This window comes from Protopterus annectens, chromosome 1.part1 (genome assembly GCF_019279795.1).
Source record: "Protopterus annectens isolate FY-2018-M chromosome 1.part1, PAN1.0, whole genome shotgun sequence".
Lineage (NCBI taxonomy): Eukaryota > Metazoa > Chordata > Ceratodontiformes > Protopteridae > Protopterus > Protopterus annectens.
In genome coordinates, this window is record NC_056726.1 from 1423067836 (window position 1) to 1423139924 (window position 72089).

The following is a 72089-nucleotide window of genomic DNA, read 5'->3' on the forward strand; positions in this document are numbered from 1 at the left end:
TGATAACTTTTGAATCATGGGTTTAAATATAAAAACACTTAGAATTACTTTTCTGGAGTTTATGACTGGAATGGTTTGCCAAGTATGAGCTCAGTTTTAATGGCTGTAGTCTAAGCTTATAATTAAGTGGCTGTAAACCTGTGGGATACTAAGGTCACTCCCACAATAACACCTAGAGGGTATGTTCCTCAGCAGGTGCAGCCTTAGGTCACATGACATATGATTACATTGATAGCTTTAATGGGCTGACACATGTCATGGTCAGACTAGTCTATCATACGATGGATGGCTTGGAGAATAATGTCTTTTCAAGGGAATGATCATACATAGTATAGCTGTAGAGTCAAACAGTTTGACATATGACTAAACTGACTCAATAAATAATTAACCATTGATAGGTAATAATGACCCTGTGCTGGTGTGCCCAGTAAACTGAAATTAAGTTTTTTGTATGTCATAAATAAGTCTAATGAAAACTATAAAAACTGAATAATTAATGTTATGTTTGAAGTGAATACAGGCGTTACATATTCTATGAATAAGTCGGAGGAAATCAGTGATGGAACTGAATAATTCATTCATGTTTGAGTACCAATAAATTATCCATTCAAAAGGCAGGAAGTGTCTGCTGTGTCATTTAAAGGTAAGGTCCTGGACAATACTAGAAGTGCATAGCTTACACAGACATGTCCCTTCTGTTACATTTTCAAGATCCATGTTCCTCCTCATGCAGATGCCTATATTCTTCAGTACAAACATTGTATACTAGATCATTCTCTGAGTCCATAATACAAACTCCTACAAAATACTTCTACTACTAATCATGTAGACTTATCACAGAATAATCACTCATCTTTTTTTCCCGGCTCCTGAAAATATTTCATTGATTTCCAGGAGGTTTTACCTGCTTCCCAGTTTCTGATCTTAAACAACATTGAAAGACTGGATGAAATCTATATAGTGAAAACTACTGCTCTTTAGTAACACAGTCTATTTATTTTTTTGGTCTCATCCAGTAAAATAACTTATATGATGAACAAAAACTATTGCTTGTGAAATCTGATTCATAGGTTCATAGGTGTGTACTAGGCTAATGGCCCTGGAGCCTTTACAAGTCTAGCCCATAGGATTACCCTGGTATTGTGCCACCTGACCTTAGTTTCCAGTTCCTCTGTCAAGTAGAGCCACTGGAGTGATCCCCGGGGTGAATTTTCTATTTCCTATCCACTCATCAAAATTTCTCTTGAAGACGGCCAGTGAGGTGGTCTGTTTGACATGTATGGGAAATCTATTCCATAGCATGAGTAGTCTCTGGGTTATGAACCTGTCCCTTCAGCATGTTCTGTTGATTTTGGTAAAAAGGTTGAGATCTCTAGAGTGTGTGGTGCAGAGGGATTGGGATTTCTTTAGATGTAGCATTTCTAACAGAGCTGGGTAAGACATGGCTTTGTAAATCAAGCAGAGATTGCCTCTAAGTAGGCGATATGAGACAGAGAATAGTTGGAGTTTTTTTAGTCTGTCCATATAGGACAAGTGTTTTAGGCCTAGGATCCTCTTTGTGAGGTACTTTTGCAGCCTCTCCAGTTGTTGCAGATGTCCAGTGAGTTCCCTTTCAAATATCAGCATGTCACTATTTACTTGTATGGCAGCTCTTCTGAAACATATGTTCTTAGTTTAAAATAATTTTTCTGCCAGTGATTGCATATATCAGAAGTTTATATTTAAGTGTTTTGCAAACTTTAAATAATTTATGTTAGTAACTTATTTTTTTGTTTAACTTTCAAACCAGAAAAGAAGATAAACAAAATGTAAATGAGTCAAATGATAAAGGATTTTTAAACATTTAATTACTTCCATCAAGTAAGAATGGTAATGCCTGTTCATTTGAGTTCTCCCTGCTCCATGGAAAGAGACAACCTCAATGAATCAAACATATTCATCAGAAAACAAAATATCACTGAACGTGGGAAAATATACAGCCAAATGTCATTTTAGGTGTGCATACTGGAAAAAAATGGTTGCATTACATGAATGGAAGTCAGTACTGACATATCATTAGGCTCCATGTCTGCCTAGTAATGGCTCTCATATTAAATTAATTTCTTACATCTGTTATAAAAGATCTGAATGTAATTTGCAAAGAAAGGAACCTTATGAAGCATGCTTTCAAGATCCTGTAAGCTGAGATTTTGCAGTATGGGGGTAACAGTGTTTGATATCAATGCTGCCCCATTTCTTATAGGCATCCCATTTTGATCTACACAGCAATAAGCACTCCACATGTGACTGGGAATGTTTACCCTTTCATTAGGGTTGATCTTCGTAGGAATAACTCCTGTTACCAAAAATATTTCGGAGCATTGGTAATATTTAGAAATATTGACTATTGAAGATTCATACAGAGCCCACTTGCCGTTTGATATAACTGTTTGTGGTACAATGTTAGTAAGGGTGAATGTAGCTCTTCTGCTTTCAGTTGTGTTTTGGTGCCCTCTTGGATTAAGATGCCCACGGTTGTACCTTGGATCAAGTTTCTTGTAGTCATCATTAACTGCTTGACTTGTTATCAGCTGTTTCCTGTCAGGTACTACCCCTTCTCCAGCCATACACTTAGTCAGGTTTGCAAACGCTAGCTGAAAACAATAAACATAAATTAATATCACATCAGAAACTGATACCAACTACTGCACTGTTTCACAATTCACATTACTATTACTATCATAACTACTATTACTATTATTATAACTCCCAATAATATTAATAACAACTTTTATAGTAGTCTTGGAGCATTTGCCAACCTGGAACACACGCCATTCACCTTTGCATTGTATGAGTTACAAAACATCAGATGCCTAATTTGATCAACATTATGAACATGTCAATACTGATTGCAATCAAGATAATAAGCTTACAATTTGCTGTGACTTATTAAGCAAAATCAAAATGTTTTTCTCATTCTGTAGAGCAGCAGTGGGATGGAAGTCTGAGAAGTTTTCTTTAAATTTTTTTATGATATACACACACACACACACACACACACACACACACATATATATATATATATATATATATATATATATATATATATATATAGATATCGATATATACACTTTAGTCATAAGTATCTCTATAGTCAGGCACACTGATGTCCCACTCACCAGGCTGAACAAGGAGAAAATTACAGTCAGCTCCCTGTCAGGTGCCAGGATCTGCCACATAACGCAAGCACTCAAGTCACTCCACAACAAGTAAAAATATGACTCTGTCATTGTCCATGCTGGAGTGAAGGACTTGAGACATACCTCCCTGGACTACATGAAAAGAGACTTGGAAGAGCTCTTGTATCATGTGACCCAGGCAGGTATGACCCTAGCCCTGAGTAGCATCCTGCCTTTGCCCACAATGATACCAAGATATAAGGACAAAATGATTGACTTCAACAATTGGCTAAGCTTCTGGTGTCATTCAAAGGGGATCCAGTATTTGTCTGCCTGGGAAGACATGATCGACAAACCACGATGCTTTGCCAGAGATGGTCTGCACCTGTCACCCCTGGGATTCAGGTTACTGGCTAAAGCTCTTGCCACCCCTATAGTGCCTTTTTTAGGCAAGGTTCAAAGGATAAAACCACCACCGTAACAGACACAAGCATCCAAAATCTGAAGGTAATGTTACTCAATGCTAGAAGTCTAAACCTCAAAATGCACTCTCGAGGCACTCCTAAAAATGGAGAACATCGATATCTGTGCAGTAGCTGAGACCTGGTTCAAGGCTCCAGAGAGCACCCCTGCAATACCAGGCTACAATTCTTACCACACTTTTCGGCCACAAAACCAAGACCGAAACACTAAAGGTGGAGGAGTGTCCATAGTCACCAAGGATATTCACACCTCCAGGCTAGTTGCCCAACACAATGCATCTGAAATTCTCCAGGTGCAACTAACACTAGGTAAGACTGCAATCCGAATTGTAACTTGCTACAGATCCCCCACCATGCTCCAAGATTCTCACTACACCTTTCTAAACATATTGGAAAATATTAAGATACAACCAAACACCCTAATACTGGGTGATTTCAACTACCCTGCCATTAATTGGGAAAACTACTCGGGTACCAACTCCTTTTCCCAACAGTTCTTGGAATTCATAAATTCCAATGCCCTGGATCAACTAATACATTGTCCCACCAGGGGCTCCATTATCCTAGACCTGGTCATTACCAACATGGGAGACAGATGCTCCACAACAGTGGTCACTCCCTCATTGGTCAGGTGTGAACATAAGCAAATCACCCTTGACATCCACATCCCACCCCCACCCCCCAGTAAGGAAACCTCCTTAAAAAACTTCTCCAAAACCAACTTCATGCTACTGAAGTCAGAAGTGACAAACTTCACAACACCCATGCAGACGGGATCTGGAAGTTCAACTGCAGAATCCTACACTAAGGCACTGTACGAGCACATCCACTTGTGCATGAATCGTGCCATCCCAAATAGAACCAAGATTCTCTTCTCCAAAAAAAGGAAAACAATCTGGTGGTCCCCTGCTATAAACAAACTATACAACAGAAGGAAGAAACTGTTGCAGAAAAGAGGAAAATCCCAGGATGCAAAAAACTCCCTCACCAGCCTCAGGAAGAAGCTGAGATCCCACATAAAATCCTCAAAAGCTAGTTACGAAAATAAAATTGCCAAAGATTCCAAAGACAACCACAAGGCATTCTATAGTTATGTCAAGAATCTAAATGGCAATGCTCAGATCTGCTCTGAGCTAAACAGAATGGTATTAAATATACTGATCCCAAGGATATTGCCAATATCCTGGCAGATCGATTTAGTGCCAACTTCACCCCCCTCTGACGCCCTAAAGGGCCCATCTCAATACCAAAAGATTGCCAAATTCCAATAATCATGGCCACACAGGTAGAAACCGCACTCTCCAAAGCTAAGAATACAGCATCCATGGGACCAGATGACATCCCAGGCTGTGTACTACATGAACTACAAAATGAACTGGCACCTCACCTAAGTGTCATGTTTAATCATAGCCTTACCTCAGGCTTTGTGCCCACTGAGTGGTGCACAGCTACAGTTATCCTGCTCCACAAGGGAGGATCCACCTTGGATCCCAGGAACTACCATTCCATCAGTCTGACAAGCTTGATCTGCAAGGGCATGGAACGCATTATAATGGAACTTATAAACAAAGACATTGGCAACCTTCAAACACTGGACCCCACCCAGTTTGGGTTTGTGAAGGGCTGATCTTGTCTCCTGAATCTGATTGACCTCTTCAAATCAGTCTACAGAGCTGTGGACAAGGGTAAGGCGGTCCACACAGCCTATCTGGACCTCACCAAGGCCTTCAACACCATCCCCCACTCTGGAATCATAGATAAACTTACTAAGCTGGGCATAAATCCCTATGTCACTCGATGGGTTGCCAACTGGCTTACTGACAGAACCCAGACTGTAAAAGTAGCCAACTCCAAATCCAGCTCCCGACAAATGACAAGTGGAGTACCTCAGGGTTCAGTCCTTGGACCACTTTTGTTTGGCATCTACTTCTCTGAAATACAGGCCAACACTAAGGGACTCTGGCTAACAAAGTTTGCAGATGACTGCAAACTGGGAGCCATTATTGAATCCCCAAATGATGTGGATATTCTACAAAAGGGCCTTACAGAAACAGATGCCTGGTACCAGAGCCATGGGCTCAAGCTTAATGCCAAGAAATATATAGTTATCCTCTTTGGAAAAAAACATGTATCCATGAATTACCACATAGGTGGCAGGACACTAAACATCGAAAGTGTGATGAGATGCTTAGGGACAGAGGTGGACAGTGGTCTCACTTTCGATAACCACATTGCCACAACAGTCAGGAAATCCTTCTATGTGGCACACCTCATCACTAAGGGCTTTTCATCCAGAAAAAAGTAGGTCATTGTCTCACTGTAATCATCCCTCATTAGACCCATTATAGAGTATAATGCCACGTTTGGTATGTACCTCACAAGACATCTGCAACAGCTGGAAAGGCCACAGAAATACCTCACTAAAAGAATCACAGGCCTAAAGCAGATGCCATATGCTGACCATCTAAAAAAACTCCAGCTATACTCTGTGGCATATCATCTACTCAGAGGCGATCTCTGCTTAACATACAAGGCCATGTCAAACCCTGAGCTGTTGGTCATGCTCCACTTAAAGAAATCCAAATCCCTTAGAGCCACAAGCTCCAGGGATCTAAACCTTATCATCACAATGAACAAAACATGCTGGAGTGATAGGTTCCTGACCCAGAGACTCCCCATACTCTGGAATAGACTGCCCATACATATCAAGCAGAGTGCCTCATTGGCCCTCTTCAAAAGGAACCTTGATGATTGGATGGGAGATAGAAAATTCACCCCGGGGATCATGTCAGTCACCCTGCTAGACAGGGGCCCAGAGAAGTAAATATTGTGGGAAGAAATATCCAAGGAATTGTTATGGCTAGGCTTGCATAGGCCTTAGAGCCAATAGCCTAGTACCAACCTATGAACCTATAAACTTATATACTTGTGTGTAAAGAAAATGTTTTTCAGCAATTGAAAACATAAAAACATGCTCTAAAGTCCTAAATTAGATTGCATTTAGTCTATAAAGTTTCCCACATAGCTTGCTACATGCTTCTGGTTTTCTTCAGGGTTTGTCTGTCTCTGGCTACTTTGTTCTGTATGAAAAACAATTTTTCATTAAGAATGTCAACTCACTTACTTTTCTGTACATAATATCAAACATTATGTTCACTTTTCAGCAAGGAAAATACAAGGTGGAATGACTCTGAGCAGACATGATGTGTGCCATGCCCGACAGATCAGCATTATGTAGGGAACCGTGTAGTATAGTTTCAGAATAAATGCACAACAATAAGCAGGTCTTCTAAATTGTTTGTACTGCAGTGTGTTCTTTATCATACTTTTTTCTGCTTAGTTGCAGAAGTTTTGATACAGTAAGGCATGATCATTAATAAGATAATGCTTTGTCTCAGACATCAGGAAGCACTTTGTTTATATCATGTCTATCCCCCAGTGTTCGCTGACCATCAGATCTCTATGGTCAGTCAGCCTAACTCTCTCCATAAGCAAGAGACAAGTACTGAGGCCATGATTTAGGTAGCTACCAGAGTATTTTCTGTTAAGTCCCTAATCCCACAATTTGGCTTAAGGATATACCATGCTCTCACCTTACATGTTGATGCACCCAACCATATGGTAATGAGGACTGCCATCACCAGCTTAGTAGGGCAAGCCCACATGCCTTATCACAGCTCTGTGTGTGTGTGTGTGTGTGTGTGTGTGTGTGTGTGTGTGTGTGTGTGTGTGTGTGTGTGTGTGTGTGTGTGTGTGTGTGTGTGTGTGTGTGTGTGTGTGTGTGTGTGTGTGTGTGTGTGTGTGTGTGTGTATGCGTATGTGCTCATGCTTGTGTAAGGAAATGTGTGTTTGTTTGTGTGTGTGTGTGTGTGTGTGTGTGTGTGTGTGTGTGTGTGTTCTGTCTCTCTCTCTCGATACATATATATATATATATATATATATATATATATATATGTGTATATACAGTATACATAATTGACAGACCATGATGCTTTGCCAGAGATGGTCTGCACCTGTCGCCTCTGGGATTCAGGTTACTGGCCTAGGCTCTTGCCACCCCGATAGTGCCTTTTTTAGGCAAAGTTCAAAGAACAAAACCACCACCATAACAGGTACAAGCATGCAAAATCTGAAGGTAATGCTACTCAATGCTAGAAGTCTAAACCTCAAAATGCACTCTCTCGTGGCACTGCTAAAAATGGAGAACATCGATATCTGTGCAGTAACTGAGACCTGGTTCAAGGCTCCAGAGAGCACCCCTGCAATACCAGGCTACAACTCTTACTACACTTTTCAGCCACCAAAGCAGGACCGAAACACTAAAGGTGGAGGAGTGTCAATATTCACCAAGGATATTCACATCACCAGGCTAGTTGCCCAACACAATGCGTCTGAAATTCTCCAGGTGGAACTAACACTAGGTAAGACTGCAATCCAAATTGTAGCTTGCTACAGATCCCCCACCATACCCCAAGATTCTCACTACATCTTTCTAAACATACTGGAAAATATTAAGATAGAACCAAACACCCTAATACTGGGTGATTTTAACTACCCTGCCATTAACTGGGAAAGCTACTCATGTACCAACACCTTTGCCCAACGGTTCTTGGAATTCATAAATTCCAACGCCCTGGATCAACTAATCCATAGTCCCACCAGGGGCTCCAATATCCTAGACCTGGTCATTACCAACATGGGAAATCGATGCTCCACACCTATGGTCACCCCCTCGTTAGTCACGTCTGACCATAAGCTAATCACCCTTAACATCCACATCCCACCCCCACCCCCCAGTAAGGAAACCTCCATAAAAAACTTCTCCAAAGCCATCTTCATGCTACTCAAGTCAGAAGTGACAAACTTCATGACACCCATGCAGACGGGAGCTGAAAGTTCAACTGCTGAATCCTACACTAAGGCACTGTATGAGCACATCCACTCATGCATAAATCGTGCCATCCCAAATAGAACCAAGATGCTCTCATCCAAAAAAAAGAAGCCAATCTGGTGGTCACCTGCATAAACAAACTTTACAACAAAAGGAAGAAACTGTTGCAGAAAAGAGGAAACTCCCAGGATGCAAAAAACTTCCTTACCAGCCTCAGTAAGAAACTGAGATCCCTCATAAAATCCTCCAAAGCTAGTTATGAAAATAAAATTGCCAAAGATTCCAAAGACAACAACAAGGCATTCTATAACTATGTCAAGAATCTAAATGGCAATGCTCAGATTTGCTCTGAGCTAAAACAGAATGGCATTAAATATACTGATCCCAAGGATATTGCCAATATCCTGGCAGATCGATTCAGTGCCAATTTCGCCCCCCTCTCACACCCTAAATGGCCTATCTCAATACTGGAAGATTGCCAAATTCCGGTAATAATGGCCACACAGGTAAAAAACACACTCTCCAAATCTAAGAATACAGCATCCATGGGACCAGATGACATCCCGGGCTGTGTACTACATGAACTACAGTATGAACTAGCACCTCACCTAAGTGGCATGTTTAATCATAGCCTCACCTCAGGTTCCGTGCCCACTGAGTGGCACACAGCTACAGTTATCCCACTCCACAAGGGGGGATCCACCTTGGATCCCAGAATCTACCATCCCATCAGTCTGGCAAGCCTTATCTGCAAGGCCATGGAGCGTATTATAATGGAACTTATAAACAAAGACATTGGCAACCTTCAAATACTGGACCCCACCCAGTATGGGTTCGTGAAGGGCCGATCTTGTCTCCTGAACTTGATTGACTTCTTCGAATCAGTCTCCAGAGCCATGGACAAGGGTAAGGTGGTCCACACAGCCTATCTAGACCTTGCCAAGGCCTTTGACACCATCCCCCACTCTGGAATCATAGATAAACTTACCAAGCTGGGCATTAATCCCTATGTCACCCAATGGGTTGCTAACTGGCTTACTGATAGAACCCACACTGTAAAAGTAGCCAACTCCAAATCCAGCTCCAGACAAGTGACCAGTGGAGTACCTCAGGGTCAGTCCTGGGACCGCTCTTGTTTGGCATCTACTTCTCTGAAGAACAGGCCAACACTAAGGGACTCTGGATAACAAAGTTTGCAGATGACTGCAAACTGGGAGCCATTACTGAATCCCCATATTATGTGGATACTCTACAAAAGGGCCTTACAGAAACAGATGCTTGGTGCCAGAGCCATGGGCTCAAGCTCAATGCCAAGAAATGTATAGTTATCCCCTTTGGGAAAAAAACATGTATCTGTGAATTACCATATAGGTGGCAGTACACTAAACACCGAAAGTTTGATAAGAGACTTACTGACACAGGTGGACAGTGGTCTCACCTTCAATAACCACATCACCACAACAGTCAGGAAATCCTTCTATGTGGCACACCTCATCACTAAGGGCTTTTCATCTAGAAAAAAGGAGGTCATTGTCCCACTGTACTCATCCTTCATTAGACCCATTATAGAATACAATGCCCCGTTTGGTATGTACCTCTCAAGACATCTGCAACAACTGGAAAGGCCACAGAAATACCTCACTAAAAGAATCACAGGCCTAAAGCAGATGCCCTATGCTGACCGCCTTAAAAACTCCAGCTATACTCTGTTGCATATCATCTACTCAGAGGCGATCTTTGCTTAACATACAAGGCCATGTCAAACCCAGAGCTGTTGGACATGCTACACTTAAAGAAATCCTAATCCCTCAGAGCCACATGCTCCAGGGATCTAAACCTTGTCATCACAATAAACAAAACATGCTGGAGGGATAGGTTCCTGACCCAGAGCCTCCCCAGACTCTGGAATAGATTGCCCATACATGTCAAGCAGAGTGCCTCTTTAGTCCTCTTCAAAAGGAACCTTGACAATTGGATGGGAGAAAGGAAATTCACCCCGGGGATCACGTCAGTTGCCCTGCTAGACAGGGGTCCAGGGAAGTAAATAGCGTGGGAAGAAATAGCCAGGGAATTGTTATGGCTAGGCTTGTATAGGCCCTAGGGCTGTTAGCCTAGTACCAACATATGAACCTATGAACATAGAAGGTTACTAAGCTAATGGCCCTAAAGCCCTTACAAACCTATCCATATTTATTCGGAGTTGCCCCAATTGTTGGTGCGTAGGTGAGCAAAGTTCACAAATGTAAGAGTGTATGGTGATAAATACAGACTTTCTCTGTCCAAGACAGACATGGACACCAACCAGAAGTGAAAGTGAGGTCACCCATCCATTGATCTAGATTGCATTTGATGAGGGTCAAGGAGGTGCTTGGTTTCACATGCATTTAAAGCTTGTTCCAGAGAAGTGGTATTCTCTGGGAGATGTATCTATCCCTACAGCATGGCCTGATCTTGTCAAAGGCTAGGTTAGGATCCCTGTAGCAAATGACCCTTGTGCAGTTTGATTTATGAATGTGTAGTATTTCCATCTGAGTGAGGACAGAGACTGCCCTGTAAGCCAGGCACAGGTCACCCCTTAATAACTTGTAGAAGACAGAATACAGTGACAAGGCTTTCAGTCTTTCTGCTTAGGACTTATTTTATGTACTCTCTATTTTCTTGGTGAGAAACCTGTGTAGTCTGTCCAGCTGTTGCAGGAGTCTTGTGAGGTACATGCAAAAGGGAGCATTGAACTCAGTTATTGGTCTGATGAATTATAACATCCTCTGATCTAGATGTGATGCCTTTACTTATAAGATGTGCCACATAGAAGTATTTCCTTATCACTGTTTATACATGGTGGTTGAAGTTCAGATTGCTATCAACCTAATTACCCGGATAATGGATCACTGAGTCTACACGTATGAAGGGTGCTGTCTATAATGTAATTAACAGGGATGTCAGCTTTCCCAAAGGGCATAGTTATGCATTTTTTTGCACTTAGCATTAATCCTTGGCTTTGACACCAATCATGTGTCTGCATTAACCCTTACTGCAGTATATTAACATTGTTAGGGGACTCAATGATTGCTCCCAATTTGCAGTCGTTAGCAATCTTGATCAACCACAGGCCATCCAAGTTGGCTGAACTTCTGAGAAATAAATTCCAAAAAGTAAGGGGACAAGCACAGAACCCTGTGGATGGCACTGGTGACTGGTCTTTTATTAGAGGTGTAGTCACCCACTTTGACAGTATGATTCCTGTCAGTAAGCCAGTTGGCTACCCATCTGGTGAGGTAGGGATTCATTCCCAATTGGGAGAGTTTGTCTATAATATCTGAGTTGGGGATTGTGCCAAATGCCTTCGCTAGGTCAAGCTAGCTGGTATGCACTGTCTTTCACTCATCCAGGGGTTTGGTGACTTTCTTGAAGAAGAAGTCAACCAGAAGTCAACCAGGTTTAACAGGTATGATCTACCTTTACTAAATCTAAACTGGGTTGGGTCCAGAGTTTGAACATTACCTATTTCCTTGTTAATAAGTTCCATAATGATTCTTTCCATGGTTTTGCAGATGAGGCTAGTCAAGCTTATGGGCCTGGAATTCCCAGGGTTGATTGATAACCCCCCTTTGTGCAGAGAGATTACCGTTGTTGTTCTACATTCTGTCAGAACATAGTCATTTCCTCAGGCTGTGGTTAAACAGGGATCCAAATGGGTCTACTAGGTCATATTTTAAATTGTTTAAGAGGCAGCTTGGGATGTTGTCTGGGTTCATTGATGCCATGTTTTTGGCCTTGGACAGCACAGAGATAACCCGCTCTCTTGAGATAATAGGCTGAGGAATGGTAGTAGGTATAATTTGGGGGGTGACTGGAGGAGATAGGGGTGAAGTTTTCTCCAAATCTGTCAGCTTGCAGGTTGGCTATTACCTCCGGTTGAGTATGGGTGGTGCCATCCACAACCAGTTCAGTCCATAGCTGAGTATTCCTTTTTAGATTTTGAAAGTAGCTATGTAATAGCTTGTGATAATTCTTAGCTAGGGAGGCTAGTATTTTAACATGTTTTAGATCTGCTTGTCATCTACTGAGAATTTAATACAGCTGTAGAGTGTTTGTATTCCCTACATTGTTGACAGCTATAGCAAGCATATTGCATTATAACATTGTTCTGATAATATTGTTTGTTTGATAAAGTCTTATGGACCAGGCCATGCATGAAAAGAGACTTAGGACCAGTAAACTAATACAGCAAAAATGAATAAATAAATAAAAATAATAAAAATATATTTTATTTATTTAGTACAATCAGTATGGACTGTAAAAACACTGCAGGTATAGAAAAAAGGCACCACAGAAATTATGTTACTTTTAAAAAATCTGTTTATTCCCCATTGCCTGCCTGCCATCAACTTCCTGCTTCACCAGGCTATCATCTAGGTAGCTACTAGGAGCTTCTTTTCTGTGTTTATCCAAAATCTTCAATAATCCCTGGTAGATGGCATGTCCACTACCAAAGTTGAAATTGTCTGTTAGTGTTAATGTGTACTTCCATGCTTTTACTGATACCTCTCAACCTCTTAGTACAAGAAATCTTGACATAGTGTAAAATAATGGGGGGGGGGGGGCAAAGGCCAAAAATAGGGACAGATTTTAAATATTGGTCTTATAAACTTAGACAGTTGCTAGATTAACAGGATTTGAGTTAGCAGGCATTTCCTGAAAGATATTAAGTCTAAAAATCAAATGTATGTCATTATTTAGTAACTTCAATCCATAGTGATTTGCCAACAAACCGCAAACTTTATGAGGAACAGACCAAAAATATGAAACAGAACTCTGGACATTCTGTGTAAATCTGCAGAGTTGAGAGCTATGTCGGCTACAACACAATCTAGTTGCTTACAAGGTCAAGAAATAAGTGATATTGAAGCCCCAGTGCTGTCATCTTGGCATTCAGCAGACAAAGCATCCATTCTGACACAGGTTAAACAATGACAGAATCCATTCCCCTAGGATGTGAGATCAGGCATTATAAGTGTCACTTCCAGTCTTGCTTGTTGGGTCATACATTGCCTAGGATGATTTTTAAACTCGGCTAATCTGCTTCATCATCAGGGCTTTATCCCATAGAGCTAAATTTCCTTTTGATAAAATCCAAAAGAAGCATGCAAACAAATAGTACCTACCTATGAACCTATATTTATAATCAAACAAAGCTCCTCATTAGCACTCTTCAAGAAAAATCTTGATGATTGGATGGGAAATAGGAAATTCACCCCGGGGATCATGCCTGTGGCTCTGCTTGACAGTGGTACAGGAAAATAATTTTCTTGGGTGGCAAAAGCCAGGGTACCTTTTTGGCTGGGCTTGTATAGGCCCCAGGGCCAATAGCCTAGTACCTACCTATGAACCTATGAACCGCTCAGTATGCAGTCCGGTATGTATGTGTGTGCGTGTGTGTGTATGTGTGTGTGTATGTGGTAACTTTTACAGTTACAATTCATAGGTTCATAGGTTTATAGGTTGATACTAGGCTATCTGCCCTAGGGCATTTATAAGCCTAGCCAGAGTGTGTTTGGTTTTCGCCACCCTTTTAGATTAGTTGACTGTGCCTCTGTATAGTAGGTCACAGAAGGTAGCCCTTTTAAGGTTAGTTTACTGTACCTCTGTCAAGCAGGGACACAGAAGAGATCCCAGGGGTAAACTTACAATCTCCCATCCACTTGTCAAGATTTCTCTTGAAGAGGGTCAGTGAGGGGCTCTGCCTAACATGGATTGGGATTTTGTTCCAGAGTGAGGGGAGCCTCTGGGATATGAATATGTCCCTCCAGCATGTCCTATTTATTTCTGTGCTGAGGTTCAAGTCCCTGGAGCATGTAGCTTTAAGGGATTTGGATTTCCTGAGGTGAAGCATGTCCATTAATTCTGGGTTGGACATGGCTTTATAAGTCAGACACAGATTGCCTCTGAGTAGGCGGTACGCAACTGAGTAGAGCTGGAGTTTCTTTAGCCGAACTGCATAGGGCATCTGTTTGAGCCCCTTGATCCTCTTGGTGAGATACTTTTGGGGTCTTTCCAGTTGCTGAAGGTGTCGGGTAAGGTACATCCCAAACAGGGCATTGTACTCAATTATGGGCCTGATAAGTGATGAGTAGAGGGGCACAATGACCTCTCTTGATCTAGATGTGAACCCTTTCATGATAAGGTGGGCTGTATAGAAGGTCTTTCTAACCACTTTGGCAACGTGATTGTCAAAGGAGAGATTGTTATCTACTTGGGTCCCCAAGTCCCTAATTACTTCTTCCATACTTAATGGATTACCACCTATGTGGTAATTTGTGGGCACTTTGTTTTTCCCAAAGGGGATGACTATGCACTTTTTGGCATTTAGGTTTAGGCCATGGCTCTGGCACCAGTTATCCATCTCTGTGAGACCCTTTTGGAGGATGCTTGTGTCAGCTGGAGAGTCGATTACAGCACCCAGTTTGCAGTCATCTGCGAACTTGGTCAGCCATAGTCCACCCGTGTTAGCCTGTACCTCAGAGAAATATATACCGAACAAGAGAGGTCCCAGGACTGAGCCTTGTGGGGCAACACGTGTAACTGATTTAGAGTCTGACATGGCACCTGTTATTCTGACCATGTGGGTTCTATCCCTGAGCCAGTTTGCAGCCCATCTTGTGACATAGGGGTTGATATTTAAGCTGGTGAGCTTATTTATGATGCCCGAGTGGGGTATTGTGTCAAAGGCTTTTGCGAGGTCCAGGTAGGCTGTGTGGACTACCTTCCCTTCATCTATGGCTTTGGTAACTGTTTCAAAGAAGTCAACCAGGTTCAAGAGGCAAGATCTGTCCTTAACGAAGCCAAATTGGGTAGGATCCAGTGTCTGGAGGTTCCCAATGTCTTTGTTTATGATTTCCATGATGATATGCTCCATAGCTTTGCAGACCAGGCTAGTCAGGCTTATAGGGCGATAGTTTTCGGGGTCTGTTGTGGCACCACCTTTCTGGAGTGGGACCACTGTTGCTGTACACCATTCCTTGGGTACATATCCTGTAGTAAGGCTGAGATTGAACAGTGACTTTATATGAGGGTTTAGTTCTTCTTGGAGCTCATGTAAGACACAGCTTGGGACACCATCTGGTCCCATTGATGCTGTGTTTTTTGCTTTGGAGAGGGCAGCTCTCACCTGTGCATCTGTGATCTCAGGAAGACTACACTCTGTTGGGATAGACATTTGCTCTTTTGGGGGGGGGGGGGTTTGCACTGAACCTTTCTGCCAGGATGTTGGCAATGTCTGTGGGTTCAGTGTATTTTTTGTCATTTTGCACTAACTCAGAGCATATCTGGGAGTTGTCTCCCAGGTTTCTGACATAACTAAAGAAGGACTTGTGATTATCTTTAGTGTCTTGTGCAATTTTTCTTTCGAAGCTGGCCTTAGATGATTTTATGAGAGGTCGTAGTTTCTTGCTAGTACTGATCAGTGACACCTTCCCTTTTTGAGATTTTGCTCTGTCATGTAGCAGCTTTCTCCTTCTGTTGTATAGTTTATTTATGGCCGGGGTCCACCAGACATGTCTCCTGCCTTTGGAGGAGTGAGTCTTGGTTTTATTTGGGATAGCATGCTCCATGCATTCCTGTAGGTGTCCATAGAATGCTTTTGTAAAGGATTCAGCATTTTGGGCAGTATTTTCCACTAGCCCGGGGGCTTTGAAGGATTCCACCTCAGTTTTGAGAAGTGTGAAGTTTGCTTTTGAGAAGTTCTTCACTTTGGTTTCCTTGGCTAGGGTTGGGGATGGAATATGAATGTCCAGTGAGATTTGTTTATGGTCTGATCTTACCAATGCGGGGTATACCTCTGGTGTGGAACCCCATGTTGGTGATGACCAGATCCAGTATGTTTTCCCCTCTTGTGGGAGTGGTGACCAGTTGTTCCATAGCATTTGAGTTTATAAATTCTAGGAACCATTGGGCGAGGGTGTTTGGGCTTGAGTAGTTTTCCCAATCGATGTTTGGGTAGTTGAAGTCACCCAATATAATAGTGTTTGGAGAGACCTTCATATTCTCCAGTGTTCTCAGGAAAGCCAAGTGAGGTCCCTGTGTTTGGGAGGGTGGTTTGTAGCAGGCTACAAACTGAAAGGCAGTTTTTCCCACTGTTAGTTGCACATGGATGGTCTCCGATGCTTTGTGCAGTGCCACTAACCTGGAGGTGTGGGTATCTTTGATAAATATGGATAATCTCCCTCCTTTTGTGGTTCGGTCTGAGTTTTGGGGCCGGAAAGCATGGTATGAATTATAACCTGCTAGTGCTGGGGTGCTCTCGGGAGCCTTGAACCAGGTTTCTGTTACTGCACAGATATCGATATTCTCCATACTGAGGACAGTCTCGAGTGCGTGCATCTTGAGGTTTAGACTTCTGGCGTTGAGCAGCATTACCCTTATTTTTTTTTTTCTTTGTGTTGTCTATGGGAGTGAGTTTGTCTTTTGAGCCTTGCCTAAAAAAGGCACTATGGGGGAGGCAGGAGCCTTTGCCAGTATTCGAAAACCTAGGGGTGACAGGTGCAAGCCATTCCTAGTGAAGCAACGTGGCTTGTCGAGCATGTCATCCCAGGCTGACAGACACTGGATCCCCTTTGAATGACACCAATACTTTAGCCAGTTGTTAAAATTGATAATTTTGTCTTTATACTGTGGCATCATTCTTGGTGAGGGTAAGATGCTACTCAAGGTCAGTGTCATACCGGCCTGGGCTACATGATCAAAGAGCTCCTGTACATCTTTTTTCATGTAGTCCAGGGAGGTACGTCTCAGGTCTTTCACACCAGCATGGACAATGATGGAGTCATATTTGTACTTGCTTTGGAGTGACGTGAGTGCTTGTGTTATGTGGCGGATCCTGGCACCCAACAGGCAGCTTACAGTAACCTTCTCCTTGTTCAGCCTGGTGAGTGGGACGTCAGTGTGTCTGACAATAGAGTCACCTATTACAAGTGTATTAGGTGTGTTGTTTAGCCTTAAGAGCTGTGACTGTGTGGCACACTGACTTTGTGAGCTATGTGCTACGTGGATATTGTTTTGTGGTAGGTGTCTGCTTTGGAGGTCTCTGCTGCTTAGGCAGATTTTTATTTAGAGCCTCCGAGTATGTTTTTGTGTGTTTATGTGTTTGGTTTGCTGATTCGATAGGTCTATGTAAGACTGGATTTGTGGTGTGTGTGGTTACCTTCTCCTCCTGACAGGCTGTGCCAGTACTGGGTTGAGAGAGCTTAGCCTCCAGTTTGGCTATATAGTTGCCTCTCTCACATATATTTGAGCTTGTTGGGAGGAGGAGAGGGTGGTCTGTATACATAAGGCAGTTGTAACATTGCCTCAAGATTCCCAGATTCACCAGCTGGACTGGAGAGTAAACATGAAACGGACCTTTGGACATGCCTGAATAATATAGGGAACTACTTATTGACTGATCAGAAAGAACCAATAGGGAGCAAGTGCTTAAAAGGACTATAAGAGGATGTAGTGCTTTAGTTTGTGTTTACATATGAGATGACTTATACGAGCAAGTGCAGGGCTTTAGAATGAAAATAGAGTGCTTAATTACAGATTTAGAGCAGTTCTAAGGGCATTACTTTCTGTTCTAATTGTACAGTGATTTAAATTTGTTTAAAAGTAGGAACAATTATTTGCTTATTTTTGCGGTTTAAAAAATGGTAATTATGTATTGAATAAACTTTGCTTTGGAGATAGTGATACAGACAAAGGTGTTACACTTGTGGAAATGTCATCACCTTTCAAGTTTTATTTATTTATTTTTTTTGCATTCATTTCTCAAGAAAGGAAAGTATGTCTTTTTGTCCATTTAGAAAACTCATCAGTATAAAATTGTTAACACAGGCGGTTAAGGCCACATATTTTAATTAACTTTATCTTTTAGCTCAGGGTTTGATTCCCTTAACCTGCTTTTGAATACTGGGTGACTGAACAAGTCACTTTAACAGGCATAACTTCTGTGCTATAACTAAAACAGGTTTACACAGGTCAATCTACTACCTCAAGAAACAGGAAACAGTCAATCATCAGATGGCACTAGGAGTCATTGATAGAATCTGTGTTTCTTATCTCCTGGGTCTGGGGCTCTATCCTGACTGTTGATCATTCTTTATGTATTGCATACATATTCTCAGTATGCCTGCATGTGGTAAAACCTAAAAACATACAGTGTAGTCTGTGTATATCTATATCTATCTATATACAGATTCATTGATTGTTACTAAGCTAACAACCACTAGGGCCCTTACAAGCCTAGCTGAACACCCCAGATCAGTTGGGTCCCAGGTATCATGGACATCTATACAGGAGGGGGCCATGTTAGCAGGGAGATAATTAAAAATTTGTGTGTGGTGGTGCTAGTTAGGATAATACTTTTTTTTATTGATGGCCTCTATCTATAAGGGACATAGGGCCAGACTGGGAGGTAAATTTACGATTTTTCATCCCATTGGCAAGGTTTTGTTTGAATAGAGTCAGGGAAGAACTCTGCTTTACATGGATGGGGAGCCTGTTCCATAGCTCAGGGATTCTTTGAACTCATATCTGTCTCTACAGCACATTCTGTTTAAGCCACAAAGTTTAAAGCCCTGGACCTAGTGTCTAGTGTTATTTTGTGCAAGTGCAAATGGTCCATCAGGGCTGTATCTGAAGAAGCCCTGTAACCCAGGCAAAGATCCCCTCTCAGCAGCTTGTAGGAGACTGAAGACAGGGAAAGAGTATTTAGGCAATCAGTGTAGGATATGGTATTCATGCTCTGAATTTTCCTGGTGAGAAACCTTTGCGGGTGTTCCAACTGTTGCAAGTGTCTGGTTAGATAAATATCAGAGGGGGAATTTTATTCAGTCATAGGTCTGATAAGGGCCGAGTAGAGTGGTAATATAATTTCCTTGGAGATGGATGCCATACTCTTACCTTTAAGTTGGATGACATAGAATGATTTTCTTATTATCTTGGCTACATATTTGTCAAATGCCAATTAGCTGTCTACATATGTTCCAAGAGCCCTTACTACTGTGTCAACTCTTGGGGTGGGGGTGTGGTTCAATGGAATACTTAACTTGGGTTGACAATTTCTCAAAGGGCATTATGATACATTTTTTGGCATTGAGTTTTAGGCCATGGCTTTGAAACCAGTCACTTGTCAACGTTAAACACACTTGCAATATGTCGGTGTCTTGGGTGAAATCTGTAACAGTTTCCGGTTTACAGCAATCTGCAAACTTTGCAAGCCAGTGACCTTGAACATTAGCTCTGACTTCTGAAAAATAGATGCCAACAAGAGTGGGCTAACATGGAGGCCTGGATTACTCCACTGGTGACCAGTTTCTTGATGGAGTAGGTCTCACTGATCCTGAATTCTTGCGTCCTGCCTGAGAGTCAGCTTGCAATCCAGTGAGTTATGTAAGACTTTATGCCTAGCTCAGATAGCCTGACAATAATGCCTAAGTCAGGTATGCAGTATGCACAGTTTTATCCTCCTCGATTGCCTTGGGGACTCCCTTGTGTGTCAAGAGTATTAGATAAAGTATATGCTTGATTTATTGGGCTTTGCTCTCAGGCAACCATTGGGTTTAGGCTTATGTGAGATGTTTGGTGTTGCTTTTGGTGTGTGTTTTAATGTTTACTGGGGAGTAGTGTTGCTATCAGGTGGCTTTGTAGGTCCTTGAGATTTGGGCAGGTTTCTTTTAAGTGCCTTAGCATAAGACAATCTACGCATGTGGCAAGCAGTTTGTGTGAAGAAATGTATTGTGGGTATTGTGATGATTGGGAAGAAATGGACGAAGGCTGCCAACCTAGTCAAATAGAATTTGATATCTAATTCTGGCATTTGTAAATAAATGTAAAATACAGGCATGCTTTCTTGATAATAAATGTAAAATACAGGCATGTTTCCTGAGTGTAAAGAAAACACTGTAAAATGTAAACATTAAGATTGTTACAACATTATCCCCTTGCTGTAAAGAAAAACTAAGTCAAGCCTTTCAAATTTGTCTTTTGAAATTGAAATGATTTTATGACATTCTTTGATCTTTAAAGTTAGTTCCGGTCAGGCTGGCTGAAGATATTCTGTCTATTGTGTTAACTAAGGACTAATTGCTACAGTGTATATGTGAAATGCCTTTTAGTGTTTCATAGTTTCATAGTTTCATAGTTTCATAGTATAGTACTAGGCTATCTGCCCTGGGGCATTTGTAAGCCTAGCCATAGTGATGTGGCTTTTGCCACCCCATGAAATGGTACAAAAATGTACAGAATAAATCTAGAATACTGTGCCTCTGTCTAGTAGTGACACAGCGAAGGTCCCCTTATATAATAGAATTAGTTTACTGTGCCCCTGTCTAGCAGTGACACAGATGTGACCCCTGGGGTAAACTTACGATCTCCCATCCACTCATCAAGATTTCTCTTGAAGAGAGTCAGTGAGGGGCTCTGCCTAATACGAACTGGGATCTTGTTCCAAAGCATGGGAAGCCTCTGGGTTATGAATCTATTCCTCCAGCATGTCCTATTCATACTTGTGCCGAGGTTTAAGTCTTTAGCTCTCGTGGTCCTGATGGATTTGGATTTTTTGAGGTGGAGCATGTCCATCAGATCTTGATTGGACATGGCCTTGTACGTCAGGCAGAGATCACCTCTGAGCAGGCGGTATGCTACTGAATAGAGCTGAAGTTTCTTTAGTCTGGCAGAATAAGACATATGTTGGAGACCCTTGATCCTTTTGGTGAGGTACTTTTGTGGTCTCTCCAGCTGTTGCAAGTGCCGGGTGAGGTACATACCAAATGGGGCATTGTACTCAATCATGGGTCTGATGAGGGAGGAATATAGGGGTACAATGACATCCTTGGATCTGGATGTGAAACCCTTCATGATGAGGTGTGCAAGTTAGAATGTTTTTCTAACCACTTTGGCAACATGGGTGTCAAATGAGAGGTCACTGTCTACTTGGGTCCCTAGGTCTCTGATTACTTTTTCCGTACACAGTCGGTTGCTGTCTATGTGATAATTTGTGGGTACTTTGTTTTTTCCAAAAGGGATGACTATACATTATTTTGGATTTAGTTTAAGGCCGTGACTACGGCACCAGTTGTCCGTTTCAGTGAGGCCTTTTGGAGGATGTGTGTATCTGCTGGTGTATCGACTATGGCGCCTAGTTTGCAGTCATCTGTGAACTTTGTCAGCCACAGCCCTCCCATGTTTGTTTTAACATCTGAGAAATAAATGCCGAACAAGAGGGGTCCCGGGACAGATCCCTGTGGGACACCACTTGTGACTGGCTTTGAGTCTGACATTGCTCCAGCGATTTTAACTTTATGGGTTTTGTCCTTTAGCCAGTTTGCAACCCATCTAGTGACATAAGGGTTTACTTTTAAGCTGTTTAGTTTATCTATGATGCCTGAGTGGGGTATTGTGTCGAAGGCCTTAGCCAAGTCCAGGTATGCTGCATGGACTGCTTTGCCCTCATCAATGGCTCTAGTGACTGTTTCGAAAAAGTCAACCAGGTTTAAAAGGCAGGATCTGCCCTTTACAAAGCCGAACTGGGTGGGGTCAAGCGTCTGTAGGTCACCTATGTCTCCGTTTATGAGTTCCATAATGATTCTTTCCATAGCTTTGCAGACCAGGCTAGTCAAGCTTATGGGGCGGTAGTTTCCAGGGTCTGTAGAGGCACCCCCCTTGTGGAGTGGGACCACTGTTGCTGTACGCCAGTGTTCAGGTACATATCCCAAAGTAAGGCTAAGGTTAAATTTTTATGTGTGGGTTTAGCTCCTCTTGGAGTTCATGTAACATGCACCCCGGGATACCGTCAGGTCCCATTGATGCTGTGTTTTTTGCTTTGTTTAGGGCAGGTCTCACTTGGACATCTGAGATGACAGGGAGATTACATTCAGCTGGGATAAGTATTTTTTCTTTTGGGGGTGAAGGAGGCGAGAAATTTGCACTGAACCTGTCAGCCAGAATGTTAGCAATATATGTGGGTTCAGTGTATTTTTTGTTGTTGTGAACCAACTCTGAGCATATCTGAGGGTTTCTGCCCAGGTTTATAACATAGGTGAAGAAGGCTTTGTGGTTATCTTTAGTGTCCTTAGCGATTTTTCTCTCAAAGTTTGCCTTGGATGTTTTTATGAGAGAAAGTAGTTTTCTACTAATGTTGATCAGAGATGTCTTCCCTTCATGGGATTTCGCTCTGACGTGCAGTAGCTTCCTTCTTTTGTTATACAATTTGTTTATGGCTGAGGTCCAACAGACAGGACGCTTACATTTGATGGAGAGGGACTTGGATTTGTTTGGGATTGCATGATCCATGCATTCTTGGAGATGTCCATAAAAAGCATTTGTGAAGGATTCGGCATTGTGGGATGTGATATCCACTGGCACAGTGGGCTTAAAGGATACCATCTCAGTCTTAAGAAGAGTGAAGTCTGCTTTTGAGAAGTTTTTCACCGTGGTCTTTTGTGCTGGGGGTGGAGGTGGGATATGTATATCCAGGGTGATTAGTTTGTGGTCAGATCTCACTAGTGAGGGGTATACTTCCGGTGTGGAGCATTTTGTCCCCATGTTTGTGATGATCAGGTCTAGTATATTATCTCCCTAGTGGGAGAGGTGACTAGTTGTTCCAGTGCATTTGAATTTATGAATTCCAGGAACCTTTGGGCTAGGGTATTAGGGCTAGAATAATGTACCCAATCTATGTTTGGGTAGTTGAAGTCTCCCAGTATGATGGTATTTTGTGATACATTCATATCCTACAATGTCTTCAGGAAGGCTGAGTGGGGTTCTTGAGATTGGGAGGGTGGTCTGTAACATGCTACCAGTTGTATAGCAGTTTTGCCTATGGTTAGTTGCACCTGTATGGTCTCTGATGCTTCATGTGTTGCTACTAACCTGGAGGTGTGGGCGTCCTTGATGAATATGGACACTCCCCCTCCCTTTGTGGTTCGGCCCGGGTTTTGGGGCCAAAAAGCATGATAGGAGGTATAGCCTGGTAGCACTGGGGTGCTCTCAGAAGCCTTGAACCAGGTTTCAGTTACTGCACAGACGTCGATGTTCTCCACGCTGAGGAGTGCATCAAGTGCCTGCATCTTGAGATTTAGACTTCTGGCGTTGAGCAGCATTACCCTTAGTTTTTTTCCATTTTTGTTTTCTAAGGAGGTGGGTTTGTCTTTCGAGCCTTGCCTAAAAAAGGCACTATGGGGGTGGCAAGAGCCTTAGCCAATATCCGGAAGCCCAGTGGTGACAGGTGTAAGCCATCTCTTGTGAAGCAGCGTGGCTTGTCCAACATATCATCCCAGGCAGACAGACATTGGATCCCCTTAGAATGACACCAGTACTTGAGCCAATTGTTAAAGCTGATCATCTTGTCTTTGTATTGTGGTATCATTCTTGGTGAGGGCAAGATGTTGCTCAGGGTCAGGGTCATACCAGCCTGGGCTACATAATCAGAGAGCTCCTCTATGTCTCTTTTCATGTAGTCCAGGGAGGTACGTCTCAGGTCATTCACACCAGCATGGACAATGATGGAGTCATATTTGTACTTGCTTTGGAGTGACCTGAGTGCGTGTGTTATGTGGCGGATCCTAGCTCCCGATAGACAGCTCACAGTCACCTTTTCCTTGTTCAGCCTGGTCAGTGGAACATCAGTGTGTCTGACTATGGAGTCACCTATTACTAGTGTATCAGGCAAGGTGTTTGGCCTTAAGGGCTGCGATTGGTTGACACACTGATTTATTGAAGTATGTGTTGCATGTGTTTTGTTTTGAGGTGGTGGATTTTTGGATGTCTGCTTTGGGAGCCTCTGTTGTTTTGGTAAGTTTTTTATTAGAGCCTCTGAGTATGTCTTTGTGTTTTTATGTGTTTGGTTTGCAGTTGTGGTAGGTCTATGTGGGACTGGAATTGTTGTGTGTGTGGTTGCCATCTCCTCCTGTCTGGTCATGCCAGCCCTGAGTTGAGAGAGTTCAGCCTCCAGTTTGGCTATATAGTTGCATCTCTCACATGTATTTGTGTTTGTTGGGAGGAGGAGAGGGTTGTCTGTGCACATGAAACAATTGTAGCATTGTCTCAAGATGCCCAGATTGACCAGCTGAACTGGAGACGATGCCAGTAATCTACCACTCGACATGCTAGAACAGTATAAGGGAGTGGTATACCTTTAAGGGAAGTGGGCATTCACAGGGGTGGTAAGTAGATGTAGTGCTTTACTTAGTATGAGAGTGCTTACTTAGTAGAGAAGTATTGAGAACAAGTGCTAGGCTTATAATACAGTGAGTAGTCTGGTTATACTAAGAGTAGAGCTTCCTTAAGGGAAAATTTGAAGAACAGACTTGGCGGAGCCAGAAAAAGTTTAACCTTGTTTAACCAGCGCTGTGCTATGCATACGACCGCGCAAAGCCGTGCAAACACGGATTTTAAACTGTGAACTACAAAAGAGCTGGAAATGGTCCCAAACAACCAATTACTACAGTTTCTTGTGCTAAGGTCACTTCCCCCAAGGACAGGTAGGCTGCTCAAGGCTCCCCACTCCCACTGGTGAGCAAAGAAACTTCCCTCTATCCAAGTAAGGTAATGGACAACACAGGAACTACACCACAGCCCAGAATACAGCAATGCCTGTAAACTGGTCTAAACTAGTCGAAGAAGGTGGGAAAACAAGGATTATTTTTTTGTTTTTTTGTAGAAAGAAAGGTTGTATTCTCCTGTGCAGGTGTTAGCTTGCAAAATAATGTAAATTGAGTTTCTATTAGCCTGGGAACTCAGAACAGGTGTCAAGATGATGCAATATGAATACTGGGAAAATCTAAGTGTCAAAAATGATGTAATCTGGGGAGGACCCAGAGACATATTTGTTGGTAATGTTTAAATACTATTTCTCACAAGAGACCAGAAGGCATTTTGATCTTGATATCCAACTTACCAGCACTCTGTTTATGCTCACATGTACATTTCTAACACTGTGCTTTCTTGTAGGAATAGTTAAAGCTAGTAAAGATTAATTAGGTATTTTTCTTTAAAATCAGACCTGTCCTACTGTATTATTTTAAGTTTATGTGTGATCTCTGACCTCTTAGATATCTCTCCTTCCTGGCAAGAACACCTTTCAGCATGACAGGGAGGTGCTGGGCAGACTACAGAGGGCAGGGTTGACTATTAAACTGAGCAAATGTCAGGTGAGTATGGCAGAGGTCTCCTACCTAGGACATAGAGTAAGGAGTGGTAAGATAAGGCCAGAACCTGCCAAAGCGGAAGCTATTCAGGCATGGACTGCACCTGTTACCAAAAAAGCAGGTGAGGGCATTCTTAGGGACAGCAGAGTACTACAGAGAGTTTGTTCCCAATTATAGTACCATAGCTGCTTCCCTCACAGATCTGACAAGGAAGAATAGGCCAGATAAAGTAGTGTGGACCCCAGCATGTGAGCAGGCATTTCAGAAGCTTAAGGAAGCTTTGGGAGGCCCCCCTTTGTTAGCCAGTCCAGACTACAGCAAAGACGTTGTTGTGCAGGTGGATGCTTCAAACTATGGGATGGGGGGCTGTACTTAGCCAGAGTACTTCAGAGGGAGAAGAGCACCCAGTGGTTTACCTCAGTCATAAGCTCCAACTCAGGGAGGAATGCTATGCAGCGGTAGAAAAGGAATGTCTAGCCATAGTGTGGGCACTACAAAAACTTCAGCCTTATCTGTATGGAATACAATTCACTGTGATGACAGATCACAACCCTCTAACATAGTTAAACAGAGCCAGTCTGCAAAATGCCAAGTTGCTAAGATGGACTCTGAGGTTGCAAGCATATGATATGTCAGTGCAGCACCGCAGTGGGAGTAGCAATGGCAATGCAGATGGGCTCTCAAAATAGGGAATGGGGTGAGGTACAGCCAGATAAACCTGACACTCTCAAGCAATGTTTCTCAAGAGGCACTTGAAAAACTTGCTTGAGTTAGCTGGGGGGGAAGAGATGTGATGACTGGGGAGAGATGGGCGAAGGCTGCCAGCTTAGTCAAACAGAATTTGATATCTAATTCTGGCATTTGTAAATAAATGTAAAATACAGGCATGTTTTCTTGATAATACATGTAAAATACAGGCATGTTTCTTGAGTGTAAAGAAAACACTGTAAAATGTGAACTTCAAGATTGTTACAACATTACCCCCTTGCTGTAAAGAAAAACTAAGTCAAGCCTTTCAAATTTGTCTTTTGAAATTGAAATAATTTTATGACATTCTTTGATCTTTAAAGTTGGTTCCAGTCAGGCTGGCTGAAGACATTCTGTCTATTGTGTTAACTAAGGACTAATTGCTAGAGTGCATATGTGAAATGCCTTTTAGTGTTGTATTCTCCTATTCAGGTGTTAGCTAGTTAAATAATGTAAATGGAGTTTCTATTAGCCTGGGAACTCAGAGCAGGTGTCAAGATGATGCAATATGAATACAGGGAAAACCTAAGTGACAACAATGATGTAATCTGGGGAGGACCCAGAGACATATTTGTTGGTAATGTTTAAATACTATTTCTCACAAGAAAACAGAATGCATTTTGATCTTGATATCCAACTTACCAGCACTCTGCTTATGCTCACATGTAAGTTTCTAGCACTGTGATTTTTTGTAGGAATAGTTAAAGCTAGTAAATATTAATTAGGTATTTTTCTTTAAAATCAGACCTGTCCTACTGTATTATTTTAAGTTTATGTGTGATCTCTGACCTCTTAGATATCTCTGTGGTGTAGTAGTTTTGTCTTGTGTTTTAATTATTTATTATTAAATATTTTTAAAACCTTCTACCTGTGGCTGCTTTGTGTAGAGATAAGCTCTAGAATACATTGCATATTTAAAGAGGTAATTGTAATAGCCCACTCTAAAGTAAGCCTTTACTGTTAGTCATACTACCATTGGATAATAATATTGCACAGTAATAACTGGACACCTTTTTAAGGGCCTTTTAGTAATTGATATTATTAACTGGGTGGTGGCAGTAATTGCTACTGTATAGCCTGGGTAAAGGGCACAGTTGGAGAATCTGTGTCAGCCTTTCCCAGGAGTGTCTGTGAAGTTGTGTAAATACTTATCTCAAAGTGTGTGTGTGTTGTGTCAGCTACTAGGCAGGAACACAAAGCACTGGTTGGACAGACAGGGTACTGGAGGTTCTAGCTTGCCCAGTTAAGCTGAGACCTGGATCCTATAGCTGTGCCAGTGGAGAGTCTTATTGGGGACCTGGTGAGCAAGGGAGCAGCCAGTCCCAGACTGACTGTGATCTCTGTGTGCACTTAAGGAAAATTGTACTTTACTGTGTGTATTAGTTATCTTTTCCTCTTCTACGAGACAACCTCCCTGGTGTTGGTGGTGAGGATTGAGGCTCCTTGATTGCTGGGCCAGGGCACGGTCGTCACAGGTATTCCTGAAAACATTATCTGTATGCAAGATTTGTGTCTCCAAGGAAGCTGTAGATTTACATCTCTCACATGTCATGCTATTTTCTTTAATGGATAACTGGTTGTCCTGAGAACATGAGACAATTGCTGCATTGCCTTAGGATGCCGAAATCTACCAAGCTGACCACAGAGACATTTTGGAAATTACTTATTTATGTCATCCATACCAATAATAGGGTGGGCTGTTTAGGATTAAGGATTTGGTTTAAACCTGGGTCTTCTAGGGTAGTTTTGGGTGTTAAGTGCAAAATGTTATATAGTGCAAGTTATGTTAGTGCTATGCAATGCACTAGCTAGCTGCTCTAAGCCTTTTACTACACAGAGCCACACAGTTTAGTAGATTTTAGATCTTATCCTAACTTTATAGATAAATGTTATTGTCTAAGCATTTGCTACTATATAGGGCACTGCTGACCATTGCTTCCCAGTGAGCAGCTCAGAGCAAACTTGCCTGAATTATAGAGGAGAAAAAAACTTGAAAACTGACTCCTATGTTCTCTAACAAATAAACAACGGTACTTTGAGCTTTTTGCAGTGTGCCCAAACTCGGAGAGACCAGGTAAGTACCTTCTGTCACAAGATGAACTATACTGGAATTTCTTAATGTAAATGCACAGCAAAAACAACTCTCAAGTGCAGATTAACCAACAAACAACCACAAAACAACTATATACATAGCTGATTCACCTTTCTGCAAGGAGATTTACAGACAGACAGAACTAGAAAAGCCAACAAACATAGAATTGACTACTTTTGCCACAAAATTAAATAAATAGTTTAAAAGTGCTCAAAAATGGTAGTAGTCACTGTATAAAACAAGTACTAGTACTGTAAATCAAGAAAATATATTTAAGAGTGGATGGCTCTGAATGCAGCTGAACACTTGAAAAGCATTACAGAGTTCTCTATAAGTGAACAAACAGCCTTGCAAACTTGACTGATTTATTGTAGAGATAAAATTTGAAAGCTGACTCCTTTGCTCTCTAGCTAATAAACAACCACACTCTGAGCTTCCTGCAGTGCTGACTCAAAGAGACTTTGTAAACACTAGCAAATAATCCAGAACAGGAAGCCAGGCACCTCAAAACTGGAAGTAATCTAATAATCCAAGTTATAGTTTAAAAACCTTTTAATGTGAGCACTTTTGTTCACATAAATAAAATGAAATTCTTCAGACAAATAAAAGGCATTCAAAAGAATATTTAAATGCATTTCCTGATTCATGACATCACAAACCCACCCTAAAAAGACATGTGATTATCAAGTCATATGATCAAAAAATTCACGATTCATTTACAAACATATTATTCTTGTTTGATGTAAAAAAAAATATATATATATATACATATATATATATATATATATATATATATATATATATATATATATATATATATATATATATATATATATATATATATATATATATATATATATATGTAAATATGTTAACATATAAACAGGAATAAACACCATAAATTTTTGTGTTCTTATTCCTTATTTATCTTAAAATTGACTTTAATTTTAAGATACATTTCAAAGAGCAATAGTCATTTAGTCCAGGATAAGAGTGTGCATTTAGCCTTAATTGCCACAAAAACTCATGCTCCTCTAACCTCAAAGTCCACTGACCCCCCTAAAATTGGGTACTACTTGCTCAATTACTAAGTATTTAAACTGGTGACTTGGTTCATTCATTATGTGTCTAGCCAAAGCATTCGTAGTATTCTGTTTATTTATACTATATTGATGTTCATAAATTCTTTGTTTAAAGTGTCTCTCTGTTTTCCCAACATAGAAGCAGACACATGCCTGGCGCAGTGCAAGGTAAACTACCCCTTTTGTGTTGCAGTCAAATCTCCCCTGCACCTCATATTGTTCACCCAGGACAGTAAATGTTGATGTTAACTGTATACATTTACAATAGGGGCATCTACCACATTTCTTCATACCTTTGTTGGGTATATAAGTTTTTACATTCTTTTCCAGGATAGATTTGATGTTCGACCCCCTTCTATACGTAACTTTAGGTTTATCTGTTAATTTGGTCCTGAGGGCAGCATCTTCGTTTATCCCAAAAAACTGGAAATGGTCCTTGTTGGGAGTCGGGGAGCACATGAAGACCACCCCTACCATCCCCAGACTGATGGTCATGTTGAGAGGTTAAACTCTACAATCAAGTCCATGCTATGGGCATTTGCAGATCAGTTTAAGAGGGAGTGGGAGAAATATTTGCCCCATCTGTTTGCTTACAGAGAAGTTCCCCAGGAATCCACAGGTTTTTCACCCTTTGAGTTGCTGTATGGGCATAGGGTGAAGGGACAAATGAAAGTGCTTACCTGGATTATTGTTTTTTATTTATTGTACTTTGGATTATTTTAATTAAAAGGTTTTCTTTTGCTGCCAGACCGGATTCTACTTTTTCATTTTACTTGATTTTGTGTGGCTCTTATTGCAAGTATAGGGTGAAGGGACCTCTAGATTTAATTTGAGATGAGTGGGAAGGTGAGTGTGAGTCTCACAAGGAGTCTGTTGTGGCATATGTCTTGAACCTCAGGGCAAGGCTCAGGTAACTCATGGGCCTGACCCAGAAGAACCTGGCAGAAGAACAACAACAGAAAAAGGTGTGGTATGGCAGGAATGCTCAAGCTAGAGAGTATACTGTAGGGCAGCAGATGATGGTTCTCATTCCTGTCAGACACAACAAGTTGCAAGCAGCTTCGGAGGACTCTACAAGGTGGTAAGAAAGGTAAGTGATGTTAATTACATGGTGGAATTGCTAGGCAGAGGGCAGGGGCAAAAATTATACCATGTTAACATGATGAAACCTTACCATGATAGGGAGGCCCTTGTGCTGAGCATTTGCAGTGGATTGCAAGAGGAGTCTGAGGGAGATCTGGGGAATGATCTCTTCAGTGAGGCTTGGGCTGACACCTCGGTGGAAGGGGTAGCAATGTCCCAGCAGCTATCTTCTATCCAGATTTGAGAAATCTGAGCAGTGATGCAGGAGTTTGGGGGCATGTTCACCAAGAAACCAGGGAGCACCCACCTGGTGCAGCACCAGGTGGATACAGGACCCCAGAGGCCTATCAGGCAGGCCCCTTATAGGGTGCCTGAGAGAGTCAAAGAGACTCTGAGGGAGGAGGTACAGGAGATGTTGGAAGTAGGGGTGATTCAAGAGTCCAACAGTCCCTGGGCCTCACCAGTGGTGTTGGTGCCAAATAAGGATGGCAGCACCATGTTCTGTGTGGATTACAGGAAATTAAATCATCACACAGAGTCAGATGCTTACCCCATGCCTAGGACAAATGGGGCCCTAGAGCAGCTGGGTGGGGCTAAGTTTCTTACGACCATCGATCTTACCAAGGGTTACTGGCAAGTGCCCTTGACTCCCAGTGCTAGAGAGAAGTCAGACTTTGTGACTCCTTTTGGCTTGTATGAGTTCACAAAGATGCCCTTTGGGATGAAGAATGCCCCAGCAACTTTCCAGATGCTGGTAGATCATATCTTAGCAGGAGCAGGAAGGTTTGCCCTTGCTTACATGGATGATATTGCTATCTGCAGCCATTCCTGGCAAGAACACCTTTCAGCATGACAGGGAGGTGCTGGGCAGACTACAGAGGGCAGGGTTGACTATTAAACTGAGCAAATGTCAGGTGAGTATGGCAGAGGTCTCCTACCTAGGACATAGAGTAAGGAGTGGTAAGATAAGGCCAGAACCTGCCAAAGCGGAAGCTATTCAGGCATGGACTGCACCTGTTACCAAAAAAGCAGGTGAGGGCATTCTTAGGGACAGCAGAGTACTACAGAGAGTTTGTTCCCAATTATAGTACCATAGCTGCTTCCCTCACAGATCTGACAAGGAAAAATAGGCCAGATAAAGTAGTGTGGACCCCAGCATGTGAGCAGGCATTTCAGAAGCTTAAGGAAGCTTTGGGAGGCCCCCCTTTGTTAGCCAGTCCAGACTACAGCAAAGACGTTGTTGTGCAGGTGGATGCTTCAAACTATGGGGTGGGGGGCTGTACTTAGCCAGAGTACTTCAGAGGGAGAAGAGCACCCAGTGGTTTACCTCAGTCATAAGCTCCAACTCAGGGAGGAATGCTATGCAGCGGTAGAAAAGGAATGTCTAGCCATAGTGTGGGCACTACAAAAACTTCAGCCTTATCTGTATGGAATACAATTCACTGTGATGACAGATCACAACCCTCTAACATAGTTAAACAGAGCCAGTCTGCAAAATGCCAAGTTGCTAAGATGGACTCCGAGGTTGCAAGCATATGATATGTCAGTGCAGCACCGCAGTGGGAGTAGCAATGGCAATGCAGATGGGCTCTCAAAATAGGGAATGGGGTGAGGTACAGCCAGATAGACCTGACACTCTCAAGCAATGTTTCTCAAGAGGCACTTGAAAAACTTGCTTGAGTTAGCTGGGGGGGAAGAGATGTGATGACTGGGGAGAGATGGGCGAAGGCTGCCAGCTTAGTCAAACAGAATTTTATATCTAATTCTGGCATTTGTAAATAAATGTAAAATGCAGGCATGTTTTCTTGATAATACATGTAAAATACAGGCATGTTTCTTGAGTGTAAAGAAAACACTGTAAAATGTGAACTTCAAGATTGTTACAACATTACCCCCTTGCTGTAAAGAAAAACTAAGTCAAGCCTTTCAAATTTGTCTTTTGAAATTGAAATAATTTTATGACATTCTTTGATCTTTAAAGTTGGTTCCGGTCAGGCTGGCTGAAGACATTCTGTCTATTGTGTTAACTAAGGACTAATTGCTAGAGTGCATATGTGAAATGCCTTTTAGTGTTGTATTCTCCTATTCAGGTGTTAGCTAGTTAAATAATGTAAATGGAGTTTCTATTAGCCTGGGAACTCAGAGCAGGTGTCAAGATGATGCAATATGAATACAGGGAAAACCTAAGTGACAAAAATGATGTAATCTGGGGAGGACCCAGAGACATATTTGTTGGTAATGTTTAAATACTATTTCTCACAAGAAAACAGAAGGCATTTTGATCTTGATATCCAACTTACCAGCACTCTGCTTATGCTCACATGTAAGTTTCTAGCACTGTGATTTTTTTGTAGGAATAGTTAAAGCTAGTAAATATTAATTAGGTATTTTTCTTTAAAATCAGACCTGTCCTACTGTATTATTTTAAGTTTATGTGTGATCTCTGACCTCTTAGATATCTCTGTGGTGTAGTAGTTTTGTCTTGTGTTTTAATTATTTATTATTAAATATTTTTAAAACCTTCTACCTGTGGCTGCTTTGTGTAGAGATAAGCTCTAGAATACATTGCATATTTAAAGAGGTAATTGTAATAGCCCACTCTAAAGTAAGCCTTTACTGCTAGTCATACTACCATTGGATAATAACATTGCACAGTAATAACTGGACACATTTTTAAGGGCCTTTTAGTAATTGATATTATTAACTGGGTGGTGGCAGTAATTGCTACTGTATAGCCTGGGTAAAGGGCACAGTTGGAGAATCTGTGTCAGCCTTTCCCAGGAGTGTCTGTGAAGTTGTGTAAATACTTATCTCAAAGTGTGTGTGTGTTGTGTCAGCTACTAGGCAGGAACACAAAGCACTGGTTGGACAGACAGGGTACTGGAGGTTCTAGCTTGCCCAGTTAAGCTGAGACCTGGATCCTATAGCTGTGCCAGTGGAGAGTCTTATTAGGGACCTGGTGAGCAAGGGAGCAGCCAGTCCCAGACTGACTGTGATCTCTGTGTGCACTTAAGGAAAATTGTACTTTACTGTGTGTATTAGTTATCCTTTCCTCTTCTACGAGACAACCTCCCTGGTGTTGGTGGTGAGGATTGAGGCTCCTTGATTGCTGGGCCAGGGCACGGTCGTCACAGGTATTCCTGAAAACATTATCTGTATGCAAGATTTGTGTCTCCAAGGAAGCTGTAGATTTACATCTCTCACATGTCATGCTATTTTCTTTAATGGATTACTGGTTGTCCTGAGAACATGAGACAATTGCTGCATTGCCTTAGGATGCCAAAATCTACCAAGCTGACCACAGAGACATTTTGGAAATTACTTATTTATGTCATCCATACCAATAATAGGGTGGGCTGTTTAGGATTAAGGATTTGGTTTAAACCTGGGTCTTCTAGGGTAGTTTTGGGTGTTAAGTGCAAAATGTTATATAGTGCAAGTTATGTTAGTGCTATACAATGCACTAGCTAGCTGCTCTAAGCCTTTTACTACACAGAGCCACACAGTTTAATAGATTTTAGATCTTATCCTAACTTTATAGATAAATGTTATTGTCTAAGCATTTGCTACTATATAGGGCACTGCTGACCATTGCTTCCCAGTGAGCAGCTCAGAGCAAACTTGCCTGAATTATAGAGGAGAAAAAAACTTGAAAACTGACTCCTATGCCCTCTAACAAATAAACAACGGTACTTTGAGCTTTTTGCAGTGTGCCCAAACTCGGAGAGACCAGGTAAGTACCTTCTGTCACAAGATGAACTATACTGGAATTTCTTAATGTAAATGCACAGCAAAAACAACTCTCAAGTGCAGATTAACCAACAAACAACCACAAAACAACTATATACATAGCTGATTCACCTTTCTGCAAGGAGATTTACAGACAGACAGAACTAGAAAAGCCAACAAACATAGAATTGACTACTTTTGCCACAAAATTAAATAAATAGTTTAAAAGTGCTCAAAAATGGTAGTAGTCACTGTATAAAACAAGTACTAGTACTGTAAATCAAGAAAATATACTTAAGAGTGGATGGCTCTGAATGCAGCTGAACACTTGAAAAGCATTACAGAGTTCTCTATAAGTGAACAAACAGCCTTGCAAACTTGACTGATTTATTGTAGAGATAAAATTTGAAAGCTGACTCCTTTGCTCTCTAGCTAATAAATAACCACACTCTGAGCTTCCTGCAGTGCTGACTCAAAGAGACTTTATAAACACTAGCAAATAATCCAGAACAGGAAGCCAGGCACCTCAAAACTGGAAGTAATCTAATAATCCAAGTTATAGTTTAAAAACCTTTTAATGTGAGCACTTTCGTTCACATAAATAAAATGAAATTCTTCAGACAAATAAAAGGCATTCAAAAGAATATTTAAATGCATTTCCTGATTCATGACATCACAAACCCACCCTAAAAAGACATGTGATTATCAAGTCATATGATCAAAAAATTCACGATTCATTTACAAACATATTATTCTTGTTTGATGTAAAAAAAAAAATATATATATATACATATATATATATATATATATATATATATATATATATATATATATGTAAATATGTTAACATATAAACAGGAATAAACACCATAAATTTTTGTGTTCTTATTCCTTATTTATCTTAAAATTGACTTTAATTTTAAGATACATTTCAAAGAGCAATAGTCATTTAGTCCAGGATATGAGTGTGCATTTAGCCTTAATTGCCACAAAAGCTCATGTTCCTCTAACCTCAAAGTCCACGGACCCCCCTATAATTGGGTACTACTTGCTCAATTACTAAGTATTTAAACTGGTGACTTGGTTCATTCATTATGTGCATAGTCAAAGCGTTCATAGTATTCTGTTTTTTTAATACTATATTGATGTTCATAAATTCTTTGTTTTAAGTGTCTCTCTGTTTTCCCCACATAGAAGCAGACACAGAAAGGTGTAGATGGGGATGAAATGAACCTAATAGAGGACCTATTAGAACTAATTTTGGAAAAGCTGACTCCTTTGCTCTCTAGCTCTCAAGACCACGTCTTGAAAAAGCCTGGGAGAGCCCGGGTGAAAGCGCTTGACTGCATTGGTGTGTTTATTTGTGAGCTGTCCGTTTTCTGTGGATAACGAACGTGTAAATAAAGGATTTTGGTCGAACATCATTTGTATCCAGGTTCTGGTGTTTGCTCTGGCCGTGAGCTGTTGCTTCTTGGTTACATTCGCTTTTCTGTTTTGGATTACTTGCACGACTACCCTAATCACAGTGATGTGACTTGAATGGAACCTCTCACATGGAAAACTTAAAATGCTTACTGTAATCAAGTTTTACAGATTTGATGTGGACAGTGAAATCAATCAAAAAAATGTAAGGCTGAGAATAATTAAAATGTTATCACACTTTGATTTCTTCATTGTGACTTTTTTTGGTGCAACAGTTCTTTAAACTGCATCCGTAAAACAAAAAAAAAAAAAAAAAAACAATGCTGTACTGACCTATGACTTATTACAATCTGTTTGGATAAGTGCAAGGCAAATTTTATTTAAAATGAATGAAATTCATTACAATAAGTGCAATATCACACCAGTACAGAACGATACCACCTAATAATGCAACTAACAAGGACATTATTGAGGTCTATAACATGCAAACACCTTTTAATTTTAGTGTAAGATAGCTCTGAATCTGAACTTTGTCTTTGTAAAAATCATAAACAAGGTAAAACATGTATCCTATCTCTTCACCTCACAAAAATCTAAGGTTTATTATGTATGCATACAAAAAACAAAATGTACAAAATACAATAATAAAATATAGTCACCACTGTAAGCCTGCTAGTAATGCAAGAGATTTCTTACCTTGACTTTTAACTAGAAAAGTTGCAGTGTTTGCCTCTACAAATAATGCACACTTGAAGGTCTTCGTTTTCCTTGTCCAATCATCAACATCATCATCAACATCCTTTTTTCTAATTTTTACATTTGGTCAGGGTGTTGCACCAACCGTTCCCATATCTCTTGATTCAGTGCCACTTTCCTACTTTCTCCGACAATTGTGCTTGACTGTGAAATGTCTTCTCTCACACAATGGTGTTAATTTGAACTTGAGAGGTACTTTTGCTGTGATTTTACATTAAGAAGTCCCATGATCATCCATCTTGTGGTAGAAGGTGTTTACCTGGTCTCAGTGAGTTGGGAAACACTCCACAGAGCTCAAAGTGTAGTTGTTTACTGGGCAGCGGGAAGGGAGTTAGTTTTCAGCCTTTTTTGTTTGGTATTTATTCGATGTGTTTATGTGGAGCTGGTCACTGTGCAGAGGTGGTTAACAGTATCCTGTATAGTTGACAAATCTAGAAAGCTAGTTCTTAGAACTTTAACCTGTAACACAGAAAGGCTTTGCATGAAGCTAAGCTTAGGGCACCTAGTGACCACATCAATCAGCTATAATTCCAGATCATAGCACTATTTAACATCTAGCCTTAACCCTAGACACCACACAGGTGACCCCTGTAAAACCAAGTTCCTAAACCATACTAGCTCAACACCTCTACAACAGGCCAGTCACAAGCGGAGTCCCCCAGGAATCAGTCCTGCGACTGCTCCTTTTTGGCATTTACTTCTCTGAAGCCAAGGCCAATGTCAATGGCCTTTGGCTCACTAAATTTGCAGATGACTGCAAATTAGGAGCCGTCACTGAATCCCCCACTGGGGCAAATGTCCTCCAGGAAGGGTTGGCACAGACAAATAACTGACGGTGTCAGAACCATGGACTAAAACTAAATGCCAAGAAATGTACAATAGTATTCTTCAGGAAGTTATCCACCAATGCAAACTATTATATTCAGAGCACACCCCTAAGAGTTGACCCAGAAGTCAGAGACTTGGGGACACACACAGACAGTAATCTAGCCTTTGGCCATCACGTCTACGGTAGTGAGGAAATCATTCTGTGTTGTTCAACTTGTAAACAAATGTATGGCATCTAGGTCCAAGGAAGTCATTGTTCCACTGTATTCGTCATTCATCAGACCTGTCATTGAGTACAATGCTGCCTTTGGTATATACCTAACCAGACATATCCAAAAATCGGAACATCCACAGAGGTTCCTCACTAAAACAATACCGGGCATAAGTAACATGTCCTATGCAGACCACCTGAAGGCCCTATCACTGTATTCTGCTTCCAACAGGCTGTTGAGGGGCAATCTATGTTTGACATACAAGGCACTGTCAGACCCCACTTTGATGGACCTCCTACATATCCAAAAAACAAACAGCACTGGTATTAACCATTCTGAAGACTTACAACTTGCCTCTCATATAGATAGGACCCACTGGAGAGACAGGTATTTATCCAAGAGACTACCCCATTCTCTGGAACACGCTCTCCATCCATGTGAAGCAGAATGCCTCCCTAAACCAGTTCAAGTGTAATTTGGGCAACTAGATGGGAAACAGGACATTCATCCCTGGTATAGCATCTATGTCTCTAATGGATATAGGCAGCCCATTGAAGGTTCATCTCCCAAGCCCTTGTTTATGCTTATCAAGGGTACAATAACTTGTCAGAGATTGGGGATGCAAAGCTAGGCTTAAAAGATCATTGTGGTCATTAGCCTAGTAAACACCTATGAACCAATAAACCTATGAACACTAATACAGGTTCTGACAACATGGGTATGCAATTTCCTAATATCTCTGTGGCCAGCTGCATAGATACGGCCATCCTGAGATTATGTACCAGTTGTCTCATATGCTCAGACAACCTTTGAATCCTTAATGAAAGTAGCACGGTATGCGAGAGATGTACATACATAACCCCCATGAAGGCAAAAATATTACTGGAAAACAAGGGTGTCAAGAACACATCCTTCATTCATATCGATCACCGCACACATAAACATTCTTATGTTGACGTACATAAAAGTAACCTTCCCACGCCTCAAAGATCTCCTAAGTCATCAAATGGCAGCACCTGTGTGCAGCAATCACACACCAAAAGCAACACCTAACACAACACATAAGCTTACACCCAATGATCCCCAAAATAAAAGCCCATAAGGCAATCAAACACTTTACCTAGTACTCTTGCCATAGAGGATTCTATTGTATGAAACACAGATGCCCCTCTCACCAGGATGAAAAAGGAAAGTAAAACAGTTAATTGCATATCTGGAGCTAGGATCTGCAATATCATGCACACACTCAAGTCTCAGCATCACAGGTGCCAGTCAGATTCTCTCATAACCTATGGGGGTGTAAATTACCTCAGAAGTATCTCTCGGGACTATACAAAAAGAAGCATTATGGATCTCTCTGAATATGTGACTCTGACAGGTATGAGCCTTGCACTGAGCAGCATTCTACCTTCATCGAGGATGATGCCACAGTATGAACGGAAAATGCTTGATTTTACTAACTGGCTTAGTTTCTGATGTCATTCCAAGATTCAAAGATTCAAAGAAACTTTATTGTCATTCAGGACCACACAAATGCAGCCTAAATGAAATTACAAATGTCAGCTCATGAGAGAAAGGCAGTACAAATAACATAGATACAGCGGTATCAAAGAATAACATAAGAAAGAAAATAACAACACGTATGACATGCAAGAGGTAGTTCACATTACATAAACACATTCAATACCCATTATCCAGTGATAATAATAAATACCCACCACCAAACCCCTACACTGTTATATTATCTAGTGATAATAATAAATAAATACCCACCACCAAACCCCTACACTGTTATATTATCCAGTGATAATAATAAATAAATACCCACCACCAAACCCCTACACTGTTATATTATCCAGTGATAATAATAAATAAATACCCACCACCAAACCCCTACACTGTTATATTATCCAGTGATAATAATAAATAAATACCCAACACCAAACCCCTACACTGTTATATTATCCAGTGATAATAATAAATAAATACCCACCACCAAACCCCTACACTGTTATATTATCCAGTGATAATAATAAATAAATACCCACCACCAAACCCCTACACTGTTATATTATCCAGTGATAATAATAAATAAATACCCACCACCAAACCCCTACACTGTTATATTATCCAGTGATAATAATAAATAAATACCCACCACCAAACCCCTACACTGTTATATTATCCAGTGATAATAATAAATAAATACTCACCACCAAACCCCTACACTGTTATATTATACAGTGATAATAATAAATAAATACCCACCACCAAACCCCTACACTGTTATATTATCCAGTGATAATAATAAATAAATACCCACCACCAAACCCCTACACTGTTAATATAGAGAATAAATAGAGACTAGTGAATAGCAGCTGTTTAGTTACCATATTGCACTTGTTAACTTTAAATGTTAGTCAGTATAGCCATCACATTGCATAATAGCAAAGTTCATGGTAATTGCTCAGAGCAGCAGGATTAATTGAAAAAAAGAGGCTTCAATGTATCAGGTATTATGGTTGGTGTCCATATTAACTAACCTATCACCAGCCATCAAACTAGACCTCTCCCCTTAACTCATACCTCTCTTTCTTCCCTCCCCTCAATCTTATCCACCCATCTCTGACCTCCAACTCTAAAACTATCTTATTCATATCTCCTTTCAACTTCTATTTAACATTGTCTCTCGCATCCTCCTCTTCTATTATTTTGTCATACCTTGCCCTACTTTAAATTTCACTTACTACCTATCTAGCATTTACGTCTTATTGGACTAGATCTAACTATCTCCTACCTTAACTTTCAATTACTTATCTCCCTTAAACCCTACTACACAAACTAATACTGATCTAATACATCTCCCTCACATCCTACTACACAAACTAATACTGATCTACTTGTTTTTAATCTGAACATCTTTTACAAGTTACACTATCTTTTCAACTATTCACTACCATGTCACCATCACTTAAAGCTTTTTTCTTACATATCCTTCTCTTTTCTACTGCTACAGCCTCTCTTTCTTTATCTTACTACACCACCTCTTTTGAAATTAACACTTTATATGAACAAAACCTTCATCTGCAACAAACTCTACCTTCCTCTTTCTTCAGCACCCTTAATCATAGTAACATTACCTGTTCTTCCAACTATCTACTGCCAAAATACCATAGGATATCTCACATGACCTTCTGCTTTAATAAAAAAATTCTTAATATCTCACTTAAAATTCTCAAATTACTATCTTTTTCCCATCACCACCTCCTCTTACATGGTGATGTTCATCCTAATCCCAGTCCCTCTATCATGAATGAATATAATCCAAATATTAATCCTTCACCTCTTCATTCTTCATGTACCAAAGCAGCCAATTCCCTTCTAATAGCTCACCTTAACATTAGAAGCGTCAACAACAAAATTCACCACCTCCATGCACTCCTTCACTTGCACGCATTTGATATATTATGTCTAACAGAAACTTGGTTAAAACCCTCTACTCAAGACCAGGAAATTACCCCTCCTGGCTATAACATACTTAGATATGACCGCATGAAGAAGAAAGGTGGCGGTATAGCCATCATCTATAAATCTAATCTACAAGTTACCCTTTATAATGAACTTCCATTAACAGGTAACAAAGCTGAAATTTTATCAACCAAACTTCAGATTAACAACAATAAAGCTATCTATCTAATTTGCATGTACCTCCCCCCTGGTAATAATATTCAAACTCTAGAAGACTTACTTAGTTCCCTTTCAAACCAACTACCCCAAGAAACCATAATACTTGGTGATTTCAACATTGACTGGAAAACCTGTTCATCCCAGCAGCCTACTAACCATATTAATCTCTATGGTTTCTCGCAATTAATAACAACTCCAACTAGAATCCATAAACCAAATAATAAAGAGACAATTTTGGACTGGATCCTTATTAATCACCCCCCCCCAACAGCTATACTCCAGGAACCCTTCCTGACAGTATTAGTGATCATATACTTACATATGTCTTCAGACAAAAATTAAATAATCCTAATACTCATAAACTAAGAACATGCCGTTGAAAAAGATTTTTCAACCCAGATAACTTTCTTGCTGAATTGCAGGCATGTGTCTGGTCGCCTTTGACACACCTTGAACTTAATGAAGCAGTGACCTATTTTAACAAAAACTTTCTACAAATTCTTGATTATCATGCTCCATTACGCTCTACTAGGATAAGAGCCAAGACTGCCCCATGGCTAACAAAGCAAACAAAAGAAAAAATGATCCTTAGAAATAAAATCTGGGCTAAATGGAGAGCTACCAAATGTCCATCTGATCACCTCCTTTTCAAACAATTAAGAAATGCCACCAAGAAAGATACTCTTAGAGACAAAAGGAATTTTATCTTCATCTACAAAAACTAGTCAAAATACCCTCAAAATTCTGGTCAGGTGTTAATAAACTTCTTAAACCAGGACATTCACCTACTCCCTTCCCTTCTGGCTTTAACCTCAACAGTGCTTCTCAGATCCCAGATGCCTTTAATAAGTACTTTACAGAAGCCATTCTAACCCTAGCTAATTCATTACCCACACCTACTGCATCCCCACAAAATACCTCTCCAGTCTCATCTAAAGCCTTTCAAATTCTACCTGTCTCTTCATCCATTATTTATAAGCTTCTCATCAAACTCAAACCTTGTACCCCATCTGCTGACCAGCTCCCATCTGAATACTTACAAATAGCTGCAAAAGCTATTTATCTCCCTGTATCTATTTTGATTAATAGGACTATCTCTGAAGGAAACATCCCCACCATTTGGAAAATATCTCATATAATTCCTCTACATAAAGAGGGCTCTTCTTCTGAGCTCTCCAACTTTCACCCTATTGCCTTACTGTCCCCATTAGCTAAGATAATGGAAAGATGCGTACACAAACAATTTCTTAACTACCTTCTTCAAAACAAACTTCTAGCTGACTGTCAACACGGATTCAGACCTTTCCACAGCACTACCACTGCCCTCCTTTCCTTCTCTGACTCCATAAATAATAATCGAAATAATAATCGTTTCTCCTCAGCACTATTCATAGACCTATCAAAAGCTTTTGATATGGTTAACCATAATATACTTCTTGAGAAACTCAACCTCTTCTCTCTCAGCTCACAATCTCTACAATGGTTTAGAAGCTATCTCATAAACAGGCAACAAACAGTGCTCTGGGGGAACAACCTATCGTGCTTACTTCCAGTAAATGTTGGTGTTCCACAAGGATCAATCTTAGGACCCCTTCTTTTCTCATTATTTATCAATGACCTTTATTTGAATGTGCCACAAGCTACCTGCATCCAATATGCAGATGACTCGACTTTGATCTGCACTGCTAAAAATGTTTCCTCCCTCCAGTCCATCACCCAAACAGCTTTCCAAAACGTTGAAAAATGGTTTATGCAACACTGCCTCCTCCTTAACCCCAAAAAAACTTAGCTTCTTCTTTTTACTCCTACTAATAAATCTCCTACACCATTCTTCACTATCTCCTCAAATAATTCTACCTCTATTAACCCTGATAAAAACACTCAACTATTAGGTGTAACCATTGACAACCATCTCAACTTTGATGACCATATTAACACTACTATTAAAGCTGTTAATAAAAAAATTGGGACACTTTACAGAATTAAACCCTTCCTTACCCCAGCAGCCAGAAAAAACATTGCACAGACCCACCTGATCTCCACCCTTTTTTATGCCTCAGCTATACATACTACCTTATCTAAAAATAACATTACCAAACTCTCTACCTGTTATAATAGTATAGCCAGATTCATTACTGCTACTCCCCTCAGAACTCACCATTGTCTTCACCTCAAACAACTAAATTGGCTAGAGCTAAACAACCACCTACTCTACCAACAATTACTTGTCATTCATAAGACCCTTCACTTCCCTGATAATACTCCGAGCCTGGCAAAACTGATTTCTCCTTATAAAAATCTAGCCACACTTCGCTCTGCAAATAAACTCCTAGTATCCTCAACTAAATCATACAATAAAGCTGGGGATGCGTTACTTTCAAATTCCATAGGTAAACACTGGAATCAACTCCCTCAAGAAATAACTAATCAAGACTCTACCTCTCTGTTCAAAAAACATATCAAAGAACATCTTAAAACTCAATGGCTATGTCCTTGTACTAATCCCGACTGAAAGTATGTCGCCTCACATCTAATTTTGCTACCCATCCCCCCTTCTGAGCTCCTAACTTACACTTTCTATTGTTGAGAGTTACTTCTTAAAAGTATGCCTATTTTTAATTTGTGGAACTTATCTTATAAGTATTTAGATTTTATTTTGCAATTCTCTTTTTTTACCTTTATATATTTTTTTTCAAAATAATGTTGTGTGATATAGCATTGTTTGTTTTGCCTGTACTGGAGCTTTTCTCCCCGGGCCTCTACTGTAAACGGATATATATCCAGTTGGACTAGCCTGGTCAACAAATGTAAAATAAATAAATAAATAAAAATTAATAAGTCTCAGAGATGTAGGATACAAACTGTTCCTGAATCTGGTAGTCCTACAGTGGAAGCTGTATTTCCTCCTTCCAGACGCAAGTTGTGAGAACCACTTGTGGGCCAGATGGGTCAAATCAACAAGTATTTTATATGTTCTCTTTCTTGTTCTAGTAAAGAAAATTTCCTGAATAAAAGAGAGGTTTGTGCCCAAGATTTTCTCATCCACCCACATCACCCTCTGTAGTTTATTCTTCTCAGAAACTGTGCAGTTGCTAAACCATGCTTAGAAGTTGCTAGTGAAGATGGTCTTGATAGATCCCCTGTAAAAAGGGATAAGAGCAGACAGTGGGAGCCTGACCTTTTGGAGCTTTCACATGAGGTGAAGCCTCTGCTGAGCCTTCTTTACTATTATGATTTGTATTAGCAGCCCAGGAGAGGTCATTAGAGATATGAAGGGCCAGGAACTTGTTTTTTATAACTTTCTGTACTACCTCCCCTTTGAGAGTGAGTGGTTGGTGAATTGTTACCTTTCTCCTGAAGTCCATAATCATTTCTTTGGTCTTATTAGCATTCAGGTCCTTATTGTTCCTGTCACACCAGACAATCAAAGTGTTCACCTCATCCCTGTAGTAATGTTCATTCCCACCACTAATGAGACCCATGACTGTGGTATCGTCAGCGAATTTTATAATATGGTTTGACTTATGTTTTGCAGTACAGTCATGGGTGAAGATGGTGAAGAGCAAGGGGCTGAGCACACAACCTTGGGAAACACCAGTATTCAGGACTATGCATTGAGAGGTGTTGTTTCCAGTGCATGTCCACTAGGGTCTACCAATCAGAAAGTCAAGAGTCCATTTACATTGGTGCTTGTTTATCCAAAGTTTCATGAGCTTATCCACCAGTTGCATTAGTATCACAGTGTTGAACGCAGAACTGAAGTCGATGTACAGCATCATTATGTAGTTGTCCTTACCCTCTAGGTGTTTTAATGCAAGGTGCACTGAGACTGATACAGAATCTGCAGTTGATCTATTTGCCTGGTATGCAAACTGGAGTGGATCGAAGGACTTAGGTAGACTTGCAGATAGATGTTTCTTCACAATCCTCTCAAAGCACTACATGATATTTGAGGTTAAGGCAACCAATCTGAAGTCATTGAGGCAGGTAGGGTTGGGTTTCTTCAGAAGTGGGACAATACCTGTTTCTTTGAAACATGAGGGAACTTTCTCCATAGCAAGGGATGAGTTGAAGATGTCTGTCAGTACCAGATAACTGATCAACACACCCCTTCAACACTTTGCCAGGTATGTTGTCTGGTCCAGCAGCCTTTCTAGGATTCACCTTCTTAAGCTGAAGTCTCACCTCCTTGGAGTTTAAGGTGAACACTGTCTCCTCTTTGTCAGTATTTGTTTAAGAAGGTACGGTGATGTTCTTCACCTCAAACCTGACAAAGAAGGAGTTCAGATCATTTAGAAATTCCAAGCTGTCATCACATTGGGGTGATTTGGTCTTATAGTCTGTGAGCTGATTTATTCCCTGCCATAGGTTTCTCGTGTCCCTCATGTCTTGGAAGCAGATCTGAATTTTCCTTCCATACTCCCTCTTTGCCTCTTTGATGTCTTTTTCAGATTTGACCTGGCCACCTTTAACCTTTCTTTGTTATTTACCTTGAAGGCTGTGTTTCTTTCCCTCAATAGCTCATAGAAAGTCCTGGTGAGCCAGGGCTTCTGATTAGCTCTTACATTGATCGCTTTCATGGTAGTTACATCCACCACGCATTTATTTATGTAAGCAAGAACTGATTCAGTATAGATGTCTATGTGTAAGTGGAGGTTGTGCATAGCCAATTCTTTGAAGACCTCCTAGCAGGTGGTATTGAAACAGTCCTGAAGGCAATCCATGGAACCCTTCTGCCAGACTCTGATCTGTTTAGTTTTCGTTTTTTCTCTGTTCAAAGCCATCTTATAGGTAGGCAGAAACAGGATGACAGTGTGATCAGAGCTGCTTATGTTGGGGTGCTTCAAAGCTTTAAAGGCTCCTTTAATATTGCAGTAGGCTTTGTCTAAGGTATTGTCCCCTCTGGTAGAGAAATCCACATATTACTAGAAATGTGGTAGCACCTTCTTAAGCTTAGCTCTATTGAAATCACCCACTGTCACGTATGCAAATTCTGTGTTTCTGCTTTGTAGCTGACATATAATATTATGGAGTTTATTTTGAGCTTCAGTGGTGTTAGCACTTGGGGGATGTATACTGCTGTGACATATAACACACACTGATTTCCCTTGGTACATAGAAAGGTCTGCATTTTAGTGTCAATATTTCTACATCTTCGGAACAGTCTTTGCACCATCTGTTATTAACATAGAGGCATACACCACCACATTTAGCTTTACCACTCTGTGCTTTGCAGCTATCTGCTCTAAAAAGAGATAGCCCATCAAGGTTCACAGCATTGTCACTAATGTTACTATGCAGCCAAATTTAGAGAAAATGAACAAACACGTGTCTCTCACCTTATTTTTTGTGAGCTCCATTCTCAGATAGTCCATCTTATTATATAGTGAGCAGACATTTGCAAGTAATACTGAAGGTAATGCAGGCCTCTGGGGGTTCTCTTCAGTTTAGCAGCAGCTCTGCCTCTGCAGCCTCTGTTTCTAGTCCTTTCACATCTTTTTCTTTTGTAGCTGCTCTGGGATATTCCAGAAACATCCCTGTGAAGTTTCAGAGCTCTGATGACATTCCCATTTGAAATGCAGTGATCTAGGATTTCTGCAAGGGATATAGGCCCAGAGTACTCTGCAGACAACAGAGATTCAAGCCAGCAGCTTGTTCTAATAATCCATTTAACTTCCAGTAATTTCCTTCTGGTATTATGTCCACATCAGAATGTCTGGAAAGTGATTTTTTTCATTTCATTTTTTTTTTTTGTGCAAAGGAAGCAGGAATAAGCATTTCTCCCTGAAGAGCTAACAAAGCTGCAGCCTCTGTGGGTGCTGACATTTTTTTTGTTTGTTTTTTTTGTTTTGTTTTTTAGACTGTCAGCATGGGATCACATGGTTTACAGACCATGTTGCTTTGCCGAAGATGATCTGCACCTGTTCCCCCTGGGCTTTCAGATACTGGCTAAAACTTTATCAACCCTTAAGAGCTTTTTTTAGGCAGTGTCAAAATAAAACTACAAAGTTAGCAAAAAAAATGCAAAGTGGCTTTAATATGTTACTGCTCAATGCTTAGAACCTAAACAAAAAACTGCACGTCCTCCAAGCTCTCCTCACAAGAATGTAGACATCTATGTAGTTACTGAACCTTGGTGTAAAGTCACAGAAAGTACTCCAGCAGTGCAAGACTACTGTGCCTTCAACATATTTAGACCAAAAGCAGCATCAGACAATGGCTAAAGGTGAGGTCTCTTGATCCACATTAGCAACAAATACAACTCCAGGTTGACTAAACAGGATGTTGCTCTGAAGTTCATCCTCAACCAAGTCTCCATTGACAAGTTTTCTTACCATGTCCTGGTCAGCTATAGGGCACCTCTATGAGCCACAAACCTCAGTACTTTTAGTTAGGCCTACTAGAGGCATCCACCATATAACCGAGACCCTATTCATGGGAGACTTTAAATATCCCTGTATAGACTGGGAAATGTACACTGCCTCTAACTCTGAGGCACACATTTTATTGAACTTTCTCAACATAAACACACTGGACCAGATAGTGCACACTCCAACCAGAAGATCAGATATATCAGACCTACTATTCATTGACATGGGAGATTATTGCAACACCCTCCCATGTGCCTCATCCTCATTAGTGAGGTTGGACCACAAATCAGTCTCTCTCAAAAGAAAAATCAACCAGAAAACCCAACCAAACCTGTAACAGTTAGGAACTATGTATTCTAAAGAAAACTACATCCTGTTAAGTGACAGTTTGACAACATATATGGCTCCTCAAACCCCAAGAAATGAGCTACTTATGCAGAATTATTCACAGAAACAAAGTACAAGCATGTAAATGGCTGCATTAAGACTGCAATATCTACCAGAAGTAAACCTGGACCTAACACCAAAAACAACCCCCACTGGTTGTTTTGCTTGTTCAGTTCGGTATGTCTGGCAGCCATCTTCTACTGGTAGTGTCTTGTCTTTGCTGTTAGTGAGAGTAAAACAGTTGCCTGACCTTCTTTAGCACAAGTGATTGGTTGAAAGAGTAAGGGCTAGCAGAATTGGGTAGTAATTCGAGCTTCTAGATTCTTCCATCTTTTTTGATATTTATATCCTGTGTTTGCATGGTTTTGTGCTTGTTTGATCATTGCGGACTGCCACTATGCTGTTTTAACCCATTGCAAGGTATTTCAGTTGCATATTTTCCCTTACCAACACTCCTGTGAAACTGACGCCCTCCCTTGCAACTACTGTGATGTTATCCAGCCCTACTCACACCTATAGGTACTCTATTCTGATAGTACCCACTCTACCATCTTTTATCTCTCTTCCACAGATTCTGAAAATCATGGACAGACAATTTCCTGTGGTTTCTCCTGCTAGTCTGGTTGATATGTACATCCTAAGACAGTGTAGCAACTGCCTCATGTACACGGACAACCCTCTTCTTCTACCACCTAGGAACCCAATATGTGAGAGATGCAATTACATTAATAACCTAGAATCCTTGCTGTGTCAATCACAAGCCAGTACATCTGGCACTGAGAAGGTTGTCTGCACAAACACCACAAACACCACATCTCTAACATGACCCACACCTGTGCAGTACATTCCTACATATATGGAGGTTCTCAACAAAAACACACCTAAACAAAAGAGACCTCCAAGGCAAAAGCACACATGCACATCACAACCCATCGCACCAAACACCACACATAGTACACATGCCTGTGTCTCACAGCCTCTAACACCCAGCCACAAACCCAACATACTATTCATAAGAGACTCTATCGTGAGACACACAGGTGTGCCCCTCACCAGGCTAGACAAGGGGAATGTCACAGTATGTTGCTTGTCAGGTGCTAGAATCTACCATATCATTTACACACTTAAGTCTCTCAACAACAGGTACTTTTATGACTCTGTCATAGTCCATGTTGGTGTGAATGACTTGAGACATACCTCTCTGGACTATATGAATAGAGACATGATTGAGCTTGCTGAATTTGTGTCCCAGGAAGGTTTGTCCCAAGCCCTAAGCAGCATCCTGCCATCACCCAGAATGATGCCTCAGTAAAAACAGTAAATGATTGACTTTAAAAATTGGCTTAGTGTCTGGTGTCACTGCAAGGGGATCCAGTACCTGACAGCCTTGGAGGACATGATTGACAGACCATGATGCTTTGCCAGAGATGGCCTTCATCTGTCTCCCTTGGGCTACAGGCTTCTGGCAAAGGATCTTACCTCCCCCATAGTGCCTTTTTTAGGCAAAGTCATGAGGACAAAATTACCAATGTGGAAAATTCTTCTAAATTAAATTTAAAGGTCATGCTGCTAAAAGCTAGGAGCCTTAACATGAAATTGCACCCACTGCAAGCATTCCTCACCCTGGAAGATGCTGACATTTGTGCATTCACTGAAACCTGGTTCAAAGCTGCGGAGAGCACCCCAGCCTTACCAGGTTACTTGTCCTGCCATACTTTCAGACCCCATAATCAGGGCTACAGAGCCAAAGAAGTTGGAGTTTCAATATTTATCAAAGACATACACACCTCCAGGCTGGTCAAACAGTATGATGCAGAGGAAACACTCCAGGTGCAGTTAACTATTGACAAAACACCTGTTCAAATCATAGCTAGCTACAGACCAGCAACCATGACTCAGGAAGTCCACGCCACCTATCTGGACTTACTTGAATCCATCAAGATTCAACCCTCTACCTTGATCCTGGGTGACTTTAACTACCCAACCATAGAGTGGAAGACCTATTCTAACTCAACCATGAATGTCCAGAGATTCTTCGACTTCATCAATGATGATGCATTGGATCAGCTGGTTCACACCCCCACAAGAGGTGAAAATATCCTGAACCTGGTACTAACCAACATGAGTATCCACTGTAGCACCCCTACAGTGTCATCCTCCTTGGTAAGATCCAACCATAAAGCAATCACTTTCAAAGTTACCATCTCCCCTGACTCCCCTTCCCTTGCCAGGGTCAAACAAAAAAACCTTTCTAAAGCTGACTACAACCTCCTGAAAGCAAGTATAAGCAGCTTCACAGCCACTGTCCTTTCAGTTGAATCAAGCACTAATGTCCAAGCTTACACCAAAAAACTATATGAGAACCTATATAGCTGCATGGACTCAGCAATACCTGATAAGACCAAACCATCTTCCTCAAGGAAGAGTAATCCTGTTTGGTGGACAGCAGCAATAAACAGACTCTATAATAAATGTAAATAATTGCTGTCCTGGACCAAAAAGGAGCAGGTGCCAAGTTGGAAGCAATTTCTCCTTTGACTGAACAAGCAAATAAGGTCACTGGTGAAATCCTCTAAGGATAACTTCTAGTCCAAATTGGCCACATCCACTAAGGACAATCACAACACCTTCTTTGCATACATCCACAATCTCAAAGGTAACTCTCACATCTGCTCTGAAATGCCATAGATGTAGCCAACCTGCTGGCAGACAAGTTCAGTAACAACTTCACCCCCCTTTCCCACTGTCAATAAACCAGGACATCCACAGCACTTGCCCCCTCCCCTCATCACAAGGGAGCAGGTTATTAATGCCCTCTCAAAGGCAAAAAAAATACAGCCTCCATGGGACCCCAAAAACATCCCTGGCTGTGTCCTACATGAACTCAGGCAAGAGCTCTCAGCACCACTAGGCACCATATTCAACCAAAGCCTGTACACTGGCTCCATCCCAGCAGAATGGAGGACAGCCACTGTCAGCCCTCTGCACAAAGATAGAGCATCCACCAACCCAGGCAATTATAGGCCCATCAGCCTAACTAGCCTGATCTGCAAGACCATGGAAGGCATTATCAATGACCTTATAAACAAGGACACTGGCAACCTCCAGGCACTTGATCCCACACAGTTTGACTTTGTCAAAGGGAGATCATGCCTGTTAAACTTGGTCACCTTCTTCAAAACAATCACCAAAGCCATTAATGAGGACAAGACAGTGCACACCGCCTACCTTGAACTAGCCAAAGCCTTCAACACTATTCCCCACTTGCGCATAATAGATTAACTCTCCCAGCTAGGCATCAACCAATATGTTACCAGATGGGTAGTTAACTGGCCCAATGATAGAACCTACTCAGTCAAAATAGGGGAAGCCACCTCTAGTAGTAGACCTGTAAAAAGCGGCATACCCCAAGGATCAGTTTTGGGGCCTCTACTGTTTGGGATATACATTTCTGAGGTGCAAGAAAAAAACAGTGGTCTGTGGCTGACCAAGTTTGCAGATGACTACAAGCTGGGCACTGTCATAAATTATCCTAGTGATGTGAACATCCTCCAAGAGGGCTTTAACCAAACTAATGACTGGTGCCAGAAGCATGGCCTCAAACTGAACACCAAGAAATGCATCATTGTCCCCTTTGTGGATAAATGGTGTCCCCACTAATTATCACATATATAACAATGTACTAAGCACGCAATAAGTTGTGAGAGACGTGGGCACCCAGTTTAATAGCAACCTGACTTTGACCACCATGTTGCCTCCATTGTACAGAAGGCTGTCTACATGGCCCACTTCATAAGTAAGGGTATTTCATCCAGGAACAAGGAGGTAATAACATCCTTGTACTCCTCACTTATCAGTCCCATTATCAAGTACAATGTTTCCTTTGTCATGTACCTTGCCAAGCACATGCAGTAGTTGGAGAGACCACAGAGGTTCCTGACCAGAAAAATTCAGGGTCTCAAGCACCTACCCAATACAAATAGGCTAAAAGCCCTGTCCCTCTACTCAATCTTATACAGACTGCTCAGAGGTGACCTGTGTTTGGCATATAAGGCCGTCTCAGACTCAGACTTGATGGAGGTGCTGCATATCTGTAAGTCAAATTCCACTCACACAACCCACACGCCTGGTCTCATCCTGGTCTGTGACATTAATATAACTTGTTGGTAGGATAGATTTGTGTCCCAATGACTCCCCCATCTGTGGAATAGACTTCCTCTCCATGTCAAGCAGAGTACCTCATTAACCCTCTTTAAGAGGAGCCTGGATGACTGGATAGGAAACAGAAAATATACCCCTGGAATTCCACCTGTGTTCCTGCTGGACAGGGAAAACAGCTGCTGAATTTGTGGGAACATGGTTGAAATTCTTGGTTAGGCTTATAAGGCCCTTTGGGCCAATAGCCTAGTATCATCCTATGAACCTATGAACCTATGGTGGAATCCTTACCTTAATAGGTATATAACAGAAGGAAAAAAGGTTATGGCCAAAATCAGAAAGAGGAATTCTCATAGAGACAATAGCTCTCTGATTCAACTAAATAAGAAACTAGAAGGTCTAATAAAATGCAACAGTGACAATTATGAGATCAGGATGGCCTTCCAGGCTAAAGGCAATCACAAGGCATTTTTCAACTACATTAGGAACCTTAAATGTAATACTCAGCAGCGTGCAGAACTAATGTCATCACCTTCACTGACCAAGAGAACATAGCAAATTTGCTTGCTGATACATTTGGCTGCATCTTCAATTCCACTCCTGCCCCCTCCACCCAGTGAAATCTCATCAAGAGTATCCCCCTGACTATGAACAGGAAGCAGATCCTGGTGGTGCTTGCTAAGGCCAAAAACACTGTTTCAGTGGGCCCCAACAATGTCTATGATTGGCTCCTTAATAGCCTAAAGCATGACCTTGCAGGACCACTTGAAGCACTCTTCAACTACAGCCTCAAAAGACGCTACGAGCCAGGTGAATGGAGGGCTGCAACACCCATCCCTCTTCATAAGGGTGAACCATCAACTGACCTCAGTAACTAAAGGGCCATCAGTTTGACAAGTCTGATACGTAAAACCATGGAACAAATTATCATGGAAATGATCAAGTGCACTGGTAGCCTACAGACATTGGACCCATCCCAGTTTAGCTTGTCTACTCCACCTGGTAGACTTCTTCAATGGGGTCACCATGGCTATAGATGAGGGGAAAATGGTGTATTCCACCTACACTGACCCAGCCAAGTCATTCAGTACACCACCCAACTCAGGTATTGTTGACAAATTCTCAGAAATAGGCATTGATTCATACTTAAGTCACTGGACAGCTGGCTCACTCACCAATAGGACCCAAGATGTCATGTTCAGTGAGACCATTTCCGCCAGGAGACTGGGCACCAGCGGAGTACCCCAGGGCTATATATTGGGGTGATTTCTGTGTGGCATTCACTTCTCGGAAGTCAGGGCTAATGTCAAAGGCATCTATCTCATCAAGTTTTTAGATGACTGTAACTTGAGAGCTATCATAGATTCCTTCCATGATGCCAACATCCTACAAGAGGATCCAACATAAACAAATAACTGGTGCCATTAAAACTCAATGTGAAGAAATGCATTATAGTGCCCTTTTAACATCATCCACTCAAGCTAAGTACTACATCAATAAAACACCATAAGAGTTGGCCTGATAGTTAATATGGGAGCATATGTAGCACCATCACATAGCCAAGATAGTAAGAAAATCATACTATGTAGCCCAACTCATAAGCAAGGGTATGTTAGCCGTGTCCAAGGAAGTTATAGTATCAGTCTGCTCAGTCATCATTGAATACAATGTCCCCTTTGGCATGTAGCTAACCAGGCTGTTGCTTCAGTTGGAATACCCTCAAAGGTTCCTTACCAGGTGAATCCAGGGTATGAATACCTGGATCTACACATATCAGCTTAAGAACCAATCTCTGTACTCAGTCTCCTACAGGTTATTAAAAGGTGATCTAAGTCTAGCATATCAGGCATCCTTAGATCCAGCTCTGATGGATCTCTTGCACATCTGAAAAACAAACAGTATCAGATAGATCAAAGGACCAGAACTTTGCCTACAATATAAACAGAACATGTTGGAGGACAGATATGTGTCCCAAAGGATCCCTGCTCTATGGAATACCCTCCCTATCTTACATAAGCAGACTTCATCCTTGACTCTATTCAAGTGAAACCTTGATTATTGGATGGGGAATTGTAAATTCACCCCTGTTCTGGCCTCCATGTCTCTGATGGACAAAGGTCGACTGTTAGAAAATTAATCCCCAACTAACATACCTCACCTCCCTATAACCCTTAGCTGCTTCCTTACCAACATACCCCACCATATAGGTGTCCAAGAATCTTGGGTGCAAACTGGACTAGGTTGCACATCTAGGCTTGCAAAGACACTGGTGGTTGTTAGTCTAGTAGAAACCTTTGCATGCTGTTTGAAATGTATATGCTGTCCAGGTTTGTTAATCAGTTACTACATATTATATTACCCCACTTTTTATTTCTGATGTAACTGTGCTTGTTTTTATACTTGTTTTAATACATGTCTGTACTTGATCTATGTAAATGTGGAGCTTTTCTCCCCAGGCCTCTGCTGAAAAAGGGCTTCGGCTCAGTCGGACTAAACCAGTCAACAAATGTCAAATAAATAAATAAATGAACCTATGAATCCATTCATCTCTTTGCTAGACATCCTTGTTTCCCCTTGACTTCATCCTGTCTCTCTCAAATCTTCAAATAATTGTCTTCTACTTGCCTACATATGTACCTGAAGCACTGTAGTCTGCTCTCTTCCACTTTTTCTGCAATTGGTGCTACTTTGGCTTCTGCTCTGATGTCATAATTTCTTTGTCTATCCCACAGTTTGCACTCAACCATCAAACTCATACACTTCATTTTCCTAATCTCTATCTTCCTGAACTGCTCCGCTTTCATTGTCCAGGCTTCTGGACCATTTTTACACCTTACATTTTAGCTTCTATGGCATTTTTCTGTCATGCACTACACCACTCAGTTGGCTGTAGGTCTTCTGATTACAGCTTTGACCTCCTCATTTAGATTACCCTTCTCCTTAACCACCCCCCTCAGGTCAGTTCCATTATTTCCCTTCTCAGTTTCAGCTTCTTGTCATTTCCCCCATTTGCCGCATGACAACTGTCTTGCCTGTACTCAGTATCATCCTATTTGCCCTCAAAAATCTGAGGAGTGCATTGTTGCTTTGGTGTGCATTAAAACAGTTTAATAAACAATATGCCCCAATGCATAATTTGGCAGTTTTCTTTCTATACTACAGGATATTAGAATTATACTTTGTGCATGCTTCTTGGCTCAGGTAATGGCTGGAAAGTAAGCTCTGAGCAGCTTATGTATGTAACTACCAAATGACTAAACAAAATCAGAACAAAATATTTGCTGTATAGTATCAGGTCTTAAGTATGAAAGCCTGTGCATTTATTTATGTATTTTTTGTTTGTTTGTTTGTTTGCTTGTTTGTTTTGTTAGTTCATTAGTTAGGTCTAAAGGTTCTTCTCAGCCATGACCCAGGACCAGAATGCGCAGAGTTAAAACAGATACAATATATTCAGCAACTTAGTTCACAAAATGATTGCAGAATCTGAAGTACGTGCCAGCTCTACTAACAATCTTTGGTCATCTGAGCACGGAGCAGTTAGGTCACACAACAATATAAATCAATTAGTATTATAGGGATATTTATCATAAGGGACCATAAAACAAGGGAAGACTCTAATATATGATTCATGTAGCACATATCAACACACATCTGAAGAGATCCAATTAGCCATAGTTTTTTTTCATAATAAATAAAGTTTTCAAAAGAATCTTGGTTATGTGACATCATACCTATGCCTTAATATAGAACTACAGATGCTTAGGGGATTTGTGTCCTAAAGAACTGTTTAGGTTAAGTTACATTTCCAATAAACCATTTTTACCATTTTTAGCAATTCAGTACTAACACACGCACACACACACACACACACACACACACACACACACACACACACACACACACACACACACACACACTCACAGCACACATATACACACATATGAAAAGATCTTAATGAGTCTTTTGCATACTTTGCATTCATACAGGAAACATGATAGAACTTTGTAAAATGTTATGAACAGTCGCTAGGAAGAAAATGTAAACCTGACATTATTTTTGCTTACATACAACTAATGAGCATTCCTGTGAAAGTAAGAGTTACACTTTGTATAATTTGGTTTTGACAAGAAGCTGTAAGCTATTATTCTGCATCTTAAGTAGAACTCTCTTACCTGTGGTTCAATCATCCATTTCTTCGGACGCTTCCCCTTACCGACTGTCTTAAATACATATGCAGAGTATAAAGGCATTCTTCTGTCCCTGTCATATAAACTGGCAAAGTATGGTGAAATGACCCCATTGTAGTCATACATCTGGCAGATACGAGCTGAGTTTTGTTGAGATAGTCCCATTGGCTCATTTTGTCTGTAAAAGAATTTAGAGCATATGTGAGAAGCAAATGTCTCATTCTTACCTAGGACTTCTCCTTTGCCAGTTGCAAAAGAAATGGCTGTTGCTGTCAGTATGATCAGCATGCATTTCATGTTTACAGCTAGTAAATATCAGCACAAAGGGAAGCAAATATAGTTTGAATTATGTAATGCTAAAGGAAGTATGCAGTTAATGTGTCAGTGAAAGAATGCCACTATGCCTTTAAGTAAGCGTAACCAAATAGTTTGCATATCTGTTCAGTCATTTTAAGTAAAACCCTGTAACCAGTTCTCAGAGAAGTACTTCTTTAATTTTTTTCAGTATGTGATAATGACATTTAGTGTAGGAACAAAAATATATGACTGTGTTTCAGTTTATGCTTGACAGGCAAACATAAAGCTGATAACATTAATACACTTTGCTTAATGTTCTTTACATCTAAATATTAACTTTTATAATAGTTATTTTACTTGACATTGCTCTGGCATCATTCCACTAGCCACTTCCACATCTAGTGTGACATGAGTGACCAACCGAAGGATGACTCCCAGCTCCTTGTCTGCAACATTCCTTAGGATCCCTCACTCTTCAGGACTAAAATGTTGAGTTAATGCATGGTTGACTTCAAGAGGAGTCAAGACATACACCTGTTATGGGGACACATGAGGGTGTATCTAAAAATGAGCCACTTGGGGAGCCATGGCTGGGTGAGCATGGAAGCTAGGAAAATTTCCAAAAGCAGCACAGGATGAAGTGAAGACAAGACAAAAATGTAAAATGGATATATGGCATGTGTGGGGGTCTAAATTGTTTAATACATGAAATATCTTGCATTGTAAGATAAGAAAACTTTGTCTTGGGTTCATGGCTCTGCCACTCCACCTGAAACACAGTCTTTAAACCATTACTATAGGGTATTTCATGTAATAATTACTAGATACTCTTATTTAAATATAGTTATCTCTATCTATCTATCTATCTATCTATCTATCTATCTATCTATCTATCTATCTATCTATCTATCTATCTATCTATCTATCTATCTATCTATCTATCTATCTATCTATCTAGCATGTGTTTGGGAAAAGGATACTCATTATGTTCGACATAACCAGCTTAAGTTATTTTTTTCCGAACTCCTAGAATGACAGAAACAAGAAAGGGTTAACAGGATCAGGCCAGGGTAAGGTAGAATTTGCAAATGAGCTTGTATATGAATCTACATAGGTTCATAGGTTCTTAGGTAAGTACTAGGCTACCTGCCCTTGCTGGTCATCTTAAGCCTAGCTAGTTTCCCTTTTTTGTGCTTGAATTAACCTATCCCATCTGCTTAAGAGATTGGCATTACCTATCCTATTGTTGATAATATTGTATTATTTATAATGATAACAACTGGGATTATACCATAGATAATTTGAAGGGATCCATGCATGGGGTAATGTACTTAGGAGCTGCCTCTGTCCATTGGTAGTATGGGGGCAGTCCTGGGATAAATTTTCTATTTCCTATTCATAGATCCTAGTTATGCTTGAATATGGAAAGGGATAAGCTTTAATGTGGATGGGCAGTGTATTCTAGAGCAGCGGTATCTTCTGCAAGATATACCTGTCCCTCCAAACCCTTCTGTTGATGTTTTAGAAAAGGTTTGGATCCCTAGACTGAGTGTTTCTGATGTCATCTGACTTGCTGATGTAAAGCAAATCCGTCAGTATCGGGATGGAGGATGCCTTGTATGCCATACACAGACATTAGATACATTCGACTCATAATGGCAGGTAGCTAATTCTCTGCAATAAAAGATCTGTAAAGTAGGGTGTTCCTTGAGAAGAATAGGAAGGAATTTGCAACCAGAGCTACTCTGCAGAGAAATACTGAAGAAGAGAAACACAAAGAGAGAGGTAGAGAGAGAGAGAGAATGTGAGAGACAGAGAGAATGAATGTGTCTGAGTGTGAGGGTGAGAAATGTGAGCTATTTTTGGACTGATTCCTTGTTTTACCTCTGTGGATATACTATCCAGGAATCAGACTGATGATCTATGATGCCTAAATATTCAAATCTCTCTGGACTGTCATGAAAGGAGAATGCAATTCCAGCAAAGCTGTACCAATTTCATTTGTTAAAGGCATGTGAGAGCAGATAATGCTATGCTAACCAATGAGAGACAAAGTATTCCATTCAGTAAATTGTCTAAAGTTTTTACAAAAATACATATGTTTGCTTCGACTTTATGAAAGATAATGAATACACTTGTCTGAATCTAAACGTATATCATTAATATCAGATATTCTGGACAATTTGTTTAATTTCAGTTTCATGCTTCTAATTACTTAGTAAGTATTAATTACAGAGTGTGTAAAAAAATCTTATTATGTGCCACACTCTGGAGCAGAATGAAAAGCATATCTGCAATAAAATCCAAAGAAAATAAGTGACTCCAACATGTAAACAAGTATCTTAACCTAAAAAAATTGTCTTAAAAAAAACTTCACTGGGAGAACCCTACACTATGACAGACTAGTTCATAGGTTCATAGGTTCATACTAGGCTATCTGCCCTAGGGCATTTATAAGCCTAGCGAGAGTATGTTTGGCTTTCGCCACCCATTTTAAATTAATTTTGCTATGCCCTTTTTCGAGGTTAGTATACTGTGCCTCTGTCTAACAGTGACACAGAAGTGATACCCGGGGTAAACCTATGATCTCCCATCCACTCATCAAGACTCCTCTTGAAGAGAATCAATGAGGGACTCTGCCTAACCTGGACTGGGATTTTATTCCAGAGTGAAGGGAGCCTCTGGGTTATGAATCTGTCCCTCCAGCATGTCCTATTTATTTCAGTGCTGAGGTTCAAGTCTCTGCGTGGCTCGATGGGATTTGGATTTTTGAGGTGCAGCATGTCCCTTAATTCTGGGTTGGACATGGCCTTACGTCAGGCACAGGTCACCTCTGAGCAGGCGGTATGCCACTGAGTAGAGCTGGAGTTTCTTTAACCGGGCAGCATATGGCATCTGTTTGAGCCCTTTGATCCTCTTGGTGATGTACTTTTGGGGTCTTTCCAGTTGCTGCAGGTGTTTGGTAAGGTACATCCCAAAAGGGGCATTGTACTCGATTATGAGCCTGATGAGGGATGAGTAAAGAGGCACGATGACCTCCCCTAATCTAGATGTGAATCCCTTCATGATTAGGTGGGCTATAAAATGTTTTTCTAACCACTTTGGCCACGTGGTTGTCAAATGAGAGATTGCTATCAACTTCCCAGGTCCCTAATTACTTCTTCTGTACTTAATGGATTACCACCTATGTGGTAATTTGTGGCACTTTGTTTTGCCAAAGGGATGACTATACACTTTTTGGCGTTTAGCTTGAGGCTATGGCTCTGGCACCAGTTGTCTGTTTCTATGAGGCCCTTTTGGAGGATGCTTGTGTTGGCTGGAGAGTCGATTATGGCGCCCAGTTTGCAGTCATCTGCGAACTTGGTTAGCCACAGTCCTTCCGTGTTGGCCTGTACCTCCGAGAAATATATACCAAACAAGAGAGGTCCCAGGACTGAGCCAGGACTAGTAAAAGCATACAAGGGATATCAGAGGACCTAGAAAGTATAACCAGCACTTATCTCTATTTTGAATTGGCTAATGACTTGTTCTATTGGATGGACAGAAATAGAGATAATATTGGTGCCACAACCATTTATAAATATTATGTGAATGATGTCCCAAAGTAACATCTTAGGGGAAAAATTGGGTATATAGAGAAGAGCAAGGCCAGTTTAGAAGAAAAATTATACTGGCGTGGAATAGTTGTGGCTACAAAATTATAGTTTCTCTTGTCCTGAATTTCAGAAGACTACTACTCACCCAGGATTTAGGTGTCTACTAGTGTTGCTGTACTTTTTTGAGACCCATTTTGAAATTCTAATGATGGACACAGGACCCATAATGAAAGTAATAGTAACAGTTGATTATACCACCCAATTCAGAGAACCTTTGAAGAGAGCATCAGCTAAAGATATATGGAAGGATAAGTGTTTCTAGTCTCTAGAGCTAGAACTTTCAAGGAGATACTAACTGGCAAAGGCACTCCATTCACACCAAATGCAATGAAGTAGTTGTGAGAATGTTTTAAAATTAAATATCTTTGTACATCGGTATACCTCCTCTAAATGGCATTTTGGTATTGAGGTTTAATAAGTCTTCAAAACAGATGCAAAGAAAAATCATGAACTAAAACTGGGAAAACTGGGATAGAGTATAACCCTATTTAATTTGTGCCTTAGATATCTACAGGGTGCAGCCTTTTCAGCTTGTATGTGGAAAGCACTCTAGAGAAGTTCTGGGCATAGCAAAGGAAGTTTGATGAGAGGATGGTACTCCTTTCAAAAGGGTCTTGGAGTACATTTCTGATACATAAGGGAGATTGTTAGCAGTTATGCTCATATTTTAGCAACACTAGATCAAACATAAAAGTCAAAAAATATATATAATTAGCATAAGAATGCAAGAGACTACAAGAGTTCTGGCCAGGGGACAAAGTGTTATTTCTAGTGACCTGTGTGAAAAATAGGTTACTTACCCAGTAGCAAGGGCCATATGTAGTGACACAGAAATTAAGGAAAATAAGCTACTAGCCAAACAAGAAAGAGGAAGCCCAAGCAAATGTATTATGTAATTATATTGAAACTTTGGAAGAAGTCTGAAGTACTGTTGGAAGTGATGTCCACACAGGGACCTATTCCGAATAAAGAAGAAATAAAAATGCTTTCTCTACTGCACTGGGCAGAGCTGACTTAGTTGATGGGTGAGTCTGGCATAATGGTTAAGGTCTTTGTAGCATATACAGAGTTTGATTCTGACCCCAAGTTACTGGCTATAAAAAAATGCCTTTCAAAACAGTTAGCCTTGTATGAACCTTTGAACAAGACATTTTTACTTTACCTGAAGAGATAGTTAATTTGAAACTATAAAGAATCCAGTAGGTAAAACAATAATCCACAAGTCAAAAAAAAAAGAAATGTCTTAGCTAGGAGCCACTAAATAATCCCCTAGTGACTGTGTTTGCCTTACAGTATGTCATACAGTTGTTGTTGCCTTTCGGCTTTTCCTGGTTAGGTGTCGCCACAGCAAAACTCCGGACCGCTAATGATTGGCAGTAGATTTTCATGAACACCGAGGTGCCAGCTCGACGTTCAACAAAAGCACGCCCATGTATGAATGTCTTTCAAACGCCCACCCAACCACGGGGAGGACATGCAGACTCCACACAGAAGGCACTCTCCACACTCCAGCTGAGAATCGAACAGGAGAACCTCTTGCTGTGAGGCAACAATGCTACTACTGCACCACCACAGTAAAGTTGACAAACCTGTCATCACTGCTAAAATGATCTACTTCTGAGATATGGCAGGAGCGTGTACTCTGCCTTCATTGAGTAAACTAGTCTAAAAAAAGCACTTCACAGTATTGTGTAGATAAATGCACTGACTTAGCACAAAAAGACACAGAAAGAAAGACACATGCACCATTTTCTTTCTGTTTCCCAGACAAGGGCGTGACTCTACTATACTGAAAATTTTTGATTTCAGTTTCCAGATAAATGCAGTGACTACAACATATAGCAAGCTTTTATTTTCAGTTTTACAGATGTTTACAGTGTCTGTAATGCACACACATGCACACATATGCACAGCTGTGCATGCAAACACACACACACACACACACACACACACACACACACACACACACACACACACACACACACACACACACACACACACAACAGACACACAGGCATACGCACAAACACACTCACTAACTTTACTCCATCTCTCTCTGTCTATTCTTTTCATTCCATTTGTAAAGAGGCTATGGTCCTCTGTCTTTTCTGTATTACTTTGAGATTAGTACAGTGGGAAAGGGGAAAACTGCTATTCTCTCACTCTGTAAATGTATTTCAATTTGCAGCTCAGAGTAATGGATGGAGAAACACAAAAATGCTTTTCTGTCTGAGTTTGGTTGCATTTTTTATTAAATTTTGTTACTGCATTCTGGACCTACTCCTTCAGGTCTTTTTCTGTACATCACCAGATACATGATAAGGATGGCTGAATCACTCAGGTGGTTTGATAGCAATTAGTTCCACTGATTATAAAATTATTGCAGTGCACATTTAGTCCTGTGCTTTTAAAACACATTGAACTTCTATGGCTTCCACATAAACAGCCACCACTAAAGCCCAGTAGAGAGTGGAAGCAGATTTTATTTATTTTGACATTTGTTAACTGGGTTAGTCCAACTGAGCTAGAGCACATTTTCAGTGGAGGCCTGTGGAAAAAAGCTCCAAACAGTGACATTAGACAAAAAAAGTGACATCAATTAGTACAAGAAGCTTATGATACAAGTCACTCCAGAACAATTACAAATATGACTCTGTCATTGTCCATGTTGGTGTGAATGACCTGAGCCGTACCACCCTGGACTACATGAAAAAAGACATGGAGGAGCTCTCTGATCACGTAGAACTGGCCAGTATGACCCTGACCCTGAGCAGCATCCTGCCCTCACCAAGAATGATACCACGGTATAGAGAAAAAATTATCAGTTTCAACAATTGGCTAAGCTTCTGGTGTCATTCAAAGGGGATCCAGTGTCTGTCAGCCTGGGATGACATGCTCGACAAGCCACGCTGCTTCGCTAGAGATGGCTTGCACCTGTCACCCTTAGGCTTTCGAATACTGGCCAAGGCTCTTGCAAACTCCCATAGTGCCTTTTTTATGCAAGGCTCAAAAGACAAACCCACCACCGTAAATAGCACAAGTAACAAAAAACTGAGGGTAATGCTACTCAGTGCCAGAAGTCTAAATCTCAAAATGCACACACTCGAGGCACTCCTCAGTATGGAGAAAAATGATATATGTGCAGTAACAGAAACCTGGTTTAAGGCTCCAGAAAGTACCCCAGCACTACCAGGCTACAACTGATACCATACATTTCGGCCACAAAACCTTGACCAAAATACAAAAGGTGGGGGAGTATCCATATTCATCAAGGATACCCACACCTCCAGGTTAGTGGCACAGCACGATGCTTCAGAGATCATCCACATGCAACTAACAACAAGCAAAACTGCTATTCAAATTACAGCTTGCTACAGATCACCCACCATGTCCCAGAACGCCCATTCCACATTCCTGGAAACACTGGGAAACATAGAGGTCCTACCAAACACCCTGATATTGGGTGATTTCAATTACCTAAACATTAACTGGGAGAAGTACTCAAGTACAAACTCCCTTGCCCAACATTTCCTAGAATTTATAAAGTCAAACACCCCTGATCAACTGGTCAGCACCCCCACCAGAGGTGACAACATATTGGACCTGGTCATCACCAACATGGGTGACCAGTGTTCCACACCGGAGGTCAACCACTCGCTGGTCAGATCTAACCATAAACTAATTACTCTGGATATCCACATTCCGCCACCACCCTCGGTAAAAGAAACCACCATGAAAAACTTTCAAAAGCAAATTTCACATTACTTAAGACCGAGGTGGGAAGTTTCAAAGCCCCCATGCTAAAGGATAACGCTGTCCAAGCTGCAAAATCCTTTACTAATGCACTCTACGGGCACCTACAAGAATGCATGGATTGTGGCTATCCCAAACAAAACTAAGACTCACTCCTCCAAGAAAAGGAAACCAGTCTGGTGGACCCCTGCCATAAACAAGCTATACAATAGAAGGAGGAAACTAGTACAGAAAAGAGTAAAATCCCAAAAAGGGAAGACATCCCTAATCAGTATCAGCAAGAAACTACGTTCCCTCGTAACATCATCCAAGGCTAGCTTCGAAAGAAAAATTGCCATGGACTCCAAAGATAACCACAAGGCATTCTTTAGCTATGTCAAGAATCTAAGTAGCAATTCTCAGATCTGCTCAGAGTTAGTGCAGAATGCCACAAAATACACACTGAACCAACCGATATAGCCAACATCCTGGCAGACAGTTTCAGTGCAAACTTCACCCCCTCTAACCCCCAAAAGGGCCCATAGCTATACCAGAAGAATGTAGTGCCCCTGAAATCACAGGCACTCAGATTAAAACAGCCCTCTCCAAAGCCAAAAACACAGCATCAATGGGTCCAGACAGTGTTCCAGGCTGCATCCTACATGAGCTCAAAGATGAACTAACCCCTCACCTAAACACATTGTTTAAACTCAGCCTGTCCACAGGCTATGTGCCCACAGAATGGCGCACAGCAACGGTTATTCCGCTCCACAAAGGTGGAACCACAACGGACCCAGGGAACTATCACCCTATAAGCCTGACTAGCTTGGTCTGCAAAGCTATGGAGTGCATCATCATGGATCTCATTAACAGAGACATAGGAAACCTCCAAACACTGGACCCTACCCAGTTCGACTTTGTTAAGGGCAGATCATGCCTCCTAAACCTGGTGGACATCTTTGAGACAGTTACCAAGACTACAGACAAGGGAAAGGTGGTCCACACAGCCTACCTAGACCTCGCAAAGGCCTTCAGCACCATTCCCCACTCAGATATTATAGACAAGCTCAACAGCCTGAACATAAACTCCTACGTCACGAGATAGGTTGCCAACTGGCTCACGGACAGAACCCGCATGGTAAGAGTTGCAGGAGCTAGGTCTGACTCTAAACCAGTTACAAGTGGCATTCCCCAGGGCTCAGTCCTAGGACCCCTCCTGTTTGGCATATACTTCTTAGAGGTACAGGCAAGCACAGGAGGACTATGGCTGACCAAGTTCGCAGACAACTGCAAACTAGGGGCTATCATTGACTCTCCGGCTGACACAAACATCCTCCAAAAGGGTCTCACTGAGACAGTTACCTGGTGTCAAAACCATGGCTTCAAGCTAAATGCCAAAAAGTGCATAGTCATCCCCTTTGGAAAAAACAAAGTACCCACAAACTACCACATAGGTGGTAGCCCCCTAAATACGGAGGACATAATAAGGGATCTGGGGACCCAAGTAGATAGTAACCTCTCCTTTGATAATCACATTGCCAAAGTGGTTAGAAAATCCTTCTATGTGGCCCACCTAATCACAAAAAGGTTTGCATCCAGATCAAAAGATGTCATAGGGCCCCTCTATGCATCACTCATCAGACCCATCATAGAGTACAATGCCCCATCTGGGATGTACCTTACAAGACACCTGCAACAACTGGAAAGACCACAGAAGTACCTCACCAAGAGGATCACTGGCCTCAAGCAGATGCCCTATGCAGCTCGACTGAAGAAACTCCAGCTGTACTCGGTTGCATACCGCCTACTCAGAGGTGATCTTTGCCTGACGTACAAGGCCATGTCCAACCCAGAATTGATGGACATGCTCCACCTAAAGAAATCCATATCCCCTCAAGCCACATGCTCTAGGGATCTAAATCTCACCACAACAATAAATAGGATGTGATGGAGGGATAAATTCCTGCTCCAGAGACTTCCCATGCTCTGGAACAAGATTTGAATCTATATTAGGCAGAGCTCCTCGCTAACCCTCTTCAAGAGAAACCTTGACGAGTGGATGGGAAACAGAAAGTTTACCCCAGGAATCCCTTCAATGGCTCTACTGGACTGAGGTACAGGGAACTAATCTAAGGGGGCAGTGAAAGCCAACACATTCCGGCTATGCTTATAAATGCCTTCGGGCAGATAGCCTAGTACCTACCTATGACTCTATGAACCTATAAGATAGTGTCAAATAAAGGGAAGGCTAAAAAGAGGCAATTAAATCTCGAATGTAGCACAGAAATATACAGATTTAGTAGATTTACATAATTATACATGGAGTCATAACGTGTTTATCATAGGAGTATATCTGTCATATGTTAGGTACTTTACAGAAGATACAAAAAATGTAACTTCAATTTTGGTAGAAAGGGGGACAAAACAGCTTGCTGGGGTAAAGCAGGTATAGAAGTACAGCCCATTATAGTGAGAGGGGTAGGTATGGTACAGAAGTGCTGGAAGGTATAGTGAGAGAGGCTGAATACAGATAGAAAGGATAGAACAAGTGGAGAAATTCAATATAGATAAGGAAAATAAGAGCAGGGATGTTATCAAGATGATAGGCAAGTGGTTCACGAGTCATATAATGTGGAGGAGTAAAGAATAAGGGGGTCATGCTGGGCCATGGCAGGAGCAGAGCTAAGAATTCAGAAGAGCGTCTTTTAAAGCTTTTTTGAAGATATTTGTGTTGGGTATAATACTAACATTCAAAGGAAGTTTGTTCCAGGCTTGGGCAACTGAGTAGCTGTAAAGAAGTTTGCCAATAGTTTTTTTGGGCTTATATACTTCCAAGAGATGTTAGTCAGAGCTATGGAGGGAGCATTTGGGAGTATAGTAGGAGATGAGAGAAGAGATAGCAGGGCAGGAAGTAGGTTTGTAGAGAATGGTGTGAAGTTATAGGTTCATAGGTTCATAGGTAGGTACTAGGCTATCGGCCCAAAGGCCTATGAAAGCCTAGCCAACAAGGTTCCCTGGCTTATGCCACCCAAGAAAGTTATTTTCCTGTGACACTGTCGAGCAGAGACACAGAAGTGATCCCGGGATGTATTTCCTATTTCCCATCCACTCATCAAGATTTTTCTTGAAGAGTGCTAATGAAGAACTTTGCTTAACATAGATGGGTAGCCTGTTCCAGAGTATGGGAAGTCTCTGGGACAGGAATCTATCCCTCCAGCATGTCCTGTTTATTGGGGTGACAAGGTTTAGGTCCTTAGAGTGTGTAGCTCGGAGGGATTGGGATTTCTTTAGGTGTAGCATGTCCAACAGCTCTGGGTTTGACATAGCTTTATATGTTAGGCAGAGATCACCTCGGTGTAGGTGATATGCTACAGAGTAAAGCTGGAGATTTTTGAGGCGGTGAGTGTAGGACATTTGTTTGAGGCCAGTAATCCTCTTTGTGAGGTACTTCTGTGGCCTTTCCAGCTGCTGCAGATGTCTTGTGAGGTACATTCCAAAAGGAGCGTTGTACTCTATAATGGGTCTAATGAGTGTCGAGTAGAGTAGAACAATAACCTCTTTTTTCCTGGATGAGAACCCTTTTATGATGAGGTGTGCCATGTAGAAGGACTTCCTGACTACTGTGGCGATGTGACTATCAAAGGAGAGACTACTGTCCACCTGGTTCCCAAGGTCTCTTATCACGCATTCGGTGTTAAGTAGATTGCTGCCTATGTGGTAGTTCATGGGTACAGAGTGTTTACCAAAGGGGTTGACACTGCACTTTATGGCATTGAGCTTGAGGCCATGGCTCTGACACCAGGCATCTGTCTCAGTGAGGCCCTTCTGCAGGATGTCCACATCATTTGGGGACTTGACTATGGCTCCTAGTTTGCAGTCATCTGCAAACTTCATTAGCCTGGGGCCTTTTGTGTTAGCCTGTACTTCAGAGAAGTAGATACCAAACAGGAGAGGTCCCAGGACAGAACCCTGTGGTCCACTTGTCACTGCTTTGAGGTCAGATTTGGAGCCTGCAACTTTTACAGTGTGGGTTCTGTCAGTGAGCCAGTTGGCAACCCATCTTGTGACATAGGAATTTATACCTAGTTTAGTGAGGTTAGCTATAATTCCAGAATGGGGGATGATGTCAAAAGCCTTTTGCGAGGTCAAGATAGGCTGTGTGAACCACCTTAACCTCATCTACTGCTTTGGTGACTGCCTCAAAGAAGTCGATCAAGTTCAGGAGGCATGATCTGCCTTTCACAAACCCGAACTGGGTGGGATCCAGAGTTTGGAGGTTACCAATGTCTTTGTTTATGAGTTCCATGATGATACATTCCATGGCCTTGCAGACCAGGCTCGTCAGGCTAATAAGTCAATACTGAGCTACTGGGTTACTGGGACTTTCTTCACTATTACACATCCACCATTTGTAGACTCCTCAAACCACTGAATGTATGTGTTTAGGATATTGGATGAAACTGAGGTACCAAGAAAAGATCCGCACAAACACAAGGAGGTCATGCAGTCTCCATATACAAGGCACCCAGCTGAGAATTGAACCAGAGAAAGCTTTGCTATGAGATGATAATGCTACTCATAGTATTGTGCCAACTGTACACACCTTTTATTTCAGCGTATTTGTTAACCTACCACATTATAAAGCTTGGGTCATACCATGCTTGTTTATTTTATGTATGTCAGTCAGTGACTATTCCAGTCATGGAAGCCTCCATATTGTTTTCAGATGATTAAATGGTTTGAGAAAAAATTTCTGAGTACACAGGCAGACAGAGAAATAGACAGGCACAGACACACACACACACACACACACACACACACACACACACACACACACACACACACACACACACACACACACACACACACACACACGCACACACACACACACGCATATGTGGCCTCCTTATTCATGAATGCATACTCTGTGTTTATTAACTAAAACAACTTGACAAAATTGTATTTTGCATATCATGCTCACCATTGATGTCAACTTTCAATCACCTTTTATTCCCCTTTATTTCAGGGCTCTGATCTTCTCCTCTAGCTTTCTGTATCACTCGGTGATAACAGAATTTAAGAGAGGGCATCTACTACACTTTTAGTTGCTTAAACGGAGTTCCAAAGAAATATTCCATAGAGCAGTTCAGTAGTCTCTCAGTGTTTCACAGAGTCGCGGGCATACACACACACACACACACACACCCATACACACACATGTGCACACACACACACACACACACACACACACACACACACACACGCACACACGCACACACGCACACACGCACACACGAGTGGATGCACACACAAACACACACATGATCTAAATTCTTCTTAATAAAATGTTTTCTTGATCTCCCTTACATACCACTCGTGCACCTTACCACCAGTGTGGACATGCATACACAAAACATGAACCCACCACATATAAATGCTTAGCTTCTTTAAAAAAAATGAATTGCCTGGCTGCTAGATATTCTCTGCCCTTCTTCTCTCTACAAGCATACTTGCCTGCTTCATTCTATATGGATTCCTTTCTATACCCCTCCTTGCTATTCTTATGCATCTTTACTCTTTTTTCTACTTCTTTTCCTTCTGAATTATTTCTACAATATGCCCCTTAGAAAAAATTCAAACTACAAATTCAAATACAGCCTATCTCAGTTCCTTAATGTCAATAGCTCTTTAAAATAAGAAATGAATGTTTAAATGCCCACAGGTAGCTGTGGTTCACATTCTGCCTCCTTAGTCTCAGAAATTGGATTATTTAACCTTGCAGCACAGTGTTATCTATCTGTTCCAAGAAGCACACAGCTGTAAACTGGTTTCTAAAGTTGATGTTTCTACAGAGAGTTTTACACAGGAAAAAAAAAACAGAAATAAAAAGTACAATTCTTATTTAACATTTTAGTCTACTTTATACTTGCTTTACCAATTCTATATTAAAATTTCTGTGTATGCCCAGTTTGGTTAGGCCACATCTTATATCTTTCCACACAATTTATCTATGAGGCATATATTTGCAGACTACTTAGTTCTGACTTTTTTTTTTTGCTAATCGGTTAACATTTCTGACAGACCCCTATTACAGAACAGTTTTTTTTAACACCAGTGATTGAAAACTGTTGGAATTGCTTATAAAAGGAAAATTACTGAGTGTATTCTAACCAGATGGACATAGAACCTCTCCCACAATAGGACAGATTCAGTGTCATGGTCATGTATTTCATTTTCATGAAGCACAATCAGCAACAGTTCTAAGAACCCATGAATGTGGGGAAAAATACTAGCCAAGTAATCATGGGAATATATGGTCTAGTCATATGTGCCTCCAATTGGACCACTGTTAAAAGTTAATTTATCCCTTTTCAAACACATAATGCATACTTCCCAAACTGAGAAGGGCTGTACATGAAAATACTGGTATAAATTTGTGCCTACCCATCCAGTCAACAAAACTAGCCTTAAAGGTACTCAAAGCAACACTTTGTTTGACATGCAGTGATAACTTACTTCATAGGTTAGGAATGCATTGAGATAGGAACCTATCTCGCCAACAAGTTTAGTTTATTTGTTGGTGTAGATTTAGACTCCTTGTGTGAATGTTTGTAGAGCCACTGATTTTACAAAGACAGAGAAGGTCAAATAAGACTGATGCTTTCATTCCTTGAAATACAAACATGTGTCACCTTGAAGCAGCCTGCAGACTGTGTTGACATTTGTGCTAATTTGTTGGGAAAGATGAAAGATTTAAGCCCTTTGATTTTTTTGGTAAGGTATCTTTGGGACTTTCTAGTTTGTAGGTAAGCAATATGTTTTGATTTATACACAACAAAGGTAGCATTGTATTATTTTTTTATTACCAAACGTTACTAAACTGCACATTGACCTTTAACTTGAGACCATTTTCAGTGTACCAGGTATGTGCATATACCAGGTCTTACTGCAGCTGTTTTGTATCAATGGATAACAGTACATGGCTTGCAATCATCAGCAAACATGGTCAACCACATGTCTTGGATACAGGCTTGGATGTCCACAAGATAAATTCCATAAACTGGTCACTGTGGTACGCCACTAGTCCAAATCTGCAAGGTACCTGCAACTTTCACAGCCTGGAATCTGTTGGGTAGCCAGTCTGCATTCCAATAGATAACAAAGGAGTTTAGTTTGTTTACTTTTTAGCAGTGTCAGCAGGGGGAATAGTGTCAAAAGTCTTGGCCAGTTCAAGATAAGCAGTATACAGTAAGTCCATTGAGGCTATGGCCTCTGTAATATTTTCAAAAAGCTTACTAGGTTCATGAGACAGAACCTGGCTTTCATAAAACCAAACTGAGTTGGGCTACATCAGTTAAGTTATCTGTGTCAGCATAAATGAGATCTGCTGTGATACATTCCTTGTCTTTACATATAAGGTTTGTGGGGCTAATGGGCATATAATTGTCTAGATCTTTAAAGGGGCAACCATTGCATAGGGGAGTCACTCTGGCTGTTCTCAAGGCATCAGGCACAGACCTCATTTATAAGTTTAGGCAGAAACATATAACAGAGACTTAGATAAGAAATAGTTGGCACTGATGAGAATGTATACTTGTATGTTAATACATTTGTCTGCTAATATATTATTGAATGATGTGATGTCTTTATAGACAAGCTAAGTGCATTGCCGGACATTGCTCAATAATTTATTATATAGCAGAAGAAAGACTTGTGGTTTCCTTTGGTATTTTTAGCGACCTTAACCTTGTACTGAGCTTTACATTTTCTAGTAGTACACAATTTATTTTATGACATGTTTCATTGTGGGCTTGAGGTAAGGGGAGTGAGTGTTTTTATTTATTTATTTTTATTTATTTATTTTTTTTTTTGCAACTTGTCATTATGTTCTTTCTTTTGTTTTACAGTTTATTTACATGGGAAGTTTATCAGACAGGTGTATTTCTGAGTTT

The 72089-nt window shown here is 41.0% G+C and overlaps 1 protein-coding gene across 1 annotated transcript; it reads right to left on the reverse strand.

Moving 5' to 3' along the window:
* Positions 1-1525: 1525 nt before the first annotated feature.
* Positions 1526-56804, reverse strand: LOC122813777 (endonuclease domain-containing 1 protein-like). Its single transcript, XM_044086277.1, has 2 exons — positions 56438-56804; positions 1526-2633 (listed from the first exon to the last, which is right to left on the reverse strand). Exons 1-2 carry the CDS (start codon positions 56747-56749, stop codon positions 2091-2093), a joined length of 855 nt encoding a protein of 284 aa, XP_043942212.1. The 5' UTR covers positions 56750-56804; the 3' UTR covers positions 1526-2090.
* Positions 56805-72089: the final 15285 nt, after the last annotated feature.

Bases quoted from the DNA above. Each gene is read 5' to 3' on its own strand.
- LOC122813777 (XM_044086277.1), bottom strand. From the start codon at position 56,749: ATGAAATGCATGCTGATCATACTGACAGCAACAGCCATTTCTTTTGCA. The intron at 2,634-56,437 runs GTAAGAGAGTTC...TATTGTTTTCAG, and splicing joins AATGGATGATTGAACCACAG to CTAGCGTTTGCAAACCTGAC.